This window comes from Carassius auratus, chromosome 34, assembly GCF_003368295.1.
Source record: "Carassius auratus strain Wakin chromosome 34, ASM336829v1, whole genome shotgun sequence".
Lineage (NCBI taxonomy): Eukaryota > Metazoa > Chordata > Actinopteri > Cypriniformes > Cyprinidae > Carassius > Carassius auratus.
Genome location: NC_039276.1, coordinates 17,020,293 through 17,091,537, shown reverse-complemented (window position 1 = coordinate 17,091,537; position 71,245 = coordinate 17,020,293). Strand labels below are relative to the sequence as shown.

The following is a 71,245-nucleotide window of genomic DNA, read 5'->3' as shown; positions in this document are numbered from 1 at the left end:
TCAGAGTAAATGTGTACATTTTAATTAGGAAATATAGTAGAATATATAGTGGAATAAAAAAGTGAAAGTTGACAGAAATATTAAAACTCAAGTACAGGTTCTCCCCAAAAATGCTTAAGTACTGTAGTGAAGTATTGTTACTTCATTATATTACACCACTAGGCCACAGTTAAAACTTTGACAAACCTCTTCCTGAGATAACCTTGAGCATGTGGTTAGATTAACATGACTTCAGAATATTTTCAATACCGTGCAGCTTCAGTAAGAGGACATAAATGCAAAAGGACATATAAACTTAAATTTGCCAGACAACCTGCTATGAAAATCAGTCAGTTTATACATTAACATAATTAACTGCATACATGTTATATGACTTTTCACATTTGCTACTCTGACCCGCTGTTCTAAAGGCGACTCTTCAAATAAAGGACGACTGAGAGCGTGAATGCGACCGTGCTGTGATCGTGTCATGTCCGTACAAGTTTTCGAAGTCTTCTTGCCCCTTTTGAAAAGAGTAGATCAATTTCTAATAAACTTCTTCAATAGGCCAATTTTGCCTTTCACTGGCTGGTTTGAAAGGCTCCAGTTAGCATTTAGAGAAAGAGATGGAGAGTGAAGGATGATTACGGAGGAGTACAGTATGCCACTGAAGGTCATCACTCAAGGATAATGAACGCGGTATTGAAACTACACCTGTTCCCACCGTCTCTTTTTTCCAACCAGTCTACATACGTGAGAGTTCACTAAATCATATTGATCTCAGACTAATTGATGCATGCACTTCAGGGTAGGAAAAAGTCCCATGTTCTTAAAAAAAATAATGAAAAAAAAAATAACAATAATAATAATCTGGTAGTAGAATTTTTTTTAATTTAGATTGATATAAAGGGGGTGGCTGTTAAGCTGCATTTGATCACATTTAAATCCCTCGTATTAAACTCATTCCTTTTTGAGGTCAATTGACTTCTCCATGTTTCCAGCAACAGCACTAACAACAAAAATATAATGTATGTATTTTTAAAGAATTGATCTTTTTTGGAGGAAGCTTCTTCAGCAAACAAACAACCAAAAGAGTCGAGCATTGAGGACCGTCTCCTTACGAAACATTTTTTTGTGTGTTTTACATTCAGGCTGGGTTTACATGACAACAACATAGTAAAAAACTGAAACGTTTTTCACATTCACGTATACGCGACACATTCCGCGTTTACACCAAGTGGCAACCTTCCGGTGTCTCTCATAAAACCAACAAAGAAGTGAATTAAACTATAAATCATCGACTGGCTGCTAGAGACTTGTTCCAAAAGGGACTTAGTCCCGTAGTCTCCCCATGTTAAAATGCTCAACTTTACAGCAGAAAAAAAATTTTTTTACAGCCAGGTACAAATAGTGGTTTTGGTGTATAGCTAATTTTGCCCTTCATGACAATTGTGAGAGGGGTAATTTATTTTTTAATAACTCATCCATTTAAATGATTAAACCTTAAAGTTCTGCATAATTGAGGGCGTGGCCACTTGAGTGACAGGTGGATTGCTGAAGAGTGTATTAGCATAGCTCTTAGGGATTGCAGCAACAACAGTCCCATGTACTCCGTTGCTCTGTATGTTTGTTTGCTTGCCTTTAAAAATGACTCGTACTGCGCATGTTTACATACCTAACACAGTATATAAAAACAGAAATCAGTATACATCAGAAATCATTTTAATATGCTTATTTAGTGCTTAAGGAACATTTATCAATGTTGAAAACAGTTTGGCTGCTTAATATTTTTGTAGTAATTGTTTTTCAGGATTATCTGATTAACAGATAGTTGGCAACAAAATGGCAATTAGAAATAAAAGCTTATATATATATATATATATATATATATATATATATATATATATATATATAGAGAGAGAGAGAGAGAGAGAGAGAGAGAGAGAGAGAGAGAGAGAGAGAGAGAGAGAGAGAGAGAGAGAGAAAGAGATCTTGAGGGAGCTGGTAGCATGTATATTTTTTACATGACAGATACAGCTACCTTAACATGTAAAACACGCACGAACACAAAAAAACTGATTCGTAATGTGACGGTCATCAATGTTTGACACCTTTGGTCAACTAATGCAGAGAAATGTCTTATTTCCTCCTTGCATATTTCCTGATTTATTTTTATGTAATTTGGGGTGAACGGCTGTAATGGGATTAGAGGGGGTGCTGCTAGCCCTGCTACCAGCTCACTCAAGAGAAACACACAGTTATCACACAACAGCAGATTGTTTTGAACTACTTATGAAAAAAAAAACACGGAGCATCTGAAGACAGAGGCACTCTTGCCAGCGTGAGCTGGTGTTAAGTGCATGGTTGTTCCCGTTGTTTTATTTAGCATCTGCAGAATTCCCAGCATAGTTAAGGTGCTTTGGAAAAGGATTAACTGTTGCTGGCAGCGGCGAGCAAGCCTCGCAGATTTTCCCCTAGCAAGAAAGTACAAAGAAGAGGAGGGAGAGAGAGAGGGAAATGAGGGAGAAAAGGCAAAGAGAAACCACAATAACAAGTTGTATAAACACGACCTGAGAGTGAGACACGGGTAAAAGTATATCTAAACAACAATTATCCCTGACGGAAGAAAGGAGGAGGCTTTCACTTGCCTACTTACAGTGTCCTATTACATCAGATGCTTAATTTCCACCGACCTCTTCTACCTAATTTCCTCCACCTCTTGCTCAGTGCCTTGTTTTTCTCTAATCATTTACTCATCCTTTCTGTCCAGTAATGTCCAGCTGTTTTCTAATGGGTCTATTTAGAGGGATAATATGGAAAAGCCCAAATCAAAAGATACATGCTGATGCATCTGAAGTGTTTTTGGCAACATCTTCCTCAGATCATTTAGATCATTCAAATTTTGGTTCAAGTACATCAACCACTTAGTATTTATGACAAAATATAAGTGAATAAAATACAATAACATCTGAATGACTTAAAATATTAAGTATTTTCTTTTCAAATCTACACATGTAAGAAACGGTTTAATAGCACCAGAAGTATTTTTCCTCTCTCAGGAATTTTTATAGTTGATTCAGTATTTTAATCATTTAAAGTCTCTCTGAATTCAATATGACCTTGAAGCATGCCTGACATTATTGTGTCCATGGCACTGTGTCTACACCCTGAGATTTAGATGAAGGTGAACCCACGGTGTTTATAAAAACAAAGCAAACTTGAATTGCGATATATGCCAGGATACTGTGATATCTTTTCTACAACCTACAAAAATGTTTGAAAAATGTGTAAATATAATTGAAGTCAGCCGAATCAAAAAGTGTCATATAAAGTAAGTTGGCACTGACCTTGATACAGGTAAAGTAAATAGTGATATTTTATTTTTTTAACAATTTATTCAATTTTCCAGAGGTCGGTCTGTAGTGACTAATGATTTAGTCTGGGAAATTTGTAGTCTTCTGCTGTTCTTCTGGTTAGCTTCCTTGTTTCTGGAGCAGAGAAACCAGATCCGACCTGTTCGTAGAACTGCAAACAAAAGCACTTGACTGACGGCCAGATTTCTTCTCGTGGCTGCGCTCAGGTTTCCACGCTCCCAGTATGACGCTTGAGAGATGGCAGGTAACGCAATCTCAGGTGTGCTCGGGGGCGTGGCTGCCCTTTTCTCCTTCTTCACCTTGATCACCCGCAGCGCAGCGACAAACACGGCTCCGTTTCAACCACTTATACTGCTCGGCTGAAATAATCATCTGATCAACTTCCTTCTCGCTCTCCCTCTCTCACTCCCTGCTCTGTTTCTCTCACTCCTTTCCGTTCTTTGTTGCATGTAAGTACAGTCTGTATTTTCACCTTTTGTCTGCAGTTACTCTGAAGCGAAACAAATAAGGCCGTAAATGTTAGTGGAGGTGGTTCCTCCTTTATGGAAGGTGTATGACTGTGAATGGACACTGCTGGATGGTGTGTTCTCTCAATTAGAATGCAGTGCTTTTGAAATTTTATAGAATATTCAAAAGTGGCTGTTCCCATTGTTTCCTCAAATAATGTTTCAGTGAACAGTTCCTAAAATTACCGATTTAATTTCTTTTTTTTTTATAATCTGAAGAACCATTTTCCATTATAAAGAGTATTTAGTGTAATGCAAAGGTTCTGTAGATGTTAAAGGCTCTTCATGGAACCATCAATGCCAGTAAAGAACCTTTCATTTTAACAGTGCAATCCAATATAACGTTATGGATGTTAGGAAACTGCAGCAGTTCCTATTCCTGGGACTTTGAATAGAGATTTGAAATGCTATTTGGGTAATAATTTTGTTTGCTAAAGTGTTCTTGTTAATGGCACAGTACGAATTCCTAAAGCCTAACAGAAGTGTTGACAAACAAACACATATGATAGAAGTGAAAATGAGTGCCCCTATTATGCATAACGTATAAATGTCATTTTTGTGATTAAATATGAAAGCTTTAAATCTATCCTTTCTGCTCGCTAGGTATACTGTATATTTTTGAGAGGGCCAACTCCCTGGCGTGCTGTATTTTAGAGTGCCCATTTAGCTGGGCCCCCTGCTCTCCTGACAGCTGATGGAAAAGGCAGTGTAACAATGAGCCCCCACCGTGCCTCTCTGCCTGCCCCCAACCACCAGGGGAAGAGGAAGCAGCAGCAGCCGTGCGACACATTATTCTGTCCCCCCGGAACCTGCAGCAAGGCCAAGCCCCCCCTCTGGTTTCCCTCGGACCTCTAAGTGCCAAGCCAGGGACTGAGTGACATTTCCAGAGTCCTGACCTTTGTTTTTCCATTGACTGGGAAGACGTTTGAAGGAGGTACGGTGCACGCTGGTAGACTCTCGGCAAACGGCACACATGATTTTAGAGCAGCTCACACAAAAGGAGAACCAAGCCCTATACTGTCACAGAGCTTATGTTCTAATAAACTGTGAGAGAAACGCTAAAGTATATCTGGTATACGTTCTATATTACTTCACCAAATCTGGCATGCATGGTAAACTAAGTAGACTAATGAAAGGTAACCTCAGTGCACTTTGACTAAACTTTAAGAGCAGAGTTTAATCTTCTCAAAAATGACCACTGGAGACCAAATCATGGCACATTTTGTGTTTCTGAAAAGCTCCCCTCAAAATGAAGTCAGATTATTGTACCATTTAGTGTTACATAGAAACGTCTACCGCAAAATTAATTCAGGAGGCATGTTGGTTTGAAGTATGGGTTCACATAGGACTACATTTAAAAGCAAAACAGGAAAAAGGAAAGCCTCATGCGGAGAAAATGGCATAAAATGGAGGGTACTGCAGTGTTGATAGGTTGAGTCTTGGGCTTTATTAATGATACAAGCTGCTGGCCAGTACTTTGGTCAAATCAGACACCTGCTATGGCTGCCACACTCTAAGAACGGTGACATCACAGGGAGCAGGACAAGTCAGATCCGCTGTTAATCGCTCACCTTAATTGAGTGCTCTGCTGAGTTCCAAATTGCTCAGTACAATCAAGACTCATTTGAGAGTCCCACCATGTGCTCTTAGGCCATGATGAGATATTGCCTTCATTGCCTGTTGTTTCTGAATATTAGCCTTTCTTTCAATATGCTCCCTACATATTTGACTTTTTTACTCATACCCTTTAGGTCGCTGTTTTTACTGGCTGTGGTTTTCTCTCATTTCCCTGAATTCCAGATGGGGGAGGAAGCTATTGTTTTTGAACATCCTGGTCCTACTCGTCATTTGTTCCTCACTAATTCCAAAAAGTATGCACCAAAGTACGTCTTTCTTTTTTCTTCCCAACTCCTATATTACTTTTAAGGGTTTTATTTTGCAGTATGAACTGCATTATCCATCTTATTATGTGGATACTCATTAAATAAATACATATATGAAATATTGATTTGAGTGCTACTTCTCTCAGCTTCTGCTACGAAAAATAGTCCATTACAATGTATAAAACAGTCAGTGTAGAAACAAGCCAAACACTGCAACAATATTATAATAATATTTACACTGAAGTCCTCTGGGGTCTTTTTTTACTATAATTCCATGACTGAGATGAGTTTGTGAAACAAGAGCGTGAGCCCTCGGTTAGATACATGAGACGTGAAAGAAGTGTTTCAAGCAGACTGATGTACTGTGTTACCATGGGCGATGGTGAATATTAATTAATGTCTGATTGCTGGATAGTGCAATTGACCAATAAGAATCAAGTATTCCACGAGCCGTTCAATATTATTTATCAGATGCTCGCTAATAATAGCATTGTGACACTCCTGCTCTTATATAATAATATATGAGTAAAGGAGAAGCAGTTACATGTCACTTGAATATTTCATGAGCAGTAAAAAAATAAGATTGCAGTGTAATCTGATACAATAGCCATGAAGTTATCATGCTGAGTGAAGTTTATTTCTCAATGCTGAATTCTGTGCCTCTGGCATCCATGAAAGCAGCCACCACAGGTGATCACACTGCATGTGGAGACATAAAATATAGCTGTAAAGTTTTTAATGTATCGATTTAAGGCAGCGTTTTCAATTTTAAAATCGTTTACAGAAAATTTGTTCCTGTTTGGTTTTACAATAAAAAAGGTTGGGTGGTTTGGTGTTATTTCATCAATGCAGTCTGCATGACTCTTATTTCTTATGCAAGTTTATCTCAGGGATAAGGAAGGACTGTAGAGAGAGGGAAGGAGAGTAGAGGAAGAAGAGTCTTGTTTTGAAAGAGGACTCCTGTGCGCTTCATGAAGCCTGGCTATCACAGTGTCACCTAGTTAATCTTCTGTTCAACACTGCATGTCACAGATCACACCAAGACTCAGATGACACACACACACACACACACACACACACACACACAGTGTATTAAATGTGACCACTCTTAATGCAGTGAAACTGTTCAGGCAATCCACACCACCGCAGAGGGAATGCTTTACTCATGTCATTTATTACTGTCTGACCACATAGTCGCATATTATGAGCTGACTGCTCAGCCAAGAGTAGTTCAAGAGCCTCACCTGAGATGAACTCAAGCTGAGTGGAACAGACTGCGCCTTGCTGTTCTGTGGTTTATTAAAATGTACTGACTCAAACTACCACCATCTGAATGCTTCAGGGACTTTAAGTGACATAATCAAATGATTCTAGATTCAATACAAATTATATTAAGTTGATGGCATTGGTTGAATAATGTTGATTAAACAAAAATAATTTTGTCTTGTCTTGTTTTCTTAAAAAGAAGACGATGTGATTATTTGAGTGACTAAAGCAATTATTATTTTGTGAAGTTGGCCTAAAAATGCAGCATTGGTGAAAAGGCAAAATTCTCTACTGTCAATAGTGTAGCAATGTGTGAAGTCACTTTCAAAGCAAGTGGCTTTTTGTTGATTAATTCTGTTGTGAATCGCCAGACTTGAACCCTTTGTGAAATGTCAATCACGAAATTCCGGGTCGCAAGAAATATCAACTATATAAAATATCTGATCATGCATTACGTCATATGTACTTGGACAGACACTGAAGACTGTAATGTAACCATGTAAAAACTTGCTTTAGCTTGATTATAACCTTACATGTAAATGTACTCACTGATCTATCCAAGGCCACGCGGGCATTAATAGCCCATTAGGACGGGTCGCTGTAGGAACAACACTGATCACAGCCATTGTGTGTTGTTACGGTGGGACGGCAGGAGTGGAAACCTAGTACCAGAGACCTCACCTGATCTGAGCAGGTCTGATTCGTTCGCTGCTTGCCGAGGCCATGACTATGCTTTTGAGAGATGCTGACCTTAATTGCTTGAAGGACAGCTCAGATAAACTCATATCAAACATGCCCACTGAAACTGTAGACGCTGTGTAATTAGTGAAGTCCAGAGAAACAGATAAGGCTGCAAATCAAAAAGGGAAGGGGACTTGCTAGTTATTCATTTATATGGGCGTTGAAAAGAATTACATGTACTTCAAAGTGCTCAACCTTCATGTTCAAATGTGAAACTAATAAAAGTTTGTTTGTTTTTCCTATGCCCACACATCTAGAGTTGCATGAGTCAAGTATGTCACATGCTTTTCCTGTCCAGGTATTCTGGTGGTGCAACTACCCGGGGAGCGGGCCAACCCTGTCATTTAGCAGTAAGTTTATCCTGTGGTGGGATAGAGAAACTGTGGGGATAAAGGCAGCAGGCCTATCCCATGACTAGGCTGGCGGAGGGGGGTGGAAAGCCTACCCCACAGCTGGGACAGGCCAGGTAAGGATCACTTACAAGCTGCAGGGTTGGGAGCATCATTGTGGCACCGAACTGCCCACAGTATTTACAGCCCCCCATACACACTTCAACAGTCTCAGGTTCAACCTGCTAGCTGTGATGGAGCAGATAATATGCCTCCAGAGGAACCATCTGGAAAACCGAGCCACATCTCTCCTGTTGCTGCCCCAACGTAAATTTTCATGCACCTGTCTGTGCACCAGACGCCTTTCTCAGCCTCTGCTTTTTTTTTTTCAATAATAGCACATGTTGTCACATTTTATGGGGTGAGTTGTGAAAATGTATCCTTCCTTAAAAATAGAGGCTCCTTTTACAGCAATGGGAAAAATGATAAAGGCAATCAATAAAACAAAAATAAACAAAAAATATTAATTACAAAAACATGAAACCTATTATTTTGGCCAGTAAAAACTATAATAAATAAACCACTGAAAAAAAAAAATTTCTTCCCCTTGAGACAACCAGCCCCAGTGGTCTCCCCTAAATAGTGACAGAATTATACTGACAAACCAATTAAACGTGAGACAGCAGCTACATTAAATAAACAGTGCAAAATAATCTTCCTGTTTTTTTTTTCTCTGCACAGCTGAATGTTCACTGAGCTGAAAAAAAGAAAAGTACATTACCTTGATAACTGTACATACAAAAACGTGTGTGCTAGTATTTGGTGATCATACCTCAGCAGACCAGCTTCTTAGTCCGTGCAGAAATGTCATCCTCTCATCATCACGCTATATGGACACAGCAGGTGTCAGTGATGATAGTTTCACTGTGACAGCTGTGTCTAAAGGGTCCAGAACTTAGACATCATAATTATAGTCATGGAGACACGCACAGAGTCAGCCTATACCTTTCAGGCACATGTCCCAATACAAAAATTACCTAATTATCTTATTCCTGCATTGATGTGTGATTGTATTAATGAGACGCACAGCAGATTAAGCTACATGACTATCTTTTAACGTCTGTTATGATGGAATGAACTACTCAACCAGTGAAGCATTGCAAATGATGTAATTGGATCAGCAACAACAGTACAATATAGAACTAGGTTATCAAAGTAAAATATGTGCAAACATACACTTTGTTTTAATGTTTTTGAAAGAAGTTTCTTATGCTCCAACGGCTGCATTTATCTGATCAAAAATACAGTAAAAACAGTTATATTGTGAAATCTTACCATTTAAAAGAACAGTTTACTGTACTTTTGCAACCATTTCTGTTTCTATAGTAGCAGCAACTGTCTGATTCCGCTTTATTAGAATGTTGAGCTGTGTGATTCTTGATGCAAGGTTCCACAAATATATATATATATATATATATAAAAAGAAAAAGTTAAAGTCATACTGCCAGGTAGCTTCTACAGACACATTTTTCATCACTTTACCTCAGAGCTTTGAAAAAATGTATACATTATTGCTAAAATGATAAATGGAATTAGTATTCCTTGGAACACCACTGCTGTGCTCTGTTGTTGATACCCCGGGAGCTGAAGTTTCAAGGTATGCAAGACTTTCCTCTCTACACAACTCTGTGTGAGTATGTTCATGTCCGTCAGCACGTGTGACACAGGGAGGGTACAGTTCTAAAGTTACACTCTTGTAAATGAGAAATGTAAATGTGTCTTTCTTGAAGTACTTTTGTGGGTGTGGGCGGTTTGTAACTTTAACCTCTTGCTCCACCTAATCACTAGCTGTCCATCACACCAGCCTGGAAGTGCTTTCCTCCCTCGTGCTCATCAGACTCCTCGAACATACTTTCATCCTGGATCAGGTGACCTCAGGTTTATGAAGAACGGAGCCAGCAGGATGGATGCGGTTTATCTAGGAACGAGACTTGAATGTCCTTGTGACATGGACACACGTCTCACCTCTCCCTCCATGGCGACTGTTCTTCCTGCTACAGCCACAAGCTTCCTCTCCTCTTGGTTTGATTTGTTCAGGGCTTGCAGCACTTGTCGCCTCAGGCAATCATAATTTTAGGCCAACGTTTGGGAGGGAGAACATTAGTTACACTGTCTTTCTTAATTAATGTCACCTATATTCCCATGCTTGTCCAATCATAAGAAATTATCTGCTGAGATTATAAGGGCCACTATTTTATGGCTCTAGAAATTGTAATTAAATGCTTTTTCAAGACTGCCTCTTTCAGTAAATGCATTGTGGTCCCAAACAAACTCATTTGAGAGGATGAAATCAATGTAAAAATAAAATAAAAAAAATCTTTGTTTTTCTCATTAGAAGCCATTGGTGGAGTTAATTGATTTCAAAGCTGCGAGAAGATGCTGGTTTAACAGCCTTCCTCGTTGATCTTGATAACAGTGTGGGCCAATACCTAACGAGGTGCTGCATTAATTGTCCCCCTCTGTTGATGGTGTTCATTCTGTGTTTAACTGAGAGATTGATGTATTGATTGAATGAGCGGAGCAGCCTGGGAATGGAGCTGAGTTGGTGTTCTCATTCTCGGCTCTGATGGACTTCAGTGATGAGAGTGTCTCCAATGCTGACACTGAGGCTGCTGGGACTGTCAACTTGCATGAGGGAGGTCTGTTCCGAATCTGACTGCTAATAAAGCTCTCTCATTCAAGAAGTCATCGGCTGTCTTCGGGATTCTTGGCTGCTTTTCTTATGAGGAAGGCTGTGCTCCTCTTTTCTGTCAGGGCTGGTGGGGGAGGCGCTGGACGAAGTGGGGGAGAGTTGTAAACTGTGAGCAGTAGGGGGTCGCTCTCCCAAATAGATGTCACGAATTTTAACAAGTAGTTTCAGCCCATCTCAAAAGACATGGAGCACAGCAGGGTGAACAAAGATGGTCTTTGTCTGGGTGTAAAGATGGGTGGGTGGGTGAGATGTGTGTGTGTGAGGGAAAGTGGAGGGGTGTGTGTTCCACTACAGTTGCCTTCCAGGGGCTCCTAACAGTGGGGTATCTTGGATTTTAAGAACAAAAAGGGTCATGACAACACATAAGGTTCAAGATTTTTACTGAATTTGTTTCTTACTTTGCACCATGTAGGCCATATCTGCATGCCTTTGTACATGTTCTCAGCCAATCGGCTGCATAATGCCATAGGTATTGCTTATCCATGGGTAAAAATGATCTAATTCTCATAAATTCATCATGAAACTGCAGAAACAAACAATTGGATGAGCAAATAAACAAATAAAACAAAATGTTGAACTATTCCAATTGCTGAATGTACATGGTCTTTATATTCAGTTTGAAAGTAAGGTTGAAAATACTACCACTGTGGTGTGCTTGAGATTGAACAACATGTCATGAAACATAAAGAAGAGATCTAAAAGTTTTAGGAGTCTTATGCAATTTTAGGATTTTGAAAAGGTTAACATTTATATATTAAAGGGGTCATATGATGCTTTTTTAAATATAATTATTTCAGGTATGTGATTTAATAGAATATGTTGACATGCTTTAATGTTGAAAAAACACATTCTTTTTTAAATACTGTACATTATTGTAGGTCCTCTATGACCCGCCTCTCTCAAACGTGTCGTTTTCTATAAAGTCCCTGCTTTAGACAAGCACAGTCTGCTCTGATTGGCCAACTGACCCAGTGCATTGTGATTGGCTGAACACCACAAGCACTCATCGGAAATGTAACACCCCTTTCCATGATCGCGAGCTTCTTCTTTCAAAATAAATTTAAAGACAGTTAATAATGTCCTTAGTTTTACCATCAGTTCAAGCCCGAAAGGGGAACAGAGTGGTGTGACAGACACACTGATGAAGCTCGTATGTGTTTGTAGTACACAAGCCATGGATGATTAAGGCAGCTGACTCCACTGTGTGACAGTCTCTGTCTCTCTCGCTCTCACAGACATGCGCACACACGCAACACGAAAAACTCTGCATTTGAACATTCAATAGCAAATCCTTAAACTAATAACATAATTACAGTAGCTGATTCAGCAAAGTCAGAATGACCTCCTCTCCTAGGTTTACGAAACGGTTCAGATCTTCTTCATGAACTAAGAGCTTAACACTCCTGAGAGAAAGGAAAAATTGAAATCGCATCATATGACCCCTTTACATTTTATGTCATAAAATGAATAAATGTACACTACTGTTCACTTTCAGAAAGAAAGAAACAAAAGCTGTCTCTGGGGTGGTACCTTTTCAAAAGCTAGACTATTGTACCCTTCAGGTACTAGTACATACGCTTTAAGTTACCAATATAGACCCTTTAGGTACAAAGGTGTACCTTTTAAAAAGGTTCCGCCCCAGTGACAGCTTTTGTACCTTTATTTCTGAGAGTGTTTAGAGGTTTGGGGCTGGTAGGAGTTTTTGATGTTTTTTGAAAGTAGCCTTTTATACTCACCAAGGCGGCATTTATTTGATCAATACAGTAAAAACTAATATTGTGAAATATCACAATTTAAATTTACTGGGGTTTTTTTTTTTTTTTTTGGTAAGTAAAATGTAATTTATTCTTGTGATGGCAAATTTGAATTTTCAGCAGCCATTACTCCAGTTTTCAGTGTCACATGATCCTCCAGAAATCATGATGCTGATGTGGTCATAATAGATTTGATCTGAAGAAACATTTATCTTTATTACCAATATCTATAACATGTTTCTTGTGCTATTTTTGTGTAAGAAACATTATACATTTTTCCATATTCTTTGATGTCAAAAGAATAGCATTATATATATGCTATATATATGTATATATATATACATATACATATATACATATATATATATATATATATATATGTATATATATATACATATACATATATACATATATATATATATATATATATATATATATATATATATATATATGTATATATATATATATATATATATATATATATATATATATATATATATATATATATATATGTATGTATATATATATATATATATATATATATATATATATGTATATATATATATATATATATATATATATATATATATATATATATATATATATATACACACATATATATATACATATATATATATATATATATATATATATATATATATGTATATATATATATATATACATATATACATATATATATATATATATACATATATACATATATATATATATATATATATATATACATATATACATATATATATATATATACATATATATATATATATATATATATATATATATATATATATATATATATATATATATATATATATATATATTGTAAATGCAAAATATAAAAGTTTTGATGAGTTTGTGCTGCTTGAGTGATGCTGTCATTAATGATACTATATTTCATATTAATATTTCAATTAAACTTTTTACATAAATAATTGTGCCAATATAATTTGTAATGAAAAAATAGGAGCACGTCTTTTTAATACTAGTAATGTAGTAAGATCTGGCTTTGTGCTTAAGCAATGTCCCTCGATTTCTAGATGGGAATGGACATAATTTAATTTTTCCTTTTTAGTAGAGGTCCTTGGATCCCTTTATGTAAACCTTTAGGGAATGCATGTTGGCAAGGCCTTTTCTTTAATAGTTTTTTTTTGTTGCTTTTAAATATAGTTTAACAGCTCTATAGAAGCCAGACTAATACAGACCTCTGTTCATTCTGTAGAAGAATTGGGTGGTTAATACTGAGGCTGAACAGAAGCATATGTGTATTTGATTAATTCAAGAGCCCTATCAGACCAAAGACCTGAACCTTATGATCAATGAGTGGATACTGAATACGGTCCAAGGTTTAGTCCGATCAATGGCCACGCACTTGTCTGCATGGAGGACAGTCGGAGAAACAGTGAGACTGACAAGTGTGCATGTGTGTGTGTGTGTGTGGCTTTAAGACTTACAAGCAAATAGAAATGCTCTACACTTTCAAGTGCTCTGATTGGGCCTTGGGCAGGCAGGGAGAGTCTATTTTTTGTTTTGGGAGTATGTGGAGGTTGGATTCAGTCCCCTCCTTTATCTAATGGCCCAGGTTAGGATAAAATGGCCTTAGAACAAAGGTCAGTGAGTGGTATAGGACCAAGTATTTTCTACTCTTCTATTTATCAATTATATTATTAACATAATTCCTTTTTCAGTCTGAGAAGTGATGATAAAAAAAGACGGAATGCACTCTGCTTTGTGTGAAATTGTAAGAAGAAAGATTCAGGGTTACCAGCCCTGCCAATTTATAACTTGTGCAGAGGAATGACTTTTGCAAACGATTTGCAAACTATTCTATAAAGTCTCTCCAAAGGTTTACAGACAGGATACAGGGTACACTACACCATGCAGTGGAATAGGGCCTTAACAGTTTACTGGAAGTAATTTTTTGGGGTGACTCCAAAACGTTTCTTCCAGGGCATCACTGTGAAACCCCCTTCTGGAACCTGTATTTTTAACAGCGTAAGACATTTGTAAGTTGCCATCAGAAGAGTGTAAATTGTTCTTTTAGATTGAGCATCGCAGCACAATATATATTGGCATGAGTTAAGAGCAGAGGTTTTTCACACCATGAAGGATATTTGGGTTTGTCATTATATGTTTATTTGTTTATTTAAATAAATATTTCTGAAAAATCAATTCAGCTTCTATATCTAAGTGTCCAGAGAAGATGGATGAGAAATACTGTATATACCATGTTGAGCTCTTAAAGTGACAGTTCTTTGAGAGCCCAACAGCTTTAGTTGATTTCAGTTTATCACTGATGTATTTTCTTTGTACATTCTAATCCTGATTTCACACCACATTGAGAAAAGGAACTGTGTCAACAGTAGGCGTTCAACTGGATGGTGGAAAATCAAATTATGTTTATACTGTACTTGTATGTGTGAAAGACAGAACAGAGCAATAACAATAAACAATAATTGTGACGTGATTCTGTGTCAAGGAGTTCCTCTTGCTGAATGCCGAATTCAGTGATGTGATGTGTAGCATTGCACATACATGCAAGAATGTGTTCTACTCTCATGCTCTATGTTGAAGTAGTGGTCGTAGTGCCATAGATTTGCAGAAAGCATGAATGCAAATGACCCCCCTGCATCTGTACCTTCCAATTACCTCACAAGAATTGCATTAAGCCTCTGGATCCAAGGCTCACTGGAATAACAGAATAACAGATGAGATGGCAAAATTACTAACGTGCCCGGCAGGAAATTGGAAAATGGGAAATCTGTCTAGTGAAAGTATTCAATTACTGCTCTCCTTTTCCACACGTTCGGCCACGTTTCTGAAACATGGTAATTTCCGCTTTTCTCACCGCCTCTTGTGCTGAGAACAGAGCCTACACCAATCACAGATTATTATTATACAGATATGAATACGACGCACTCAAGTTCATGGCTGTGCTCTTAAAGATTTTCCCTCAGCTCTTGAATTTGGCAGCATAAAGGGCGACATCAGGCTCACATTGCACCTTTAAAGTCAAATAAGAAATCATTTATCTAATCGCACACTTAGGCTCAGCACAGACGCACATAAACAGACACTCTCCGTCTCCCGTTCCAAGTCAGTTGTGCTGTTCCCGATCCCCCGGTTACTCTCTTTTCAGCTGGGAAATGCGATGTGTCTAATTCCACGTTGTTATTGATGCTGGCTGCTCCCCTCGATAAGAACAGGCAGAAAAATCAATCACTCCCATTAGACGCTGAGAGAGTGACAAGAGGGCAAACCCTGGCAAGGACCCCCACACATCCCCTCACTGCAATTGCCTCTGCGTCCTTCTCTTTGCTCTTTAACTATATCTTCCATTTAAATTTTATTTTACATATATGTTTGTCTGTCTTTGTCATTTCTTTTTCCATTTTGTACCATTCACACTTTTAAGAGCTCAGCAGCTCAGCTCTTTGTTGCGCTTGTTCACATGCATTTCTCACATGATTCTGGTTTATGATTTTACAATTGTAAATATTAAAGTAGTAATAAATATAGACAAATTTAATAAATAATATAACTGCAACAAATAAAATTAAAAATACTAATAAATAATTATAAAATAACAATAATAATGTATACTTTAAATTGTACATGTGTTTTTTTCTTTTCAGGTGTCATTACATTTAACGATAAATCATGAAAAGAAGACAAATTTTCACCTGATGGAATTTCTGCACAATTTGCTCAATCAACACAAGGGTTAATAATGTTAAATTTCTCCATTCATCCAAAACTCTGGCCTCCGTTCATAAGAGAGGGTCACGATCTGTGCCATAATGGGAACAATCAGCACCCAGAGCTGCAACTTTAGGGCAGTTGAACCGTCCACTGTCAGGGCACTTATTATCATTTCATTGTCCAGAGAGACAGTTTGCAGGAAACAAAGACACCACATGCACTAATAAGCCTTCTGATGTTTGTTCTTCAGAGTAGATGTTGATTGTCCAATAAACAAGATTTTGAATCATAAGGATACATTTAAAAAGCGTAAAACAATTGATTGTAAAACTCAAAAAGTTTTCTCAGCACACACGGTATGCAGCTTAAAGTGCAAAAGCTGAAAGTCTCTACAGAGGAAGTAATGACATTCTGAAGCCTGTAAGAAAATCGCCAACTGATCCGTAAAGACTCACCTGAAGTCAATAATGAGCGAGGGAAACCGGACAAAAGAATAAAAGAATGAAACTGTGATTCATCAAAACAACTTTAGCAAATAAATAACGGAGCAATCTTCGAGCTAATGGAGCCATTTCACAGACGAATAATTCAGCACACACACTCCATTAACTAAACTCAATACCAAGATCATTATTATCTGATAGTCAAGCCTTTCAGTCCACATGGCGATTAATTACTTTAATTCACACTAATGGTAAATAACAATATATGTGAGTATGTCCTGCAGAGCCAGACTCACAACAAAGCAGCATCTTTAAATGGTCTCTATGGTCATCTCAGCTCAGATTATCTTATCTGTATTCACTTGCTTTACAAGTTCAGTTATTTTTCTATTAGTCCCAGTCTGCATTAAAATCCTATTCTTTATTAATGTGACTTTTCTCTTCTGAAAAAACAAAGGGCACAAAAGTGGGTCCGATTTGCTTGCAAGAAGCATCTGTTTGTGCGTGTATGTGTGCATGAAGAGTGTGTGTGTGTTTGGGTCAGGATCACTTATGTTTCATCACTTTCAGCTTGGGGGTAAATCCTGCTTAGCATTGTTAGTCAATCCTGCACATAAAATCCATTTCTTGGCTCTCCCTTCTCTTAAGGGTGAATCTATTCTTAAAAGTGTGTAAGTATTGCTTTCCTCTCGTCTCATTCATACTTGCTGTGAGTAAAACTACACCTTCAGTTTAGAGGTGTTGTTACACTGATAAATCTCAGGATAAATCTTTTCTGGAGATTGCATAGATCGAACTAAGAAATATTTTCCCTAATAATATTTCAGCAGTCATGTCATATGTTTTCTACACGCTGTTTAGAATCACTCTTTTGATCCAATCATTCAAAAAGTTTCACAAAAACTGAATCTGTTCTTGATTTAGATTGGCATATTGAATCAGTTCACTCATGCTCAGAGTGTTTGCAGAACTTGCAAATGTCTTTTATCATATGTAAGTGATAAAGCAGCTCTTAATTGTGCATGCAGGTTGTGAACAACTTCTTACTGTAGGTAAAGACAGTTTATATCCATCCTTGATAAATAAAGAGTATCAAATTACTTTTTGATGGGCGGCTTGTGCCCCAGTACTGATGAAAGTCTAGAAACACCCATTTCTTTCTTATTGCTATGAATTTTTAATTAAAATCTATAAAATGCTTTGTTAAACACAAATGACAAATAGACCACAATTATCTTGGTCTTTGTATTTTTTTGTATTTAAATTTTAATGCATTAGAAATTAAGATATTCTGTTTATCAATTTTTTATATGTTGAGTAAAAATATAAATAAAAAGTGGAGGACCTCTGATCTGAATCACATATCTGTTTCTATTGAGGACTGTACAGTATTGCCTGCATAAGACGTCAGATAAAGAACAATACTGCCATCTTTTGGTAATCTGTCTGCATTACCTCTATTTTAATACAGTACTTTAGCCGATAACTGAAGCACCAGATTTAAGTTTCCATTCGTAACTGCTGTCAAATATGACAAAATATTTCAAAAGGTGACTTGTAAAGATAACCCAGGGAATTTTAATGTTTGCTTCTGGTCATAATACAAACGAGATCAATACAGAATATAAAGCCTATATTCATTTAGGTGAGCTTAAATCATATACTTTGAAAATATAATCAAGTTAGAGTTTCTTCATTAAACAACTTGAAACTAATTGAACAAAATAACTGGGTGACAAAGTAATGGCATAAGGCTTTTCACACACTATTCTTAATTCTGGTTTAACATCTTAAAACCTGGGTTGAAAAGACTTTTGGCCCTTGGCAAAACAACTGTGAACTGGCAGCACCTTCAACCCTGGGTTATGAAAGATATGGTTCAGAACAGGGCTGGCACTGCTTTTAAAGGGTTAACTCTAAACTGCAGTAGCAAAGGAATGATGATGTTGTGCCAGAATGTCACAGATGTTTAGCAACAGACAACCAATCAAACTGAGTACTTACCTCATTAAACATTCATGGGAGCTGTACAGTTCCAGAAACATTCACAAGATCTCAATAGTTGTTTAGATTCAGCTTATAAGGGAAAAATGTGAAAAATGTACAATGACGACAACCTGTATTTAAAGAGACGATGAAGTGATGAGTCTACCAATTAAATACTATCCCACAGTATAGCACAAGTGGGTCCCAATTCTGACTCTGGAGCGCCCTCAATGTGTCATTTATTTTAATGTGATGTCAGGCTATACTGATTTAAATTATATAGTCTCAGTCTATATTGATTTGGAAAATATATTTATCTTAAAATCCTATATTGCCTATTCCTAGTGTGCATCCAATCAAAAAAAAGAGCACAACTCCCTGTCACAAATAGTGTAATCAAAAGGAAAAAATTTATGTCAAAAATGCTTTTCTCCTGCAATGTTTTTTTCTTATTTGGCAGACTCTGATAACCAACTTCCCAGCAGCAACAGAGTTGGACTTGAGGAATGCCATTGGGAAGCATTTTAAACATGAAATAAAACCAACAGTTAATTAACCAGCAAAATGGTTAACCTGTTTTATTTTACTTTGTCATTTATACACAATGTTTAAATGTTAATGCTCTGGATTTGTATTAGATTTATTATTTTGAAATATCTTAAGCCATTTAAAAAAAATATATTCTTTCATTCTTTATATATATTTTTTTATTTATTTATTTTTCATTCTTACATTGTTTTTATCATTTTGTATTATCTTAAGTTGTCCAAGTTGTTACAAACATTTATTTTCATAATAAAAATTATATATTTACTTTGTTATGATGGAATGATGGCTATCATTACTTCTTATTACTCAAAAAAGGTTCTCACAAATGGCAAATTCATGAGAACCTGTTTGAGTAAAAAGAATCCTTAAGCCATTATTTTGTTATAAGGCTACCACTGTGTCTGAGCTCCACAGGTTTAATGTTACCTGGCGACACCCATAGATATGTATATACACTCACTGGTCACTTTATTAGGTATTAGGTACACCTTGTTTCCGGGGTGGGCCTCACCTTTTGCCTTCAGAACTGTCTTAATTCTTCGTGGCATAGATTCAAAAAGGTGTAAGAAACATTCCGCAGAGATTTTGTTCCATATTGACATGATTGCCTCACACAGTTGCTGCAGATTTGTCAGCTGCACATTCATGATGTGAATCTCCACAACATCCCAAAGCTTGTATAATGGATTGAAATCTGGTGACTGTGGAGGCTATTTGAGTAAAGTGAATTAATTGTCCTGTTCAAGAAACCAGTCTGAGATGATTTGAGCTTTGTGACATGGTGCATTATCCTGCTGGAAGTAGCCATCAGAAGATGGGTACACTGCAGTCATAAAGTGATGGACATGTTCAGCAACAATACTCAGGTAGGCTGTGGCATTCAAAAAATGCTCAGTTGGTGCTAAGAGGCCCAAAGTGTCCAAAGAAAATATCCCCCACACCGTTACACCACCAGCAGCCTGAACCATTGAGACAAGGCAAGATGGATCCATGAATGTCGCAGCAGAAATCGAGACCCATCAGACCAGGCAACATTTTTTCCAATCTTCTATTGTCCAATTTTGGTGAGCCTATGTGAATTGTAGCTTCAGTTTCCTGTTCTTAGCTGAAAGGAGCGGCACCTGGTGGGGTCTTCTACTGCTGTAGCCCATTTACTTCAGGGTTTGATGTGTTATACGTTCAGAGATTGTATTCTGCATACATTGGTGGTTACGAGTGATTATTTGAGTTACTGTTGCCTTTCTATCATCTCTAACCAGTCTGCCCATTCTCCTCTGACTTCTGACATCACAAGGCATTTTCGTCCACACAACTGCCGCTCCCTGGATATTTCTCTGTAAACCCTAGAGATGGTTGTGTGTGAAAACCCCAGATCAGCAGGGGTCAGCAGTTTTTGAAATACTCAGACCAGCCCGTCTGGCACTAACAACCATTCCACATTAAAAATCACTTAAATCCCCTTTCTTCCCCATTCTGATGCTCGGTTTGAACTTCAGCAAGTGTCTTCACCACATCTATAGAAGCCAAAAAAAAATTTAGTTGCTGCCATGTGATTGGCCGATTAGTAATTTGTGTTACCAAGCAATTAAACAGGTGTACTTAATAAAGTGGACAGTGAGTGTATATATGGGGACACAGAGCAGTCTTTGCCAGACTAGCGTCAACAAAAATCTTTTCTCAGTGCATTATAGTTGATCTTTGGGTATAAAAACGTCTACGTCACATCCTCAATGGAAGATTGTACTTGAGCTAGATCAGAATGAAGTGTTACATTCAAATCTGAGGCGAATTAATGAATCCTGAATCCTCTTTTCTCTTATTAAAGGCAAAGGCTCGCTTATTAATATTCATAAGACAGTCCTCGCCATTGGAACGTTACCTGGCGAAAACGTCACGACCTAATTCATATACACGAGCCAAATTGCTATTGGAACATTTCGGGGCGACGTCACACGACGTTATTAAAATTCAAAAGCTAAACTCAGCGCGTTGCGTCAAGTGTAGAGAGACTAACGGACCGCTTGAGGGTGCTGCGAGATACACACAAGGGCTAGCGCTGTCACGGTGTGACCCCCGACCGAGAGGAGGAGGAGGAAGAGGAGGAGAAGGAGGAGGGACTTACGTGGAAAACAAGCAGAAAATCTGGCAGAGGCGACAGTGAGCAAGCGGCTAGCAATGGAGAGATACGAGTGAATGGTAAAAGGGGTGAATCGTGCAGTCGCGGGAGCATGATCATATGGACAGAGCCCAGCATGCACCAAGTCTCTGTTAGTAATCTTTCAAATCTGACGCAAAAGGGGTGGACGAAACACAAGAGCGAAAACAAAGGCGCTTTGGTTTGAACAAAATACATCTGTAAAGAAGAGGGATATTTGGTGAGCAACAATTTTCAGTTTTAAAAAGAAACCGCGCATCACACGCAGGGTGACGCTACAGTTGTGCTGTTATGTATTGAACGAATCGATCTGATGTGTGCTGCTGTGATGCACTTCTGCAACATTGTTCAAAAGGCTGATGGAAATCCAGATTGTTATGCACGAAATTCCACTTGCCTTTTTTGACTCCTCTGTGTCTGATCACTCTCTCTGTCGACAACTGCCCTATTATCTTATCGTCTATATCGAGTTTCGGTTTCCCAATTTTGCAACTTGGTGTTTTCTTCTAGCTGAGACAGTCCAGTGGTCATTCACATGGTCAGGCATGTCCCATGTGAAGGGAACGATGTGTAAAACTAAAGCGAAGTAAACCCAATATTAAGTATAATTCGTATTGTGAAGCTATCATGTATGGCTTTGTAACTGTCTTTTATTTTTATTTCTGATATAAACAATATTGTTGCCTGTTGACAGTTCAGTAAACGTGTATCTTTCCATTTGCCAACTCTTTCAAAGCCGCCCTCAATCATCGCTGTTTAAAAACAAACAAACAGTTTAACCAGTTTGCCATTCTTGGTTGCTGGTTTTAGAGTAGTTTTGGACGCTTCAGTTAGTCAAGCAGTGAGACCAGCTGGCTGACGGTTTTTTATTTATTTATTTTATTGACATAAAGCAGTCAGTTGTCTTCTGCAAAGGTGCATTGCATGGCCTAATGAAGTAGGTATCTGTTGCATATTTTTAGTGTAATATAGGGTAAACTAATCAGATGTTTTCTGATTCCCTGAGCTGCCCATTGTTCAGTCCATTATACCTAATATCGGGTTAAAATGTATAATTTATATCACAACATGACTATTAAACATGTAAAATAAAGAGATATAATCCAGCTTGTGTCTATAAATAACACTGGTATGTCACTCTTTTACTTTAGGCTTCATCGTTCATATTACTGAAAAATTGAGTTCTCATCACTACCCTATTAAATGAAAAGATTTACCTTCTAACACTGAGACTGTGCTACTCCAGATACCTGAAGAATATAGTTAGTCTAGCTGCTCATGTAGAGCCAGGCTAGAGTTAAAAATCCTGCTGTAGCACTCTGTGTTTGTGTTAAATAAACTGAGCAAGAAAGACTGAGATGGAAATGTTGAGGGTTTTTTTTTTTTTTTGAGTGGAGAGGTGGTGTGTATTTAGATGAGGATGATTAGAAGCGTTGTTTATGCATGAAGGTGCGTTTAATACTGCTTCCTGTGGAGAATGAGATTGTTTATGTGATTTTGTATGAATGAGGGGGGGGGGGCAGGATTCTTTCCTAATAATGTTTGTCCTGCCCTGCTCTGTTCCTCACATTCTACAGAGATGAGAATGACTTTCCCTTTTACTTTTGGAGATTCATTGTTTGTGCTTCACTGTACCACAGAGGCAAACATGGAGAGAGTGAGCTGAATTGAGTGGTGACCACTCAGTTGTCTCATATTTATTTGTCAATAATAAATGACCGAAACTGGTTGAACAGATGAACTGTGCACTTATAAGGTGTGCAGAAAGAGAAAAGAGAAGATGTTGATCACATGCTTTACACTCACCTTTGACCCCTTTTTTTTTCCTAAAGTTGCGGTGCAAAGTCTTGATGCAATGTAAGTCGATTTGAAAGAGTCTCTGCCGAATGCGTACAATTTCTTTTAGTATGATGTTAGGTAATAAGAGGTGGAATTAAGAGGATTGTGCTTCACTCTGACTTCTCTTAGCAAAACTCTGCTGCTTGATTGTTCATATATCATTGAAAAATCTGAACTATATTATCACCTGGCTCTAATCTGCTGCATGCAACTCTAAAGGCTGAAGATATTGCGCTATTATAAACATTTAACATCATGATTTTCTTTTAAGGCTGCTTTTAAATAATGTGTTTTGTGAAACGCATTATACAAATAAAGTTGATTAGACTTATTCTCCAGATTCAGCATTTCAGATGCACTTCATTTTCTTTATATCTGCCTGCTAATTAAAGGAGTAGCACTTGTATGTACAGTAGCTCTCTCCCTTTCCTTGAGTCTGTAAATGCATCTAAGTGAAGAAGAGAACAGAGGTGCATAATTTGTTCTCATTTTTGTTCATTTTCTTTCACTAACGCTTTTAGTTTTTGACCTATTCCATTCAATTGTTGTCTTTCAGGTCCCCCAGTATGAGCCGAGATGGATGGAGAAAGAAAGCCAGTGAAGATGATGGGTGGGCAGGACGGGTAACAGTCTTTTGTTCTTTATTGTGAAATGTGTTTATTATTGAAAACAGGAAGGCTCAGCAGCTGTTTTTTTCACAGTTGAGTCGTCCTCTGACATGCTGTGTTATTTTTCCAGGCTACCGCTGTAAACACTGTAAATTATTATTTTTTACTTGTCCTTAAATTCCCTCATAACTGTTGACTGCCTCTCTACCAGTCAAACATCCCCCTTCATGTTAGAACTTGTGTGTGTGTGTGTGTGTAAGTGTGTCTGTTACTGCTGAAATCTAGACAGGTTCCATTCGTATAACACCAGTGAGTAATCTCAATTTTCCTCACTAGTGACCAGCACCTCTACTCTGCCACCACAGAGGCGAGAGATTTGATAGGCTTCAATGTCCTCGTGTTTCTCAGGCATTAGCAGAACCACACTAGTATAAACCACTCCAAGAGCAAGTCTTCACTGATAACATTTCTCAATATTTGCCTATATTATGACGATCATAATGTGTTGCCACCAAATTTGAGAACCGAAAGGGTGGAGTTTGTATAATTTGTTGATTTTCAGTTAATAATGCAGTGATTTGCAGGAGTAATAATAACAGACCTTGGATCTCATGTGAAAGGGAGTTTGCCGGTGCATGTACAGTATGACAATTGTTTTGTGCAGAATTTTTTTGTTTAATTAAACACAGCACAGTCGTTGCCTACAGGCCTTGTGTGTTTTCATATCTCAGGTTATATTAATTAGGTTCATGGGAATTTCCTGTCAGTACAGGTGGAGCGAGTGAGTATTGTGGAGTATTGTGTGTGTGTGTGTGTGTGTGTGTGTGTGTTTATTGGTTCAGTCTCAACTCCTGAATCCCAGCGTTCCATCCGTTGCCATGGAGACAGAGAGTCGCCGTGCCAGCAGGGCAGACTTGCACCTCCAGTCTCATTGAATGTCTGAGGCGTAATCAAACGCTTGTCAGCCAGACGCTGCACGTTTTCCTTTGTGTGCATGTCTGTTTTGCAGTCTGTTCATTTTTAAAGGGGTTAGAATTGTTGTTTATGCTATAAGTCTGCTTGGTCAGTGTGTGCTTTGTGTTTTGGTCTGATCTTATGAGGTTGTGTTGATGTCAATGGGATTTTTTTTCTTTTAATTGGGATTTTAAATCAAATTAACATCACAGTTTTGTTTGTTTGAAATTTTTTAGGGCGGTTACATGGCTGCAAAAATCTCTAAGCTTGAAGAGCAGTTTCAGAAGGACGCCCCGAGAGAGAGGCAGAAAGATGGAACGTCCTCCTGTATCTTCAGCGGTGTGGCTATCTACGTCAATGGATACACAGGTCAGACCTCCCCCAGCACTGGTGCTGTGATAACAAAAGTGAACAGGAAAACTACTTTCTTCCTGGCTTGGGATCATTGGAGCATCATCATCATTATCATTAACAATTATTATTTTTTATTCATAATTATTCATGTTAATACTAACATTTAATAAGAAAATAATTATTACATGTTTTTATAGACATTCTTCTTTTTATTAATGACATTTTCTCATTAATATTAATAATACTCATAATTAATAACAGTATTATTGTTTACTTGTTTTTATATACATGTATATGCTAAATTGATTGGAAAAATGAAGTTGAATGATTCTGAGGGAATGTTGCTGGCTGGACTCGAGCCTGTGTTTCCCATCTGAGCTCCTTTGCTGAACGTGTCAGGAGAATGAGCGCTGCACTGTCTTGGTTTATGTTTATTTGTGTGTAGATCCCAGTGCGGATGAGCTGCGCAGGCTGATGATGCTGCATGGTGGACAGTTCCATCTCTATTACACTCACTCCAAAACCACACACATCATTGCCACCAACCTGCCCAACAGAAAAATACAAGAGCTCAAGGGAGAGAAAGTAGTGCGGCCAGAGTGGATCACAGACAGGTGTGTGTGTTTGTTTACACTTTGCAGGTTAAAGAAGCACACTATTATACGAATACTAATTTTTTTAAAACAATTTTGCTTTTGTGCAGTATAAAAGCAGGCCATCAACTTTCGTACGTCCAGTATCAGCTCTATACCAAGCAAAAAGGCTTGAAGTTTTCCAGTGTTTGTGTACGGGGAAAGCAGGATCCGTCATCCAGCCATGAACCATCCAAACCCAGTCTAAACCACCCCCAGTCAGACAGCATCAAGCCTCAGCCCAGCCACACTCAAACCCTCTCTAGAGAGGTTCTCAAATCCACTCACGCTAACCACAAAGATAACTTCACTGAGCGACGCAATCATCAGCTAGACGTCAGATTGTGAGTATGCTTTATTAACAGGGCACACGTGACTGTGACAGGCTGCATATGTTTTAAAGAAAGAAAACATTCTACTGTTTTAAGATCCGAGATATGACTTGTAGCACAACAAATTCATTTTATTTGTTTTAACATTTTTTAATTGATCATATCATCCATTTTTGGGTTGTACATTGGCCGATATTGGATATTTGGCTGCACATTTTGATTTCCACAATTTTTTGTTTGCTGTGATGTAACAGGTTCAAAAAAACATTAATAATTAAAAAAGACTGTTAAATATGACTGTTTTTACATATAACACTACAATAGTAAAATAGTACATAATAAACAATAAAATGGTAAAGAATCCATTTATCAGTTATCCACCATAACAGGAAAATAACTTCTCAATTTATTGTTATCAGCCTGCTGGTCAGATAAGACTGCTCCAAGGCCAAGTTTTAACATCCCCCTTGTATACTTAAAGAAAAACATTTGGGTAATTATTTAATATCATATCATCTTGTCATTTTTCTTTTTGTCTGGCAGAAATGGTTCCTGTAGTATAATCTCTGAGGAGGATGCAGAGAGGCCTAGAGTTAATGGGATTCATGATGAAGATGATGATGATGATGATGATGACAAAACCTGTGCCCTTTTGCCAAAAGGCTCACAAAACACTTTATTAACTAACGGAGATGTACACTCTGTAAATGCTGCCTTAAAGCCTCAGGACTCTTTTGCAGAACTTCAGCTTCATGTTGTTGAGACAGGGTCCCATCAGTCTCACCTCCCACAGACTGAAAGCAGGGATCAGGAGGAGCCCAGCTGCTCTTCTGCTGGGTCAAAAGCAAATTCCCATCAGAGGTCCTTAATATCCACTGCCAGTCCTGCGAAGCAGCCTGGTCTTCACAATATGCAAAAGGACCTTCATCCAAAACCAACATCTAATCCAGGAACTTCAGCTGCTCCTCAAAAGGGGAATCTGCACGATCAGACAAGAGTTCGCCTAAATGGGAGCCATCTCATGACCCCTGACTCCTCCACTCTTGCAGACTCTAGTAATCAGGCAGGAAGGTCGGGGAAGGGAACAGAGGATGGAATCATATCAGAGTTCTTTTCTCACTCAAGGCTGCATCATATTTCTACGTGGCGGAATGAGTTCTCAGAGTATGTGAACGCCCTTCAGAGCAGGAGTCGAGCTGCAGGAGGAGCTGTTTTCTCTGGAAAAGAGAAACTGAAGAAGCTCAAAGCTAACTGCAGTTCAGGTGTGTCTTTGTGGTTTATTTTTGTGTATTTATGTTGTTAAGAAGCAAGTGAATGGAGCAGCATTTTGCAAGAAAACAAAACAAACACATTTTTGTCTCTTTTGCCCAGGTTCCTTAATGGCTGCTCCTCAGGTACGTCAGTCCTGCATTCTTCATGTGGATATGGACTGCTTCTTCGTGTCCGTGGGGATCAGACACCGACCAAATCTCAAAGGTACATTTCAGTGAGTTGGAATGAAGTGCTGACGTTTCTTGTTAGAGCTTGTTGACTTTGATAGCTCCTGATAAACTGAGCTTTACTGATGGTCAATCTGTACTCCAGGGAAACCGGTTGCGGTGACAAGTAACCGCGGTCCAGGCCGTGTTGCAAAGCGAACTGGTGCAAATCCTCAGCTCGAGTTTCAGTACTATCAGAGGAAACAGAAACCGTACCGAAAAGGTAAACCCAGATTCTAGAAGAAAGCTGCTGGTTAAAATTAGCTTGAAGTCTAGAATTAATTTATTATACTTGTTTTTTTTTTGTGTTTTTCTTCAAGTTTTAATCTAGGAGACCATTGTTCTTTCTGTTTTAGAGAAAACGGATGGGGATCTCGAGATGACCCTGTCTCCACAACGTGATGAAGTTCCCAGTAATGGAGTGGATCTGGACCTGGCTGCTCTTTCTATGGCAGAGATTGCATCTTGCAGTTACGAGGCCAGGTATTCATAGTAAACATGCTTCATGAACCAGAATACTACAGTATGACTTCCATCAGTACCTGTTACTCTGTTTTTCTCTCTTACAGGCAGGCTGGTGTGCGAAACGGCATGTTCTTTGGCCGGGCTAAGCAGCTCTGTCCTGATCTGCAGTCTGTCCCTTATGACTTCCAGGCATATAAAGAGGTGGCACTGTCCATGTATGAGACCCTGGCCAGGTACAACATGTAACTATTGTTTGGATTGCTATGTTATTCCTAATCCCAGCAGACAAATGCATCAATTGGGTTGCTTCATGTTTGCTTGTTTTATAGTTACACTCATAACATTGAGGCGCTGAGTTGTGACGAGGCGCTGGTAGATGCCACGAATCTTCTGGTTGAGCTGGGGGTTACTCCTGATGATCTGGCACGAGCCATCCGTGAAGACATAAGGGAGAAGACTGGTTGCTCTGCCTCAGTTGGAATAGGTAAGAGAATTTATTTAGTGACCCTTATTTTGTTCCAAACCTTTATGACTTTTTTTTTTCTGTAGAACACGAAAGGAGAAATAAAATAAAAATTGCTGCTCTCTCTCATTCTCTTTCCATGCAATTACAGTGAATAAGAATTTTGAAAGGATGCAAAAGTGCCATAAATTTATTATATAACTCATGAACTATATTCCTTAAGCCTTCTAAAGCCAAATGACACAATTGTGCTTCTCCTGAACATGCCAAAGTCAGGTACAGCAAACCTAGTCCCCATTTACTTACTTTTAACTTGAAAAGAGAGTTTGGGGTATTCTTTAAGAAAATCACCTTTCACACAAGTCATAGAGGTTTGAACAACATGATGGACATGAAGCTGAATGACAATGTGTTATTGTAATGAAGTTGCTAGTGCTCTTTTATCTCTCTTTTAAGCTTTTGTAACTTCCCTTCTACTTCTTATTAGGTTCCAACATCCTTCTTGCTCGGATGGGAACTCGTAAGGCAAAACCAAATGGGCAGTACTTCCTCAGATCAGAAGAAGTGGATGATTTTATCAGGGATCAACCTGTCTCCAGTTTGCCAGGTAAGAACAGAGTATCTTACATTCACTAGCATTCAAAAGTATAGGTAGTTTGTTACGATCTTTTAATGTTTTTGAAAGTCATCACTTTTTCTCACCAAGGTTGCATTTATTTTATTAAAAAGTACAGCAAAAGCAGTAATACTGTGAAATAATATTTCAAAATTAACTGTTAAAATAAGTTCTCTTTTAATATACCGTATTTTTCGGACTATAAGTTGCTCCTGAGTATAAGTCGCATCAGTCCAAAAATACGTCATGATGAGGGAAAAAACATAAGTCGCACTGTACTTTAAGTCGCATTTATTTAGAACCAAGAGAAAAAATTACCGTCTACTGCCCCCAGAGGACGCTCTATGTATTCAGTGTGGACTACAGGAGCACTAGGCAGCATAGAGCGCCCTCTCGTGGCTGTAGATGGTAACGTTTTCTATTGGTTCATTTCTCTTGGTTCATGTCAAATTAATTTTGATAAGTCGCACCTGACTATAAGTCGCAGGACCAGCCAAACTATGAAAAAAGTGCGACTTATAGTCCGGAAAATACGGTACTTTATTTAGCCCTTACTCCAATCTTCAGTGTCACATAATCCTTCAGAAATGATTTGAATATGCTTGTGTTCAAGACACATTTCTAAAACTATGGAAAACAGTCATTATGCTTTTTGTGGAAACTGACATTTCTTTTCAGGATTCTTTGAAGAATAGAAAGTTTAGAAGAACAGCATTTAATTGAAATTAATTTGTAACATTGTAAATGTCTGTCCTGTCACATTTGATCAATTTAATGAATGCTTCCTGAAGAAAAGTATTAATCTCAGTGGTCTGAAACTTTTGAATGGTAGGGTATTTCAATCTGAATGCAGTGTTTTACAGTGTAATTTATTGCTGTATGTGAGGACCGGTTCTTCTGTGTTCTTATGTGCAGGTGTGGGTCGCTCAATGAGCTCCAAGCTGACCTCCCTCGGTGTGAGTACCTGTGGTGACCTGCAGCAGTTGTCCATTTCTCGACTGCAGAGGGAGTTTGGGCCACGGACAGGACAGACACTTTTTCGCTTTTGCAGAGGACTGGATGACAGGCCTGTGCGCAGCGAGAAGGAGAGGAAGTCCGTGTCTGCTGAGATGAACTACAACATTCGGTTCACACAGGTTTTGAAGTTACAACAATCATTGCAAATCATCCTGTATCTGTCATCTTCCTCAGTCCGTTGACCTCTCTCATAAGTTTTCCATTATCTCTAATACTTTACTAGGTTGAAGAGGCGGAGTCTTTCCTTACCAACCTATCTAAGGAAGTGCAAAAGAGGATGGAGGGGGCGGGGCTTAAAGGTCGCCGGATTACATTGAAGGTCATGATGCGGAAACCAGGGGCTCCAGTAGAGCCAGCCAAATATGGTGGCCATGGGATATGTGACAACTTTGCCAGGTGACTTGTTTATGGGTAGTGATCTGATACAGATCATTTCTATTGTGACATACATTTGAGTGAAATGGATTATTAAAGAAAAACGACTGGTTCAGTTTGTGGTTGTTGATTGACTGGAGGCAGATCTGAATGCAAGCTTGCAGCTGATTTGTAAGAAACTGTGGTGTTTAAGTGGACTAATGAGTACAGTTTCAAGTTATAACATTTTGATTAAGAATTATGGGGGGAAAAAAGAAACCTGCATGGATGAATCATTCACAGTAAGTTCAATAACGTGCATTTAGAAAACTGTCTGAATTTCCATTTAAAATTCTGGCTAATACTGATGTTGTGGTCACTATTAAAATTCTATACAATTTTGTATAACTAAAAAATACAAATAAAATCTGATATTTTATATGCTTATATGCTAGATTATAAGTGGATTTAGCCATCACAACATTGTAACCCACATAATGAAAACAAACTTATAATATCTAATAACTTTGACAGCAAAGGTATAGTAGTTAAAATTTAAAAAGCAGAAAAAAACCTCCAATATCAACCGATATAGATTTCATTAACTTAAATTTAAATCTTTAATATTGACTGATAACCAAACTCTATCTTTGATATATGTTTGATATTTTTGCATTACTGTCACATTGCAGGTCAGTTTTACTAGCTCAGCCCACTGACAGTGGTCAGCTGATTGCTGCAGAGGCCATTAAGCTATTCTATGCCATGAAGCTGGATGTAAAGGACATGAGGGGAGTGGGACTGCAGGTGCAGCAGTTGGAGGGATCATATGCAGACCCATCAGGACAAGGGCCCTCTCGTGGACGCTCGATCAAAGACCTGCTGCTGGCCAAACAGCCTGCCCACAGCCCCAGGAAAGAGCCTCTAGCACAAGGTTGGAGCAGTGTGATTTAGGACCAAGTTCTACAAATCCAGCTAGACTAGCTCAAATCAGATCTAATCCTTATCAATCATCCCTACTGGTCACTCTGAAAACCTTGATTTTTCTGCTCCGGTGTGTTTGATTAGAGTTGGAGCTAAACTCTGCCACAGCCAGAATTGAAAAACCCTGGATTTATAGGATATGAAGTCTAGGATTCATTTTGCTATGTAACTCTTAACATAGCTTCCTTGTTGCTTGTTTTTTAGATGGTTTATCTGAACCTTCTTCATCCAGAGCTTTCTCCTCCAATCAGGAGAGAGTTACCCCTCCATCATCACCACCTTCCACCAGCTCGGATCCAATGCCTGGAACAAGTAAAGGAGGTCTTCACCATCCACACACCCCCAACCATGTCAGGACATACCTAAACGTCAGCATTGAGGTGCCATCCCCCTCTCAGGTTGGATTCTCCTCACTAGAATGCACCTCAGGAACAAAGAGTAGAGAACTTCTGTTTTTTTTTGTGTTTTTTTTTTTCAAGTGACACAAATGTAGTATTTCCTGTTGGTGCAAATTTAGTTTGTAGCCCGTAATGTGTCCTTAAAAATGGATGTATTTATCATTTTGCAGACAATAGGGATGACATCAAGCTTTGTGTGGTTTCTTTGTTTATTTATTTAGAAAATTGTTTATTGACTGTTTACAGCTTCGTCTTCTATAGACTATGCTTAATATCCTGACAACAAAGTCTTTTTGAGTTTTATTTAAAAAAGATGCCTCCGATTGATCAAAAGTTTGTTTACAAAATTTCAAATAAATGCTGTTCTTTTGAACTTTGCTCATCAAAGAATCCTGAAAATATATCAGCAGCACAGCTGTTTTCAGAAATGAATAATCGGCATATTGGAAATATTTTTGATTAAGTGACATTGGAGACCAGAGTAATGGCTGCTGAATTCTCAACTTTGCGATCACAGGAATAAATTGCATTTTAAAATATATAAAAATGCTAAATGTTATTTTATATATATATATATATATATTGTGATTTTAAATGGTAACTTTCACAGTACTGCTGCTATTTTTAAATAAATGCAACTTATTTAAAAAACTAATTCAGTTTTTTTTTTTCTGACCTCAATCTTCTGAATGGTAACATATCAAATGAAATGCAAGTGCATGTTTTCCCTCTTGTTTCAGGTGGACCAGTCTGTTTTGGAGGCTTTACCTCTAGACATAAGGAAACAGGTGGAGCAGTCCTGGAGACACAGAGAGGAGCAGCCCAGCACCTCATTTCATCCCTCAACCCCACCTCGAACATCCTCATCTCCACCTCCTGGTCCATCACTTGGCACCCTTGTACTGCAGCTCCAAAACCAGCCAGGTCAACCATGCACAACGGGCATTATACTAGAGCTCCCCGATTTCTCTCAGGTACATGCTGTTAACATTGCAACCACAGGGGGAAAACGTGGTAAAATTGTGTTACGTTGACCACCAGAAACTAGTATTTTATATCTCCTAACACACCTGAACTTTTAACAGGTTGACCCTGAAGTGTTTGCAGCTCTTCCCAGAGAGCTTCAGGATGAGCTGTGCTCTGCTTATAGAAACAAGGGAAATGCTCAAGCCCAGGCTCAAGCTCAAGGCAGTGCTGGTGAGTAAAAATCAAAAGGGGTGGGCAAGATATCTGGATCAATAAATCACAGAATTATCTCATTAACTTCACTAATTCAGTGTTACTCTAACACTCTGTAGTGTGTACACATTATAAGTGTTCACTTAAAACATATATATATATATATATATATATAATATTTGCCAGTAAATGACATTTGCTCTAAAATAATAACTTTCAAGCCTATCAATGTAATGTTGATGTAATCAACCACTCCAACTCGCCAAACACAATGTCTCTAACCTTTGTCTCATTTCTTTAGTGGAACAAAAAAAAACATTTCCTCAACTAAAGCAGCCTGTGGTGGGGAAATTAAAGCGCCGTTACAAAAAGAGAAATGCTAGTCCTGCCAAAAAGGGTCCAAGCCCACTAAAGAAACTGTTTCCTGAAAACAGCCCTGCCAAATCCAGCCCCTCCAAAACACTTCCTCTGCCACCCATACATCCAGACCTCAAAGTAAGCCTGTAATCCAGTTATAATATTCTTCTGTTTATCTATTATATCTTCAGCCACTTGATGCGCTTTAAATACATCTGTATTAATTTGAGATGTTTCTGGTTGGTAGACTGAAAATGTACAGTGCTTATCCTCTCCGAGCACAGATGTCCTGGAGACGCTGTCCAAATTGAATCCCCGCCCAGTCCCAACCCTAGCCGGAGCTTATGAGTTCAGTGACATCAGAACTCTGCTTAGTGAATGGGTCACCACCATCTCAGGTATGGACGAACAACAAGACCTTTTTAAATTACCAGTATATATTTGAATTGTGCATTTGGTTTAATTGTTGATGTTACGTATTCACAGAACCAATGGAAGAGGACATTCTCCAGGTGGTGAAGTACTGCACAGAACTCGTGGAAGATAAAGACCTGGAGAAACTCTACCTTGTCATCAAATACATGAAGAGGTATTGCTCTGAATTCTCCCTGACTATTCCATATAAATAAACACAAGTACATTCTAAATCTCACCAGTAGTATTAATACACTACTTTACCAAAAGTGACATCAAAGAGATGTATTGTTACTGTTCCTATTTCAAGTAAATACTGTGCTTTTGAACTTTATATTCATCAGATAATCTTGAAAAAAATGTCACTGTTTCAACATTCTACTTATCAATGTTTCTTGAGCTCCAAAATCAGTATATTAAAATGACTTCTAAAGGATCATGTGAGAATAATGACTGCTGAAGATTCTGCTTTGCCCACACAATGGAATAGATTTCATTTTAAAATAAAATCGAAAAAGGTTATTTAAAATTGTAGTATTTTTTTAATAGGACTTTTTTTTTTTTTTTTAGGGGTGCATGATAAATATCGGCCAATAATTCATGCGCATCTTGTCAGTAAACTGGAACATGGATTTTCACAGCTTGTCAGTTAACTACGGCTCAGAGCAGCGTTTACTACACAATGTGAAATACAATGTGATAGAATTTACCGCTGTTTAGAAAACCGGCTTTACTGACAAGTTGCACATTAATTATTGGCCGATATTTATCGTGCACCTCTAACTATTTTTACAGTATTTTGATCAAATAAAAATGCAGCCTTGGTGAGCATAAGAGACTTCTTTCAAAAACATTTCAAAATCTTACTGACCCCAAACCTTTTTGAACCGTTAGTTTAGGTTGACTGGGCCTTTCATTGTTTTAACTGTTGGTTTCAGACTTATGCAGCAGTCCTCGGAGTCTGTATGGAGCATGGCCTTTGACTTCATCCTTGACAATGTGCAGGTAGTGGTACAACAAACCTATGGTAGCACTCTAAAGATCACATAGGAGGACCCTCCCAACCTTAGTCACTGTGACATCAGCCCAGACCTGCCACCTCATAATGTTGTGTGAGAGAGACAACACTCGAGTCTGCCCATCATCGTAGCATTGCTCGTCCTCTTGTGAAATCACCGATTTGAGCTTCTCAGAGAACACAGAGGATTTCAAGATCACGCTGATGATGATGAGCACACCAGCTACATTCAGAAGCAGCTGAACACTGAACTTTTCTTTCATCATGATGTCAGTTCTCCAGACTAATGTCTAGAGGTATTTTGGTAACATTTTTCAATCAGGTTGTGTTTGTTAACATTAGTTAATGCATTAAGTGTCATGAACTAACAAAGACAAATTTTTGACAGCATTTCTTAATCTTGGTTATTGTTAATTCATACATTCACTATTTATTAGTTCTTCTTAGCTATTAATGAATTAACCAATAGTAACATACAGTACATTTGTAACCTTTAAAGATGTATATGTAAAAATGAACATTTTACAGCACTTATTAATCTTGGTTAAAGCATTATAGGTTTTTAGCTCACGTTAACTGATGGGTGAATTAATATTCACATGTACAACCTGGTTATAAAATGTTACCAGAACTTTTTTTGAATGTTACAAATGCACTGACTGTCCTAAACCAAGCAGAGCAAGCCTCTTTTTTAATTTCTTTGTTTTTTTCTTGTGTTCATTTCTGGTACTCCAGAACGTGCATTTATCTTAAAATCCTCAGAAATATTTACAGACTTTGTAGCAAAGCAGAACAGAGTGGCATGTTATTTGCCTTTTATGGGTCAGGAAAAGTGGAAATTGGGAAAACAACCTCTTCTATCAAAGTCAGTTTAGCATGTGAATAACATTTTATGTAAGCTAACATTTGTTTTTCTAGAAAAATATCACTCCCTCTTATTGTATGTTTGTCCATATGTGTAAAAGAACGAAGAGAGAGAGAGATACATATTTATGAAGAAAAAGATGAAAGATAAAAAAAAAAAAAAAAAAAACATTAGCCAGGCTAATTTGACTAAATTGAGTTTTAAATGTCCTGTAATGCCTCTCAGTCTTTTAGTCTAAATTTGTGGATGTGGAGCTGGAGGAAAGTAAGGGTTTTTCAATCGGGTGGATATGAACTGTGTAATAGGTCAAAGTGGATACTTCATTACATTATTTTAAATGAAGCATCTTCCTCTCAGTTCTTATTCAGTGTGAGTGGATTTTTGTATATGTACTTTACTCCTCAAAGTTTGTACTTTCTTGGTTTAAAGAAGCTGCTCAAGAGACATACATCTGTTATTATCTCACATTATCATGACATTACAGAGGAATACCTAAAAAATAATATTTGGTAAAAAAAAATCTGTCATGACAGAATGACACGTGCCTGAAGACCTGAAGCTGTGACATAATTTGTATGTTTTCTAAATTTGCAAATAAATTTGGATAAGTGATACTATCTTGTTTTTTTATTTAACTGTTTTTTGTGTGTGTGTTTGTATGTGTATATATATATATATATATATATATATATATATATATATATATATATATATATATATATATATATATATATAATTATTATTATTTATAGATCAGCCTGAAATCGATCTATGAATAATGTCACTAACAATGATAATGTAACAGAAAACATCTCATGCCAAGCTAATTAAATAAGATGCCTAAAAAAAAAAAAAGATAAAGAAAAAAAAAAAAAGGCATTTATCTCTGGTGAAATTTGTGCAGCTGTAGAGGAGTATTTAATGACATTGAGAAAAGTTTCAGCTTGTAGTGGTGTATAATACAAATAAATAATGACACAACACTGAGGTACAAAATGTCATGCAGGAAAAAATAGTAGGCTAAATCGTGTGCACGATTTACTAATTCATTTCCTCACTGTACTAAAACGTGCACACGATTGCGTTCCCTCGATTTACTATTTCGTTCACTCGATTTATAAATTGTGCGCACGATTTATTTATTTTTTCTTACATGTCATGTGCGGGGCTCCGTACAAAATGAACATTTTAATTGAGCATTTGAAGAAGCAGAGTCAAGTACAAAGATAAAGATTTATCAAATTAGTTTTGCATTCATATATTTGTTTATTTTTTACATTTCAAAATATAATTATTGACCGAGCTGCCTTCTGTGTAATGTAGCAAAATATTACAGTTACAGTAACAATAATTATAACTATTGTTTTACTATGGAATGGTTATTTTTATCATTCGTCCAGAAACAATACAGAAATTAAATGACGTGCAATTTTTAAACAAGGTGACTGATTTTTACATTCTTAAAGAACTGTACAATAGACAACTGTACAATAAAACATATATTTTAAAATGTATTGATATTGTTTCTAGATGCGTCTAAAGCGCTACGTCTATGTGCATGACGTGATCAGTCCACGCCTCTAACGTTACGTGAGACCTGCGTCAGTGTGCCGCCTTTTAGAAATCATACGGCTTCGGTAAGTGCTGTTCCCTGACCTACATAAAAAAAAAATAGTCGCACATTTCAAACGTTATGTCGGTTAAAATGATTTCCAGTTTATCGTTGCTTTCCGATTAACCAGGCATCATCTAATTATCAGTCTTTGTTGGCGATCAAAGCTCCCGTTAACACGGTGCGTGGAAGCTAATGCAAAGACGCTAGCGCTAGCACGATTTGACACAAAGCTACACATATCAATTTGAAACTCAACAGTCCATATTTACAATATCTTTTTACATATTGAAATCATCAACTGTTGATTAGACACTAACATAGGATCTAGAAAAAGTAAACCAAGTTGGCATGTTTGTTTTTATGCGGCTGTAGTCAGGCGCTGGGCCACTTCCCGCATCTCTATTGTCAAACTACAGAATGGCCATAAAACCCAGACGTCTATTGATTGTTGTGTGCCACACCTTTCATACGTGAGCAGCATTTGCTTCGTTACATTTCACGCTGTTTGCATTTAAAAAATGTCAAATCAGAACTGTTTACCGAGTACCTTATTGTTTTAATTCAACAGACACCATGATGCTACCAACGTTACTAACTAAAGGCACAAATGCCTTGTTGTTATTAGACCTGTTAGACGTGTGATAAACAGTTATTTAACAACGTTAACTTAATCTAGTATAAAGTGTGTCTCGTTTGATTTATTTGAATAATTCAGTTCACTGTTTATTTTTTTTATTATTATTATTATTTTTAATGGGATGTTCTTTTCTTGTCATTATCTAATTGCAACCAACAATGTGCTGTATTTCTAAGAGGCAGTCAGGTTTTAAGAGAAAATGGCCAGTCAGTCCATGGAGGTTGTAGCGAAGGCTCTGGAGCAGCAGATGCTGCAGTCAGCACGGATAGTGGAAGAGAAGCTGGATGGCGAACTGGAGAAGTTGGAGCACATGGATGAAGATGAGCTGGAGCGACTCAAGGAGAGAAGGCTCGAGGCCCTTAAGAAAGCTCAAAAACAGAAGCAGGTAGCTATTGTAGATGTTTTAAAGAAATCTTGGTCTAAATTTGGAACTGGTTTTAAATGTAGTTTTAAAATGTTTATTCAAAGTGAGTTATCCATATGAAGTGTTTATTACATTGCATTGAAACTCATCCAATAGTGTGATTAAACTCTGTGGTCTGTTGTATGTGTCTGTCCTCAGGAGTGGATATCTAAAGGACATGGTGAATATAGAGAGATCCCAAGTGAGAGGGATTTCTTTTCTGAGGTGAAAGACAGCAAAAATGTGGTCTGCCATTTCTACAGAGATTCTACCTTCAGGTATTTGAGGGCATTTCTTTCTTCTACTAACCCTGCATTTTGTATTATAAATCAATTATGCATACAGATAAGTTAATTTTGTCAGCCATGTTTAATTTGGTCTTTTTTAAACTAATCTTAGTCCTGTGTCTCATATTTTTTTAGTTATTGTGAAATTTATTAGTTATTTATATTAATTATTGTCAACCTTGTCCTATTTTTTTTTTTTTTCAAGTTTTAGTCGACTAAATGTCTGAGCATTTTGTCTAGTTTTTACTCAGTGAAATCTTAGTCACATTTTTGTGATGCTGTATAATGGTTAAACTATTAAAAAAAATTTTTGCATTTCAGGTAGCACACTTTTACCAATAGGCACAAACCAATAGAATGTGGACTCATACACATGGTTTATTTTCTATTGTATGTATTAGTATAGTCTATTTATTATAGAAATGAATATCAAAGACACTCTTACTACAAAAAAAATATATAAACATAAAATTCACATTGGTAATTCCAATAATTTACAATTCCAATAATCTTTCTCTATTAAAACAATAGCGATTGAGAAAGTGCATTTAGGGGTTGTTCGCATATTGCGTCTTTTGCGTGCTCGAGTTTGTTATTTTAAATGTAGGCACGCGGTATGTACACTCATAATTGAAGCAACGTGCAAGCGATTTTTAAATAAATTTAGTAGCAGAGCTAATACAAGCAATTTTTAGTGCTGCAAATCCATTTATCCTTTGTTAAAATGTCCACATCTTCATGGAGAGAGCGCGTCATTGTTGCTTAGCAACGGCAGACGCCTCCTATCAGGAGCGCAAATGCCCGAGCGCTTTGGAAGGAAGGAGAAAAAGCGACGTGCCTAGCATTTTCCATGTGTTTTTAAGCGCGACATGTGAACGGCCCCTTATTCAGCAACCGCAATCACAAACAAAATAGTCGAGATCTCATGACAGAACAGACAGACTGAATGACATTTTAATTTATGTTGAACATCTCAGATGAAGATTTCTAAACTGCAGCTTACTTGGTTGTCAGTGTTTTCAGATCATCATCTGCGCTTTCGCAATGGCTATGTTTACATGCAAACAAATTATCCGTTTGGAATCGGATTGATGGCTCAAAAAAAGCCTTCATGTAAACACCTTAATTTATCCAATTGAGCTCGATCCTAATGAAATTTCGATTGGATTGAAGGGGTGGTTATTCCTCTTCTAATACAATTGAGCATACATGTAAACACTCGATCGGATTGAACCACAAAAATGAGTAGACTGCGCATGTGCAATGACGCAGAAATAACGTAATGACATAATGACGCATGGGACGAGCAGCTCTTCCTTTTACATAAAGTGTTGTATAAATGCGTGTCCTGTCATTATAAAACTCCCCTTTCACTCTGCAACTGTGAAGTGGTGTAGGACAACCTTGTTTTGGTTACTCATCCACAGGCAACATGGTTTGGGTGCGGTGAGGAATTTTTTTTTTTTTAATGTAATAAATGAGCAGCATACCCATTTATCCATAAATGGGTAAATATTAATTCTGCTGTTAAAAACAAATAAAGAAACCCTGTAGGAGAGTGGTTATTATGTGCAAACAGTGATAAACTCTATATCTATGTCATTTTCACTTTCACTATTTATGCAGTGTGTGTGCACGTCAAAAAAAATCTATTGCAATTTGAAGCTTGTGACATATAAACGTGCGCATCAACCCCGGGTCTCGTTCTCTGTACGTCGCTAACTCAGTTAGCTGGATTTGATTGTTGATGATTTGGCATGATCTTGGATTGGTTGGTTCTTCAACGCTCATCCTGGAGTTGCTGTCATAGCAACAGGTCTGTAAACTTAAACCTGGTCGGGAGCAGGGTTATTTCATGTAAACAGGATTAGATCGCATCTTTTTAAGCAGAACTGAAACTTAAAATCTGTCCACTACCACTGCTACTTTATTAGTGGAGTATCCCATTGATCCAGGGAAAATAATTTAAAAATAATAAACAAAATAATTTAAAGATAATATAATGTTGTGTAGTCTTTATACCATATACACAGCAAGTTTTACTCACTGAAAGATTTATTGATCATAAAATAATTATTTCATGATTATATTAATTAGTCTTGCACACAGATAATGTAGAGTTTTGCATTAATTTGAGTGATGATGGCTATTATGAGAGTGGCTTGATGGAGCGCAGGAGATGCAGAGAACATGATCTTGACCCTTAAGAAACTTTCATTAATGCTGTCACGTAACGAACCTGTTCAAATATACAATTTTATTTGAAATTTGAATTGCTAATTACTAAGTTGAAATAAAAATGTAAAGTCTGTACAAATATTAGAAGTTGTGAATATAAATAATTGGGAATAATGTAAAAAAATTTTTAAAATAAAATAAAGTCAGTCCACATTTTCATTTATCTATTATAACATTTATGTAGTTTTGTTCTCTTGGCTGTTTCCTTAGAAAAGTCCAGAGATTTGTCATGTTTTTCGTCAGGTGTCTTTAATTATATGATGTCATTATGTTGCTGTCTTGCCACCTGCCAATTGCTGCACTGCTGATCGCTGCACTGCTAATCGTGGTTTTGAGTATCAATACATAGCCCCTTTTAAACCAAACCATGAACGTGCAGTTATCTCAGATGACTCAGTCCAGCCATACTAATCATCAACAACAGGTGCATTCGAAGAACCAAATTAGCCAGATCCTGATAAGCGAGATGATATCATTTTGGATGTGACATTTCATCTCGGATGTAATAAGCGACATAAGAAGAATGGACCACGATCACTTTTAGTGTTCATGTAAACACTACATTCAGATTCATCAAACAGAATTAATTCAGTCCAGTTGATCCAAAAAGTTTACATATAAACGTAGCCAGTGAAGAGTGAGTTCATGCACATTGTTGCCAGATTGCTAAAATTTAGCAAAACACCAGACAAAAAGTATCCTTTTAACACAAAGTCTCTGATTTGGGGATTTGAATAGTTGATATCTGGCAACCGCACACATGAAAGCTTGCATTTTAGAGGTGTACAGCAGTCCAATTATATTGGTTAATAATACAGTCCAAATTTTTTTTTTTTTTCGAAAACAATTTTTTTTATACATTTAGGCAGTTTATACATTTATTAGTATAAATTAGTATAATTTATTAGTATAAAATTTGTTAGTATTTTATTGTCAACGATTCTGCATGTTGATATAGTCAGTTATCTTTTATTGACCTTATTGTTATCTCGTCATCATCTCTTTTTAGTCATGATGGGGGAAAAAAAAGCTTGTCAACGAACCTTTTTCATCATAGTTTTCGAAATTAACACTTATACAGATATTTTCAATGTTTAATTTTTTTTTTCCCAAAGATGCAAAATTTTGGACAAGCATCTAGCTATTTTGGTGAAGAAACATCTGGAAACAAAGTTTATCAAGCTGAATGTTGAGAAGGCTCCATTCCTAACTGAGAGGCTGAAGATTAAAGTCATTCCAACACTGGCTCTGGTGAAGGATGGGAAGACTAAGGATTATATTGTGGGCTTCACTGATCTGGGCAACAGAGATGACTTCCCTACTGAAGTGCTGGAGTGGAGACTGGGCTGCTCAGGTATCATTAACTACAGGTGAGTGAAGGAGATATGTATCCTATAGTTAAGCAAGACACATGGTGCATGTTAAGGAGCGTGTTGAAAAGAGTCGTGATGTCACAATTCTCCCTATTTATGTGCAAGGATTACACTTTTTTTTTTTTTCATTCAACTACGTTAAGTTTTAAGTTCTGAAACTTTCATTATGTTTTTATTCTAGAGGAATGTACAATAAAACCATTACTGTAAAGTATATGTGTAAATATCAAAAACATTTTGATTCTTTGATATCTTAAAATTTAATTTATCCCTTTGATAGCAAAGCTGAATTTTCAGCAGCCATTATTCCTGTTTTCAGTGTCCCATGATCTTTCAGAAATCATTGTAATATGCCGATTTGGTGCTCAAGATAACATTTATTATTACTGAATAATAATAAAAAATAATATTACTATTATTATTATTTTAATGAATAGAAATTTCACAAGGACAGCATTTTTAATTGCTTTACTGTAACTTCTGATCAATTTAATGTGTCGTCCTCGCTGAATAAAAGTATTAATTTGTTTTTATTTCTTTAATTTTAAATGAAAACTACTTTAACATTTCTGTCTGTTCTCCTTCTAGTGGGAATCTTTTGGAGCCACCCACTGGTAGACAGAAGTCTGGGTCAAAGTTCACCAAGGTGGAGAAAAAGACCATCAGAGGAAAAGGTTATGACTCGGACTCTGAATCTGATGATGATTAGAGGACTAAAACAACAAGCTCCGTCTTTCTCAGGGCTTCCTACATAACAGTCCGAAGTCTTGTAACACCACTTTTTTTTTGTCTTTTTTGCAGTGTCTATTTAATTTCTTCTGTCTCACCTTTGTCTCGTTTGCCCATTTTAAGATGACTGAATACCACCTAATATTGTGTTAATACTTCATTTCACTTTTTTGTTTTAATGTACAAAAGTGAAACTTTTCTGTGGAGCATAATTCTGGTGAAGGTTCTCTCTCTTTAGCACCAATTTATTTTCTAAGGAAGTTTTTGTAAGATGGAACAACAGGAAGCATTTAAATAGTGCAAAGACGAAATCAATATTTTGCCTCTTAATGGACTGATGCTCAGATCAGTGAGCACCAAACAAGTGCCAAGGAAGCAAACTTCTGTATTCCACTAAGGATTGCCACCTCTTTCTCTCATTGATGTGAAGGAAGTGCATTTTCTTTTTCTTTATAGCAGTACATGACATTAAAAATGACATAAAATGCCTGTTTTGCTCATCAATTAAAAATGTTTTTTTTCTGTCCCACTGAACATTAGTCATTTAAATATTACATCTCCTGAGATACTGACACTATCTCTACAAAGGTCTATGACTCAATTTCTATTTCTGCTCAAGTGGTTTCAGGAGACGTTTCACCACCAGCTCCTCTGCTGTTCAGACAGGTGTTAGCCATGTCCTCCTCAGCAGGTAATCCGGAGGGGAGCTTGAGAGGCTCAATCCTGCAGATGAAGATATTATATAAATAAACAAGTTTAATCTAATGGTCAGCAATCATGTTAAAGGGATTTAAAGTGTTGTGAAATGTGTAAATCCAACTTACCTAACTAGGTGCTTAATGATTTTGAGTAGATTGTTCACTGATGGGGTGTTCTTGTGATCACGGGGTTCATGTGCCTGATGATAAAAAAAAAACATGTAATATTTCACTGGAATTTCTTGGTATAATTGTAATTTAAAAAATGGATGATCATCATAAGCCCCAAACTCTTTACAACCTTATTTTCCCAATAGGGTCGTCTCATCGTGCTTCTATTTGCAGTTTATTGGGATGTTCTGGATCACCACCAAACTTGTTTTCTACTTGTCATGTTTTTTGCTCGTTCCTCAAATATCTGCAGGACGAAAATGTGTGATGTCATTACGATCAATTAACCTAATCGAATAAAATGACGCAAGCACATTTGAGCTGTCACAAACCTGTGGAGGAACGCGACTCTTAGTGAATTTAGTTCGACGTGATGTGGCTTGTGTCAGATTCTGCAATGACAGTTTTAAAAAAAAGATGAGTCATCGAATCAGTTATCACGATTTATCCATCGAGGTTAATGATGAAATGTGAAGGGGTCTCACCTTTGTGACACTGGAGGAAGATGCTCGAAGAGCTCGATACAGTCCTGCCATGATTATACACTTGCCTTGACTTCGGAAATACGTAGTAACGTTATTAGCTAGCAAGCTAGCTAGAATTAATAATGTCCAGTAAGTTACAGCACTCAGTAACTGGACTATTTATAGTGGCCAGAACTGCGTGAAGGGATTTGAATGTTATTCACTCAAATACCCACGTTATTGCGAAATGTTAACGGATGAGGGACCATAACAACTAACTATACTACATTGCATGCTTGTATGTCAAAATATGATGACTGGAAACGGAAACGACTCTTTGTGAAGAGTCATTTCAAAATAAGAGTTCCCCGATTCGGAACTTTAGAACAGTTCGTTTCAAATAACCGGTTTAAAAAGTATGAAGTATTCCAAGATTCAGCTACATCGATATAATTTACATTTATATTAAACATTTCTTGGTTGATTTTTTTATTGCATGAACTGACATAAATGACAACTAAATGTTCTAAAGAGACTATTCTCAGTTCAGCTCAGTAAGTTGTTTATTCAGAATGAATCATTCAGACTGTTCAACAGATTCACTAAAAAGATCCGATTCGAAAGTACGATTCATTGATAAATTCGAAAGCGCTCCTCTCTTCAGCTGTGGCACCATACTGCTTAACGAAACGCAGAAGTTCGTAGCCGTTCAAGTTCATTGCGATCTTTAGTTAAATTGGTGACTTCGTTTCGTTTAGAGACATGGGAAAGCGTGTAGCTGTAGTGTTGGCAGGCTGCGGTGTATTTGATGGAAGTGAAATACACGAGGCGTCTGCGGTTCTGGTTCATTTGAGTCGCCAGCAAGCAACTGTGAGTTAACCTTCGATTATCAGCTCTAATGTTCTCCACTGTATAGAATACAATAGTGGAGATTAAAAACAAAACATTATATAATGCCAATGCAACGAATATTTGACTCATCTAGAGCACATGACTAGTCAAGTAGATTCTATTTTTATCAGATAACTTATTTAAACATGGACATCGCACAACCTTATGAATGCATTGTAACAGGCAAGCTATCTTTTCCCGTCTTCACTCTTGACAAAGAAGCAGTGCATCTAAATTATGAAATATTGTACATTAGAGCATATTTGTAACTTTTGTTTAGCTGATTTAAAATAATTTTCAGTCTACCTTGTAAAATGGCATGTAGTTCATTGTTCCTGTACGTCGTCCAGGACTTTAGTAACAGAACTAACCTTCCCACAGGTGAAGATATTTGCACCCAACACTGACCAGATGCATGTTGTAGATCACTTGAAAGGTTCTCCAACAGAGGAAAAGAGAAATGTGCTTGTGGAGAGCGCCAGACTCGCCCGGGGTGATATCCAAGACCTCTCGGATCTCGACGTAAAGGATCTGGATGCCATCATCTTCCCTGGTAAGCATACTTCTTCTGGAAGAATGTCCATACACGAATCAGCTCAGCATTTAGTTTAGTATTATTGTAACATTATTTTGCAGGTGGCTTTGGAGCAGCGAAGAACCTCTGTAGCTGGGCTGTCCAGGGCAAAGACTGTGTGGTCAATGAGCAGGTTAAAACAGTGCTGAAGGCCTTCCACGCTGAGAAGAAGCCCATTGGCTTGTGCTGCATCTCACCTGTGCTGGCAGCTAAGGTTTTCCCTGGCTGTGAAGTGACTGTTGGCCATGACAAGGATGATAGGTGAATTATGTGACTTACAATAGTTTTAGGATATATTACATCTGTGTACAGGACAAACTCTGCAAACATACAATAACTTGTGTTTAATGCAGCTAGTATTCAGCTATGTCTTCAATTTGCATTTACACTACTGTACTAAAGTTTGGGCTCAGAATAAAAAAAAATTATAATAATACTTTTATTCATCAAGGATGCATTAAGTTGATTAAATGTGACGGTAAAGACTAATATAATGAGGTAAAGATGTTAATATAATATTAATATTCTGAGTTAGTTTCATTTTAATTCTAAAATTTTGGTAATTTTGTTGTTAATAATCTTTTTTTATTAAATATGTCTATATAGTGTTATTAATTTTCATTTCATTTTGTTATTTTAGTTAATCAAGTTAAGTTAAATGAAAAAGTAAACTTTTAAGGGAAATTAAATAACTTTGAATTTGAAGTTAACATTTATTTTATTTCATGTTATGAAAATGCTTTTTTTATGGTTTTAGTTTTAGTTAAACCTGTTTCGAGCTTTCGGTTCATCGAATAATCCTTAAGCACAGATGTTTCCAAATTTCATAATAATAATTAGTTAATTAATAATAATTAGAAATTATTATTATAGGCTATAGATATTTGATCAAATAAATGCATCCTTGGTGAGCATAAGATACATCTATCAGAAACATTAAGAAATTCTTATCACTTTGAATGCTGGTGTATCATTGGAATGATTTGTTCTTGTTCACAGCAGGAATGTGATGGAAGTGCAAAGGAACAGATTTTATTTCACAGAAAAGGCTGGGCTCTGTTTTTACAGATCCATGTGTTTTATACCCTTATCTTTGTTTCTGTATTGCTAATGAAAGTTTTGATATTAATACAAAAAGACAGTACTGAGGCATACTGTCTGATTTTTGGCTTTCAGGTATCCAGATGTTCCAGACACGGCGGAAGCTATTTCTCAGCTTGGCTGCAAGCACATCTGCAAGCATGTGAATGAGGCTCATGTCGATGAGAAGAATAAGATTGTCACCACCTGCGCTTTCATGTGCAAAGCTCCACTTCATGAAATATTTGATGGAATTGGGGTGATGGTGCAGGAGGTGCTGAAACTAGCCTGAATTCCTGCAAAATAGCTGGATTGGCAGTGTCTTTCAAACTCCAGCGTCTGAATAAACAAGTACCATGATAGTCATTGTCTCATTGAGTCTGTTTAGTTTTTGTCACAGATTAATGATAATGAGTCCAAGCCTTATTTAAATATTTATTGATTGGAAAAGTCATTTATGCTGACATCTGAACATCTTAACTAGTAATGCTTATTTTTTTAAATCTGAAAGTCAGTCCGGAGCACCATGTTAATTTGTTCCAGTTTTCTAAAAATACACTATATATAAACTACCATTTAAAAGTTTTTTTTATTCAAAAGTATTTTTATTCTGCAAGGATGCATTACATTGATCAGATATTTCAAATGTGTTGAAATGTGTTTTGAGCATCAAATCAGCATATTAGAATGATTTCTGAAGGATCGTATGAGACTGAAGTAATGATGCTGAAAATTATTTTCAAAAACTGCCATCACAGGAAAAAAAAATATTTTAAAATAGAAACCAATTATTTTAAATTGTAATAATATTTTACTGTTTTACAGTTTTTTTTCTGATTAAATAAATGCAGTGTTGGTGAGCAAGTGACTTATTTCAAAAACATCAAACTTTTCAATGATAATGTAAATAACTTTTATTAGATAAACATCAAAGGTAATTTCAACATGGAACAGAAAATACAGAAACAGAACTGAAAACAGTGATGTAAAAGAAGAAGTAAATGATGTGAAACCTTTCATTCAGAAATGTGAAAATGAACAAAGATGTTATCTCTTCACTTTCAGTTCGGCATGGGAAAGGAACTTACTCCACTTTCTGGGAATAAAAAAAAAACAACATCTGATGAAAGAGCACTATTATAAACTTTTATCTGACATTGCAGAAATACTGTAGGTTAGCCAGAAAACCCCCCCCCCACACACACACACACATATATATATATATATATATATATATATAAACAAGGTCCATATTTAATACTTGCCAATCACCAAATTAAAGTTGGTTTTGGTAAGTAAAATACCTTGTGACAATTTGGCCAGAATACAAAATTCCAGATTTAAGCCACAGTTGTTCTCATGCTTTTACCTCATCAGCATTTACACATGTATCATATTCACCATCAAAAGTTTGCTAGGAAGCAGTTCAAAACTCTTCTGTGGTACATTTTCACCAAAATGAGAATACGAGGAACAAAATAATTACATATTACACATGGTTCATCAACATCATTTCTATTAGTCTAAATGATGCCACAATGCACAATAATTCAGGCCAAAGCTGAGGAGCGGCGCTCATCCCTATACATCATGTGCTTATTAAAGTGCATGTATGACCAAAGCATTGAACAGTCTTGGTTTGTGTCCAGATGCTCTACAGTGTAAATAATACCCTCCACGACATCAGCGCTCAGCACGGTCGAAGCATTAGCCCTGAACTTCCGCACCAGATCCTCATGACTAAGAGGTTTCCTCCAGTGACCGTAAAAAGTGTTGCAGCGCGCAGTAAACATTTCCCCCTGGACTGTCTCCACTGCAATTTCACAATACATCTTTTCAAAGCTCGAATGATTGTCTTGGGGATTTTCCAATTGCACTTTCAGAAGCATCTCCTTTAGGGCACTCCTGTTCATCTGGCTTTTGCTGAAGGACTCGACAGTGACCTCTCCATCCAGCAGTGCAGTACAGCAGTTGAACTGGAAAGAGTGTCTGGCCTGGTGCTCGCTAACTGGAAGAGGGCAGTCTACATATCTGGATGTAGGCACTCTCAGAGTGATCTTCTTGATATGACTGAGGTCTGCATTTGGGAATTTGTCCAGAACTTTCGCCCTCGCTTCTATTGCTGCGTCTGCCACCCAGTGCATCCCGAGATGGGCGGGAAAGCGCTTCTGTGCAATGTTCTGGTCTTCTAACACCCACCTGTACTGAGAAGTAGGGGTGACCTCAGCCAATGGGTGAGGGACATAATCTGGATAGAAGGCCCCGAAGCCTGATTCCAGATCCAGAATCTGTGTGTTACCCTCAAGGCTGAGGAAAGCGAGTTGGGAGGCCTCCAGACCCCCTCGGGCAGCATTGCCCATGTGGAGAGGTTTGGTTTGGGTTGCAGCATTTGCCATGGGTGCTCCAGCAGACGAGCAGGCTATCGCTAGAGCTGCTATGCTCTGGGCCGCTGGGAGACCCAAAAGTTTAGCCGTAGCTGCCGCACTTCCCATAACCCCAACAACTGCAGGCGGGTGAAATCTGAGAGGGACACATGAATCAGAATAAATATCTAATAAATGAAAAATCTTTATTAATCAGCAAAGTTGAGTACAGTCATATGGTTTTGCATTAAAATCAAATTCCATTAGAACAGTTAAAACAGTTTGCAATGTACACTTCTGTTTACATGTTTGGAGTGAAAGAAATACGTACTGTACTTTTATTCAGCAAGGATGCATTAAACTGATCAAAAGTGATATTAAAGACTCACATTATTACAAGATTTATTTAAGATTTATATTTGAAGTATTATGAAATCATAAAATATTCTATCTGAAAATCTATTTATGAAAGAATACAAAAAAGTGTCAAATTTGTAACATATAATAATAATTATAAAATAATAATTATATAAATAATAATTTTAAAAAATGTTTTTTGAGCAGTAAATCAGCATAATAAGAATTATTTCTGAAGGATCACGGGACACTGAAGACTGGAGTGATGATGATTAAAATTCAGCTTTGCATCACAGGAATAAATTAATGCAGTGCTTAATTGTTTTTATATATTTCAAAAATACACCACAAAGTTTCAGTTTCATCTTCAATTACTAAAACTGAAAATGCCTATTATGTCAATTTGAAAGGCAAAATCACATGATTAGCTAGATCTTTTATCTTGATATTAATTTAAATATTTTTATTTAAATATTTCATTTAAATGCATAAGTGTACACTTTAGAAAACACTGTTACCTTTTGGGAATGTTGTGTGCCTCTTTAGAAAACCTCAGGAGTCTCCCCTGAGCCTCTATGCCTACATTGAAAGCCAGCAACAGCTCCAGGCCGGAGGGTTTAACAGGCAACGTTTCAGCCAGTGCCAGGACAGCTGGCAAAACAGCACCAGAGGGGTGAGTGGCTGGATGCCAGGTGTCATCAAAGTCCATAGAGTGCACCTAATATATCACGGGAACACATCCCATTAATAGTCTGAGGAAACATATGTGCTTTAGCATAAATTCGATTGTGAAGAAATAAGTAAATTATTGTTTCATCACAAGTATATCTATTTATCAGTGTATCTGAAAGTGATTATTTCAAATGACCTACCGCAACCCCATTAACAAAAGCAGCATACTGAGGTGGAAGAGATAGTCCGGGTCTTCCCCAGACCTTGCTGTTTTCCAACGCTTGCTGCCTCTATGATAAATGACCAAAAGAAATGTGCATTAAACATAAAATACATCAAGGAATGACCGATTAATAATATTCCTAGGTAAACCCCATCCTTACTTGGCTGCACTGAAGTACCGTGTTAAAGACTGGGGTGCTGGTTCCAAGCAATCCCACTCCCAGCGTGTCCAGTATCATTCCCTTGCTCCTCCTAATCACCTCATCTGTCAGATGAGATGTGCTCAGACAAGAGACTGCTGCCCCGAAACTCTCAGTAACTCCCTGAGAATAGAATCATGATGCTGCACAATACATCAACAGCATACACTTTGCAGGCATTTGAATTTCAAATGTAGCAAAAGAAGAAATGTATGTGTAAAAAATAGCTGGATTAATTATCTAGCATTGTTTTATCATGCAAAGAAATACTACAAGAAATAAATGAATAGAAGTCAGTACCTTTCTGATCATTGTGTGAGGTTCGAGTCCTACTGTGACTTCAGTGTGGTAATGTTCGCCTTATATACTAATGTTCCTGGAACTGGTTCACCAACCACTAACTTTCCAAGGTTACTTAACCCCAATAGAGTGAAACGCATTGTTTCACAATTTGCAACTACACCTAATGGCATTAAATCACAGTTTAAACTTAGCACAAGAACATGACAAATTGTCATACTGTATGTATTGATTTTGCAATGTATTTCCACAAAATAAAATTAGCAATACAAATTATAAATTATAAAATGTAAAACCAACAAATTATTATTAATAATAATAATTATTATTATTGTTATTGCTGTTGTTGTTGTTATTCCATCCAGAGCTTGGCTTATACATTAACACACTGACATTGATTAGATAACTGTCCACACAGAAAAATATTCTCTTTTTACAGAAAATGAAAATCAGTTATATGATATGAAATTATATTTCACAAACTTGTATACATAGTGTGCATCTTCAGCATTTGTGAAATCGTGTTTTTTTTTTTTTTTTTGCAATTGTAAGAGACTGTGTTCTCTCAGTCATTGGTTCCTCATAGTGTCACATGAGTGTGACCCTTGTGAAGTGAAAGAAATATAAGGCTATAATATTGTTCTGTATTAAATTACTAAACTTTCGGGTGGTTAATGTCATCAGTATTTACATGACAGTTTTCAAGATTCTAAGTTTTGGATTTATTATTTTAGTGTCTTCCAAGTGTTTTATTGAACAGTTTAAAGTCCGTTTTCCTGATGCTTTAACATCATTCTTGTTCAATAGATACTTATTTCCGATTAATATATATGATATGATATGATTCCATCCTCTGTTCCGTTTACAATATTATATAACATTGTTATATTATATAGTGGTGGAGCCTTCAGTTCCTGTCTTACTAGTGGATCCTTCAATTTCTCCCTTAGCTCCTTCTGGTGTACAGATGCAAGCACAGCCTTTAGCTCCTCCAGTCCAAGCCTGTATTGTCTGACAGTTAGCCTGTTCTGGCCACTTAGCCCCTGCCTCACTGAACTCTGGAGCTCCTGCCTCCACATTGAGTCCAGGCGTTTGCTTGTATAAAGCCCACAGTATATATTTATTGCTGGTGTGAGTGTTGCATTCATGGATTGTTAGAGACCGTTTCCTTTCCCATAATTTGCCAGTGGTTGCTTTATTCAGTCATGTGTTGTTGCTGTATAAAAACTTATATTCTAATTAAAAAGCTATTTAACTGTTACTCGAGCAAACCTTCAAATTATAAAATTTTATGTAAATTATGTAAATGTTTCTAGTTAAAATTACTTATTACATTGCTGTATGTACAATGGTAGCACTTTATTTTACAGTCCTGTTCCTCATGTACATAATATGCACTAATTATACTGCCCTACAAAACAAAAAGGCAGTAACTACGCAGAGTGCAGAACTGAGAAAAATGACTTAAAAGTTATCCTGTCATCCAGCCTAAGTAGTTACTGTAAAAACAACTACCATTTTTCTACCAAAACAACACACATTTCAGATAAGATGTTTTGTCACATAACAAAGGATGCCTTGAATTTAATGAAAATGACAATAACTAATTTATGACCAAAAATGCAGTTACTGCCTTTTTGCTTTGTAGGGCAGTATAGTAATTACAATAACTATGTAATAACTACTAACCCTGAACCTACCCCTAAACCTACCCCATGTAGTTACCTTGTATTACCAGAACTTTCTTAGTTTACACTGTAAGTACACTATAAGTACATGCAAGTACACGTATTGTAAAATAAAGTGCAACCTGTACAATTATATAAATTTCGATTTTGATTTAACTTTAATTGTACTTTTTTAAATAAAATGCAATGTATTGCAGTGTTCCATTTATAACCTTATTTAAAATCAGGATTGTGCTGAGAGCCTAACATAAATGAACTGTCATAAATTAGATTTTGTCATTGAAACTTTTTTTTCTCAATCCATGCTGAATTTGATATAATTCAGGGTTAGATTTAATAGTTTTGATAAACCAGTGGAAGCATATATATATATATATATATATATATATATTTTTTTTTCAATTTAGTATCAACTGTGCTTGTGGATAAGTCCATAATTCCGATGTAATACCACTAGATGTCGCTATTCTCCTTTGTCATGGAGCGCATGGGAGAAAATGTAAATACTGTAATTTAATAGACAATTATTACCCTCTCTGTGTGGGGAAAAGATTCGTTTAGCCATATGTCTATGCATTTCCCTATTTTTTTTTATCTGCATTTAAGTTTAATTTATATACTTGAAACATTATGAGTTTTCAAGAAATATAAAAAAAGAATCAGTGAAGCATCTAACATGCACTGATTGACAGCAGGAGGCTCGACAACAGTTGGTCCCATTTTGCCAATGAAGTGTTAACATCAGCCGTCTTCTTTCCCCTCCCACCACAACCTATTTAAACACACATCTGCCCTTATATTGCGTCTTTAGGAACCCATTTGCACACAGTCGCGAGTAACTAGCATCTACTGTTGAAGAGACGTGATGGCTGTGGCAGATCCCGAGTGTGGAATATCAAACGGCGCGGATTCCGCCTCCCCGTTTTCTGATATTATTGAACTAAATGTGGGAGGACAAGTGTATGTGACACGACACACGACTTTAATAGTCGTTCCGGATTCTCTCCTGTGGAACATGTTTAGTAAGAAAACACCGACAGAGCTGGCACGGGACAGCAAAGGTCGCTTCTTTCTGGACAGGGACGGTTTTCTTTTCCGCTACATTTTAGACTATCTACGGGATCTAAATCTGGTTTTGCCAGACTATTTTCCGGAGAAGAGCAGATTACAGCGGGAGGCTGAGTTTTTTAAGCTGCGGGAGCTGTCCAAGCTCTTGAGTCCCAAAATGAGTAAAGACAACTCCATCACCGATGAGATCTGCCAGAGTGATTCAGAGGAGCCGAGCGCGCCCCCGCTGCTGGGACCCGACGCCTCGCGCACGCTGTCCGTCACCAGCGCCGCTCATTCACCTTCCCTGGAGTCCAAAAAGTCGGGCTACATCACAGTCGGTTACCGGGGCTCATATACAATCGGTAGAGACATACAGACAGACGCCAAATTCAGGCGGGTCGCAAGAATCACGGTGTGCGGGAAGACTTCTCTGGCTAAGGAGGTGTTCGGAGACACTTTGAACGAGAGCAGAGACCCGGACCGACCTCCAGAGAGGTACACATCGCGCTATTATCTGAAATATAATTTTCTCGAGCAGGCGTTCGACAAGCTGTCAGAGTTTGGTTTCCATATGGTCGCGTGCAGCTCTGCAGGCACGTGCGCTTACTCCAGCAGTGACCCAAACGAGGACAAAATCTGGACAAGCTACACAGAGTATGTTTTCTGTCGAGAATGAACCAAAATGTGTTGCATTCGATTGTGTATATAGGCATTCCACTACAAGAGTAAAGTTTCAGCCGTCTCGGAGAGGTGTAATGGAGTTCTTCACAAATTTCTAATTATGTGCATCATAGACCTGGCTCCGAGACTTTAACAGCCTGCTTCATGCTTTAACAAATGCAGAATAACGGCTAGCTATCATTGCGCCTTCATAGCTTCATATGTTTGCAGATACAGTCTTTTTCGGATTTGAGGGTCTATTCGTATAAAGTCCAAGATGCGTTTTCTACTTGTTGTTCTTGTTGCATGTATTTAAAATGACCACATGCAATATCTTTATTCCTGGGTCAATGATTTAAATTAAAATTAAATTAAATTTATGCATTTAATTTAACGGACGATTACACTTTCAGGAAAAGTCTATTGCTGATACATTAGGCAACATTCTGGAAAAACCCAGACATTCATATTCCTTTGTGTTCATCAGACTGGTAGATCTCAATGACACTTTTCCTTGATAAGTTCAATTGCATCTTTTCTCTGTGATTATCCTACTAAAACTGAAAACCTAAGTCTAATTGATGCCTTAATTTCTTTAGTAAAATTAAAGTGGTGCGAAAGTTACCTGTTTTTTTGACCACTTTGAATTTAATTCCAGAATAAGAAAATCAAATGGAAGATCTTAAGGAATAAAAACTAATAAGAAATAACAGCTATATATATATATATATATATATATATATATATATATATATATATATATATATATATATATATATAAGGATTACCTTTTTACAGCATACAATTGTATCATACTGAATTGTGCACATTTTGCACTTTTTTTGGTCTTAGGTTAACTGTTCCTGTGTCTGAAATACAACAAAGTTCTTCTCTTTATTTCAGTATTGTAAGCATCTTATATCTGTTGTTTGTTCAAAAGTTGTTCATACAATAAATTATAATCTGTTATAATTTTTCAGTTTCAGCCTCAATTTTATTTGTTTCCGGTTTGTCTTGTGCTGGAGGGCTAAACAAGAACATGTGTAACCAGCTATTGAACAACCCAGATTTACTGTTTTGTTTGGTGCAAATGCATCAAATGCTTTAAGTGCTTATAAAGGAGTAGGAACGCCTATTCGATTTCTCATTAATGCAATTATCTAATCAACCAATCACATGGCAGTTGCTTCAATGTATTTATGGGTGTGGTCCTGGTCAAGACAATCTCCTGAACTCCAAACTGAATGTCAGAATGGGAAAGAAAAGTGATTTAACCAATTTTGAGTGTGGCATGATTGTTGGTGCCATACGGGCTGGTCTGAATATTTCACAATCTGCTCAGCTACTGGGATTTTCACGCACAACCATTTCTAGGGTTTACAAAGAATGGTGTGAAAAGGGAAAGTCCTGTGGCAGTCCTGTGGGGGAAAATGCCTGGTTGATGCTAGAGGTCAGAGGAGAGTGGGCCGACTGATTTAAGCTGATAGAAGAGCACCTTTGATTGAAATAACCACTCGTTACAACCAAGGTATGCAGCAAAGCATTTATTAAGCCACAACACGCACAACCTTGAGGCGGATGGGCTACAACAGCAGAAGACCCCACCGGGTACCACTCATCTCCACTTCAAATAGGAAAAAGAGGCTACAATTTGCACAAGCTTTACAAAATTGGACAGTTGAAGACTGAAAAAATGTTGCCTGGTCTTATGAGTCTCAATTTCTGTTGAGACATTCAGATGGTAGAGTCAGAATTTGAATGAGATAAACAGAATGAGAACATGGATCCATCATGCCTTGTTACCACTGTGCAGGCTGGTGGTGGTGGTGTGATGGTGTGGGGGATTGGCACACAATATATGTATATATTGTTTTGTGACATTGAAGTTAAAGAGGATTTACTAGAAAAATGCATGTTTGAATTTAAATAGAAAATTCTAAAATTGTTTTAATTAAGCAATAACATAAAACATACATTTTTAGCATAACCTTTGCCTAAACTCATCAAACTATGATAGAGATTGAGGAAGAAAATTAACTCAAACAGTACACTAATTACAAGGACATAACTGGGTTTATAAATAAATCCTCAACATTGCTTTTTTGGATGGATGAAGTATTATTAACTGTGCTCTCAAGAGGATTTGGGGTCAGACAGATTATTTCATTGGCCTGCTCATGGATCATTGCCAATATTAATGAATACAATAATTGTACCAATAGTTCCCTTACTGTTTTTTTTTTTTTTTTGTAACACAAATGTTGTGGAAATGCAGATGGTGCAGCTGTGCACAAATTTGGTGGCATTATCATTTCGAGTGTAAATAATTAAAATCCAGCTGCAAGGTTAAGGTTACAGAATGGGTATCTCTGTTTAAGGTCCTCTATTGCATTTGCATTCAACAATATATACTAAAACATTTACAATTTCTGTTCATTACATATAAATTGGGATAGGAATTATTTGAAAATACTGGGATTGAAAATCCTTCCACTCACTAGTCTTCAGTATATAAGTTTCCATTAATTTTTTCAACGCACAAGTATGCAATTTTTTGCCACTAAAACAACAGGTGCAGTTGTGTATTGTCTGTATCGCAGGGATAGTAAAACCCATGTGCCTTCATGATTGGGCCAAGTGAAGATGTACAGTATATATAAGGAGACCAAGAACTTAACTTTTAGGCACCCCATTGGTTAGTTCATGTGATTTGGACACTCAGCCTCTCAGGGGAACCTTGAAGAATTTGCTTGTGAGGTAAGACTCAAAATAATAAAAGTGTAGTTGTCATGAAGCCCAGGTCAGAGTCAGAGGCGAATTTGGTTGTTCACTGCGTCAGATAGCAGTCAGGTAGATAAGTATATATAAATCATGAAACTCTGGAGAAGCTTCAGATGATGACGAAAAATGAACAGATTCACTTACATACGTCAATTCAGGATCAGATTCATGTATTGCAGCAGACAGATGACCCTTTCTGAATATCTTTGAAAGTGCAGAGACCTTTATCCTCATGCTGTTCCAGCCTCCAGCATACTCTTTGTTCTCCTGGAAAACCTTTATTTTCTTAGAAAATCAGATCAAACCATTGCGTAACAAAACATACCACAAGACTGACTTCAGACACAAAAAAGTGATTATTGAAATAATATTCTTAGTTAAAATGAACCAGTCCTCTCAGATGGGACATATGCGCTCATTCCACAGCTTGGTTGTTTCTCTAGGAGAGTGTTAAGTGAAGTGCAAATTTTATATATTTGAAAATGTATTGGCTTTTACACTTCTGGAGAAAAAAAAAACCTTTAACTTTAACGCATAATATTCCTTGTGACAAAAACATAAAGCAAATCTTTATGTAGGTGATCATGATCTGTTGTCCAACTGTTTTGCTTACATTAACCCTATGGTATTGTTCATTTGGGGGTCATATTGGTGTTGTTCGCGATCGAAAGTGAACAAAACCTGAAATGTAACTATTTTTTATATTTATGTTCAATATTTTATAATAATAATAATATAAAAACAATTTATTGCTGTTCTAATAATTTGTATTACTTTCCAATTATGGCAGTATTTCATGTTAAAATAGAGACGATGCCTTTAAAATATTTTTTTGTTTTAAAAGGCAGATTAGTGCCATTTGGTGGGAGTAAAAAAATAAAAACATCAGCAGTTCCATGGTTTAGCCACTAGATTATAGTAGTTTATAGATCTATATAAAAATGCTTATAAATTCTCTAGTTGTTTTTAGACGTAAATATTTATTTTTAACGAAGTTGTGGATTTGTACATTTTTTTTATGTTGGTTTGAAATGTCAGTTTCTGCATTAGTTTTACTACAGTGGAACATGAACACAGAAAGACATTTTGTTATACATAATATCAAAATTCAACAAAACTCTGACAACAATGAACAGGAATGCTTTATCATATTTAAATCAATCTGATTTCAACCTCTTACTTGAGTCTTCTGAATTATTGATTTTAACTGCAAAAACATGCTTTGTGTTACAGTCACACTTGTTCATATATGTATATTTTATATTAGTTTTGCACTCTTGATATTTTAGAGTGTCACCCCCATTGATGTGTCATTTTTTCTGCATTGTGATTGATTTATAGATTGTATACACAAAAATGAAGTAGTGTTTTTTTTAAACTGTAAAATAGTTTTTCTTTTTTTTTTTTTGGGGGGGGGGGGGGTGGGGTGGTGTTTTTGATGTAGTTCTTTCAATAAACTATATATTTTAGTCTTTCATCAGCAAATTGAGTTGTAGTGTTTAATATACTCCTGCATTATTCAGCTGTGACTGAAAAATGCATGAGAGGGATTCATGTTTTGAATGACGTGTAATGTAGAAATTGCATGCAGAGCGATGTTTTTAGTATTTGTACACCATTTCTTTTCAGTGAAGTCAGTACAATGTGTCTGTTTAACATCAGAAAAGATCCAACACAACAGATTTCAATTATAGGATTTATAGTCTTGACAAGAATGACAGCATCTTTTCACTGAGCAGAAATTATAATTGCCTAAAATGTTCTTAAAAATTGGAAAGCTTATTGTTTTGGCACGCAAAAGATTCTACAAATGTTTACAAGAGAGAGATAAAAAAACCATTCAAACGAGTAACTGAAAGTTAGCTTTTATCATCCTGGTATATGTACAAATAAGAGATTTTGTGGTCAGAATGGGGAAACATTTTTCTTTAAATTTCAATGATTTCATGTTTTAATGTAATCAGTCTAGCACACACAACCTTTCCTTGTGTTTCCGTTTGTGCTAATGTGCATTCAACACGCTAGATACAAACTAATACTGTATGTCCTTTACATTACTTTTTAAGTCATGGTTAAAAATCTAGCAATATTATATTAAGTTATTATTACACAATGGATTAATCACATTCAATAAAATAAAAACAAAATAATGTTTGACAGATATTTCATAGCACTTTGTTTAAATGTGAGGGGGTCAATTTAAATCTGCAATGATAAAAGTGTTAGCAATTATGCAGTAATGGAATCTAATACAATTACATTGTTTTCTCATTGAAGTAAGCAAAAAAAAAAAGGTTAAATCAAACGAAAAAACATAATGAGCTAATTAAAAATGTATTACTATGAAACTGATGGTTTATATAATTTTGAAATGAATACACGCACACATGCATTCATCTAAAAAGCTGTCTATACTTAAGAAATTAAAAAATCCCAACCAGTGACCTTTAAAAATGTCAGAATTTGGCACTGTGAATTTGACTTTCCAAGGCTCTCCTTGCAAACTGAAGTTTAGTAGCTAATTAAAATGTCCATTATGGAAGGACACTTCAATTCAATATTGAAAAGTTTTGAATGCCACTTTTGTAGTGACCTGCTTTCCTTCCACATCCAAAGCTCCTTCTAAAAACCACTGGGCTGGCATGAACCTAGTCTCATCTTTAATCTACTTACAATTAACACTTCACACAGGTGTTATGCAAAACAGTGAGTCTGTGTTTTCCATAAACACATAGTTATGTTCTTATTCTCTCATGACGTTGTGAGGGAGCAGTGTCTTCTGCTCCTGATAGAAAGATCTTCTGACAGTTGGCACAAGAGTCATTATGGAGTATGGAACAGACATACTGCACAAGTTACATAACATAGACGAGATCTTAATGGAAAGTCTTGTACGCTTGTAGTCATTTTCATTTGAAATAACTATAAACACTACAAAAACTATAGATACATAATATTCCTTTTTCATAATATTCAGTCTTTGCATTTGTATTACATGAATTACAAATCACATCACAAATCACAAATCAAAAAAACACTCTCAAACTCTCATCATTCATTTTTTTAAATCTGTAATACCATTCAATTGTCATTCAATTAAAATAATGTAATGTTCTTTTTAATATTCTATTTCTACTCAACAAATAACCCTTTATCGCAAGAAAATGTATGTAAAATGTATCACAGTTTCCACAAAAAGAGCACAAGCAACAGCATATTAGACTGATTTCTGGAGGATCATGTGACACTAAAGACTGGAGTAATGATGCTGAAAATTCAGCTTTGCCATCACATTAATAAATTACATATGAATATATTAATATCATTATTAATGAATATTAACATTAATAAATATTACTGTTTTGTTATCTAATAAATGGAGTATTGGTGAGCAGAAGAGATATTTTTCAAAAACAGTAAAAAAAAAAGTGTAAATGTAAACGTAAAAACATAAAAAACCTGACCCAACCCTTTGAGCGGTATAATGTTAAAATTTGTTGGGTTACTCATTGGATACTAAGCTCACACAGGCAATGTGATCTTGATGAAAAACACATCTGTTCATTATTATTATCATTATTATATACCCGTAAAAGCTTTGTTCGTCTTCGGGAAAACAATTTAAGATATTTTGGATGTAAACCAGGAGGCTTATGACTGTCCCAGACACCCAAGTAAAATACAAGGTCAAGGTCCAGAAAAGTATGAAAAGCATCGTCAGAATAATCCATTTTGCATCAGTGGTTTAACAGTAACGTTATGAAGCAATGAGAATAACTTTTGTACGGGAATATCACAAAAATAATGACTTTATGCAACAATTTGAGTTTAATTGGAATTTTAATTGACTTTTAATTTATGGAAATTGAGTCTCTCCACATCATTGTAGTGCCATTTTGGTGAATATAAGCTGAACGCAGGCAGCTTACACACTTCTCTGTCAGCCACGCCACAATGATATGTTTTCTACATATATTTATGGTTTTATTTGAAAGTAAACATTTTATCCTTGTGTATATATCCTCATACCTAATTTACCTGACCTAACATTTTATTCTGGTAACACTTTAGAATAGGAAACACTTATTCACTATTAACTACCACTTTTCCCTTATTAATCGTAAGGTAGTTGTTAAGTTTAGGTATTGGGTAGGATTATTGATGTAGAATAAGGTCATGTAGAATAAGGCATTAATATGTAATAATTAGTACTAATAAATGGCTAATATTCTAGTAATATGCATGCTAATAAGCAACTACTTTAGAGACCCTAAAATAAAGTGTGCATTTATTGATTTATTGACAGGGATTTATTTCTGGCTGTTGAAAGTATTTTCTGATGTATGGGGTGATGAATAGTGATTTCCAAAATCTCTGTAGCTCGGCAACAAAACAAACAAGAATTTTGAACCTTGCTTCTGTTCTGGGAATGTATGCAAATGAATGCATACTTGACTAAATTATGCCATATTTGCATAATCAAATATAACATTTCAGAAAAGTGAATATCTTAATGCACTGTGATTAAACAACAGTGGGATGTATATGGTGATATCTGTAAAATTAATGTTTATTCTATTCACCTGCAGTTACTTGTCTTAATGTTCCTGTATATCTTCATTTATTTTTGCGAAACCAATTTAAAATATCACTGTTACTGATGTACTTCTAGAAATATTAACCATTGTTTAAGAGATATGTGGATTACAATGATCAATACAGGTCTTAAAAGGCCAATAAGCATCTAAGTGGAAAAGGAAAAAGCCCAAGCACAGCATCAAACAACCCTGTAATCATTTTACCTATCTTCATCAAGAAGTAGTCGATGGATTGTTTCCTAGAGGGAAAGCTGAATTCTGTCTGTCAAATAAAAAGTATTGCCTTTTCTGTTATTGATCATAGTAACACTACTCTTTAATTTCAGGTGATCAAAACTCAAATAAAGTCAATCAAACATCGCAGTACCATTGGGGAACATGGACATATTCACCTTCTGTTCATATGAATGCTCCCTGCCTTTTCACGTCTGGTGAAATGCAGTGCATATTTCTGCATTACTTCTTTCTTTCATCTCAGCTGAAATGCAGTATTAATAATAATATTGTTGGCAGATAGTTCCTTATCCTTAATATGCAGATATCAATTCAGTGCACACATTCAGTTGATGCCGAATACCGGGACTGTGAGCTGCACATAAAACCAGAATGCATTTCAAATACGTTTTTCCATTCAAAAAAATTTACATTATATCATTGGATATGCTTTTAACCACTTTTCATACTTTGCACATCCCTTTCATGCTGCAAACCTTCATTTTTCTACAGTCCAGTGCATTTCAAATGGTCCTGCCTATGTTTATCAGGAAATAACTGGGTTTTTGGAAGATTCCCATGAACAAAGACCAGCCTTTCTGAATCAATGAAAAAGCACAGCCAATACTGAGGAAGTTGTCTTTTTAACTCAACCAAATGTCTTTATATCTTTAAATTTGAGTAATTAGTTCAATTATTTAATTCTATGAAAGACAACCCAGGTAGAGTTACGCTTATATGTGTGTTTGTTTGTAGATGTGCACATGGATTTACATGTGAGTGTGTGCCTGTTTTAGCAAAGAGTGTAAGGTATTGCTATTATCCATCACTTCAGTGTCTTCCATCTCAGTGGCTCACTGAGAGATAAAGCTATTGTTTATATGGATACAGACAAGACATCATTATTTTTTTTGCATGGTCACTGATGTTTACTTCTGCCATTATTTTAAACTAATGTTCATTTGTCTGAGTGCAGGATTCAATTGAATTTGGAAAATTCCGGTTCCTCTTGTGTTGAGGAGTATAATCCTTCCTTCAAGTAGTATTCCTCTTGGTAATTCTATTTGAGAGAAGAGGACACAGTGTTCAGTGAACTTGTGTTATATGGTCAAATAAAATGTGCTCATGCAAGAAAATGTGGCTTAACTGTATTCTGTATTGGCCGTAAATTATCCAAATTAATTAACATCATGATAACATTGATTCATTTCATAGTGATCATATATTTTCTTGTAAAATTACTACCAATCTTCATGTGAATTGCTTTTGCAAGTTAATACATCTTAATAATATTATGGCATTATTTATTACTTGACTGAGGAGGCAGTTTATTATCTGATTCATAAACTATGAGATCTGTTTTTATGGAATATGGTATCAACTACAGATGTTCACAGTTTCTAATATGATGCCACTGCTGAATATAGCTCAGCAAGAACAAAGTATGTCTTTTCATACTGAGTTAAATAATGTATTTGCCATCTATTTTGTCACTTGACATAAAATTTCAGTTAAAGGGATAATATTTTAGGGCTGAATCTTGGCTAATTATAGCAACCTGTAACGGATCTTATCACATTTATGCATGCAATATTGATTGTACTCAGAAAAAAAGGTGACTTTTCTTTGAAATGCAAATCTAGATTAACATTCCATTTCAGATGCTGGGTTTATGATTATGCCAACAAGATAGCTCCAGATGGGTCTGTGTTATGCAGAATTTTAACTATGGCATTCAGAAGCTCAGAGATGTCCATGTTGAAATATGTTGAAATACAATGCTGCATAGAGTCAACCAATCCAAATGCTGCGTGAACTCAAACAATCAGCATTTTCAGCCCCCAAATCCCAACACCGAAAGTTTGAAAAAGTACTACCTTGTGTGCAGGGCAATTGTTTTTCTGGAACTTTATTTAGATCCTGGTTCCTGAGGGAAAGTTCCTGCTGTGGAAACCAAATAATTTCAAAGGCTTTATCAATTCCTAGAAGCACAGTGAAATCTATTATTAAGAAGTGGAAATAATTTGGTACAACACAGACCCTCACCGGATCAGGATGTCGCTCCAAACTGGATAAAATAGCTAGACAACTATCACTGACAACAATATCACAAATTCTCAACAGATGTGGCTTGCATGGGAGGGCTGCAAGAAAAAAGCCACTCTTCAAGAAAGGCCTCATGCAGTCATGACTGAGCTTTGCCAAAACACACATTGAAGATTCTGAGGCAGATGAGACTACAATTAAATTATTTGGCACCATCCAAATAACAGCATTCCTCCAGTAAAGCATGGAGGTGGTAATTTTCTGTTTTGAGGTGTTTTTGTTTTCTGCAGCAGGGACTGGAGCACTGGAGCAAGAGTGGATGGGGCAAAATACTGTCAAATTCTTGAGGAAAATCTGCTGCCCTCCACCATAAAGTTGTCAAAAGGATGAAGTTTTATCTTCCAACATGACAATATCCCAAAGCACACAGCAGAACTAACCACACAGTGATTGAAGGAGAAAAGGGTGAATGTCCTTGAATGGTCAAGTCAGAGCCCAGACTTGAACCCAACTGAGAATCTGTGGAATGACTTGAAGACTGCAGTCCACAAACAGTCACCATCAAATTGAAATAACATTGAGCAGTTCTGCAAAAGTGGGCAAATATGGCAAAGTCTAGATGTGCAAAGTTAGTAGAGACATACCCCATCTGTAATTAAAGCAAAAGGTGGTTCAACAAAATACTGGCACAAGGGGGAGATATTTTTCCCAACTCAGTAATTCTGTTTTTAAAGATAGTCACTTAGGCTTTAAAACAACAAAATGTGACTATTGTAAAAGGGGGTGATTTTTTTATATACCCACAGTTTACAATTGATAAAGTACTATTTAGTACATTACATTTTAGACACTATGAACAGAAAACAAGCCCTACAAATTATAAATGATTACAGACACTCCATTTCAAATGGTACTGGATTGTATTTAATAGATATCACTTTTTAGAAAACATTTGCAATTGGCACTTTTCTAAATCACGCATCACTTTGCAAAGTAAACGGTTCAGTTGATTCAGTTTCTCCTGTTACTGAATGAAAGTTTTTGAACAAATCAAGTGAACAATTCCATGACTCACTAATGAAGACAATCACCTGTTCCATTACTGAATGAAGCAAAGTTTTCCAACAAACTTGTTGGAGTGAATGATTCAATGACTCATGAAAAATATCAAGTCATCTGTCAGCACCTACTCGCATAACAACATAACCTGCAGAAAGAATCACTTAACTCTCCATTAATCATGCACAGACTCCACTGAATAGACTTAACACAGACAAGTGGAGTGACATAAACAGCATTTCAGACAGGACCACTTTGACAAGTTACTTGAGTTTATTGAACACAACTTATCTTTGGCGGTATGGTTCCTTATGGGGGTTCTTGCTCACAAAGTAACTGAACATACAAGAGTTTAAACATTAACCCCCTGGAACCATCAGCTTGGAAATACATGACAATTAAAACAATTAATAAATGTCTTTAAAAGCAAACAGTGGTAATTGTATAGATGTAGCAGTGGGAGCCTGGTCATGAAGATGAGTGTCTCTCAGCAGTGAGGTCCATGGCCGCTAAGACTTTAAAGCCTTAGTGATCTGAAACAAAGAAACGACAACCAGAAGGTGCACGGTAATATGCTCATGCTTATAATGGGGAGGGAGAGAGGGTTACGAGCCATTTGAGCATATTTACCGTGCAGTAGTGCCATGTATATATGTCCCATGTCTAACTGGAGAATGGTAGTGATTGGAGCTATGCCTCCGTGGCCTGACTGAACTAACGCTGTGCTCGATTAGACTCTTATATAGAAACTCTAAGAATGCAGTTTGACCAATCAGAATTAAGAACCGGAAATAACATTTAAAAAATGTATTTAAATTAATGTACAGCTTTTTCATTTTAATTTAACAATAATAATTTATTTAGCATAATTTATAGTATTCAAAACTCAAAAATATACTCTGCATCATGCATTCTTTATCCATTGTTTGTGATCTTACTCTACCAGAAAAAGAATTTTCAAAAGATGACAAAGATGTGTTTCAGAATGTTAACGGTCCACATAAATTCAAAGAGAAGATCGGTTTACCATCATTGAGAAAGTGAGGAGAGGAATCGTTTCTTCTTTTACTTACACAAAAGGAGGTCTGGTTTAATCACTGAACATGCTCACAAGACACACTTCCACAGGATGGGCCTGCAAAGTGCCCCATCATCCTTCATTTCATCTGCTTATCTCACTTTAGCAGCAGGGGTCTCACCATGCTGGGGGTAAATGGCAGCACGAGTGCAGTTTTCCTCAACCAACACAGGCAAGTCTATTGATCTGGTTCGGCCACTGGCCTTGGTAGGGGGTGGCATTGTCAATAAGGTGCAACCTGTACAGCTGTGGACTCAGTTGGTAGCTATTTAATTGAGGATTATATGCTGATGACCTATCCTCCTCATTGGAAATGCATCACAGGAGATTGATATTGATAATTTACAGTAACATCTGTCACTCACATCGGTGAAAACCAAGGAGGTCTATATTTCTAAAGCTATCTCTTAGTTCTCACATTTATCCCAGTGGCAGTTGCTCGGCTGCTGATGGACCCCTCAGATGTGCACAATTTGAAGTTTGCCATCCCAAATTTTGAGACCAACAAATATGACAAAATATAATACAAATCATTAAACCTTTCACAACTGTGGATTTTTGCTCAATTTGATGTTGGGATTTGTTCAAATCTGGCATGGCTTATTTTTAATGTCTTTCATTTTTTTCATTTCTTTCAATTCTATAACAGGCACTCAGATGTAATTTGGATGGATTTTATACAATAATACAAGATACAAAAAGTCATTTACATAGTATCTGCAATGGTGTGATTTAGGATGAAACAATATGAAACTGAATTAAGAGCAAAGTGAATGAATGCAAGTTGATTTTATGGCAACAAAAAATATCCCTGAAATTCATCAAGCGCCGTGTAATCAAAAGACCCTTCCACTGCAGCTGTCTGATTCATTTTAAATATAATTTGTTTCTGTGCTGGCAAAGCTTGAATTTTCAGCAGCATTGCTCCAGTCTTAAGTGACACATGATCCTTCAAAAATCATTATAATAAAATCATTACCATAAAAATAGTGATTTTAATAATGTAGAAATAATCTTTAAATAAATAAATAAATAATATTAGTGACCCCAAATGTTTGAATATTGTGTCAACTAAACTATAGTTTGTAATGAGGCTAAAAAAAAAACAATGAGAACAGCTAAATAATCCTTATCTACTTCATTGTACCTCCACTCCACAGCAGTTAAAAATATGCCAATCTAAACTGTGTATATAAGCACAGTGTAATATAGAACACAAAAGAAAAGGTTAATAACTATTTGGAAGTCTGACTCTCATTGTCCATTTTTGAGATGAAGAGGTTATCAGTATTCTTCCAAAACAAACAAGCTAAGCTGTGCAAAGAGTGAGCATTGGCATCATTCCTTCCCTTGGGTCTTCCTCGGATGCAGATACTGCTCGATTCCCTCAAGCCCTTCAGTCAAGGGGGCAAGCGGAAGATAACAGCTACTATATCACAGGGTTGCTGTATTTCTGTTTTGTTGAAGATGCCACTGTCTCGTTATGAAAATTCTGTACAAAACTTCTAAAATCAATCTGCTGCTTGTAATTTATCACCAACATAGATCTGTAAAGGTGAATTACAGGGTAATTTACCATAATTGCTTAAAATGCTACGTGACCTCGGACCACAAAACCAGACTTATGCCAAAAATCATTAGGATATTAAGTAAAGATTATGTGCATGAAGATATTTTGTAAATTTCCTACCATAAATATATCAAAACGTAATAATTGAAAAAGTAATATGCATTGGTAGGAACTTCATTTAGACAACTTTAAAGGCATTTTTTCTCAGGATTAAATAGTTTGACACCCTCAGTTTCCAGATTTTCAAATAGTTGTATCTCGGGCAAATATTGTGAAAAATTTACACTTAAGACTGGTTTTGTGGTCCTGTGCCATTTATGATATTGCATAGGCATCAGACAGACAAAAACAGAATCTCCGCCAGGGGAAAATGACATTCATTCTCCAGTGACTGGATAACAATTCATTCAGTGACTGGTTAACAATAGCTGCATCCCAAATGATCCACTATCCACTTATAGACTAAGTATTCAACCATGTAGAGTATTAATTATTATATTAGGGTAATTTTGTCATTCATAAATGGAGTCTGGCAGCCCCACCCCCTTTGCTACATGATTAAAGACCGTTGAGTGCATGAAGTGTCCAACGTTATAGACTTTTGTTATTTTTTTTTTTGTTATTTAAGTATACCATCAAGTTATTTAAAATGCACTTTTCCTTTTGGGAATTTTCATTGTGAACACACTACTCGCACTATTTATGATACAAAATGTCATCGAATGCTGGATCATTATGCAATTTGAGACTCACCTAATGCTTTTATAAGAAGATTAAATACATTTTACGTGTAGCATCACTGAGTAAAAGGGTTATGAAAAAGTTTGAATGTACAGAGATCAGAGAGGAATCATTACTGCTTTGAGAAGAAATCAGATCATTCAATAAGAAACAAATAGGGTGATAAAACGTATGTTTAGTGTATGTATATAAATATATAAAAAATAATAGTAACAGTGATTTTGAAATTAACTTATTTAACTTCCGTTCTACTTATTTTCTAGTAGAAGTCTTTGAGACCCCAAATACAGTAAAAAGTAAATGCAACTTTAAAATTATGTCATTAAGTTTAAGTGTATTACAAAGTTTTAATAATATAGGGAACGTCACTAGTTGTCAGCCTGATACTTAAATGTTAAGTATATATATTTTAAAGGCATTAAAACATTGAACAGCGCATAACGGTTAATTTACAGTAAATGTTTTCTTATTTTTATTTTTACAGTATATAAATGTAAAGGAAAACTCCTGGGCAGTTCTGACTATCATTGAAAAACGAATTTGCATTTAGTAGCAAGTTTGGCCGCAGGTATTTGAAATGAAATCAAGTTATGCAAGAAATAAAAGCAGTTATATTTCATAAAGGAACTGAAAATCACCACAGGTAACATATTATGAAAGGGAACACTATTAGATATGGTCTAAATAAGCACTATTTACCATGAGACACAGTAGCAAATGGTATGCAACATTCAAGTGATTAAAAGTAGCTTGACATATTCACAGCAGTGATTAAGGAACCACCTGAGGAGGAGGATTTGTGCTGCTCTGTTGCCCATCTTGCCAGCTTGCAGCTGCTACAATGTTCAAGTACGAGGAAACTATGTAAAATTCATATCATTCAATCCACTGGGCAAACCAGTATTCATGGATTCCTTGTTCTAATCAGAAGTATAAGAACATAAGCGTGTTACCAAAAGTTGAAAAGTGTAAAACGTTGCAAAGAAGAATAAGATAGCCTCAAACCAAACTTTGAGTTATGATTACAGGCTTTAATGTTTCCTGTTATTTCACAGTGGTTGCAGACTAAGAGAAGCCTGTGTCTTTTAAACCAGTTAGAAATAATACCTTGGCTCACCTCCATTCTAAGCCCATGCATTTGTTTCTATGACAACAGCTGCGTCACCAACCAGAACACTTGATCAACGTACTGCCATCTTTAGAGGATCTGAGGTCACTTAAAGATATAGGATAAAAATAAACCTTCCAATGTATGTATTGAGTTTCTCAAACACAAAACCAGTCTTAAGTCACTGGGGTTTATTTTTAGCAATAGCCAAAAAAAAAAAAAAACATTGTATGGGTCAAAATTATAGATTTTTCTTTTATGCCTAAAAAAATAGGATAATTAAGTAAGGATCATTAAGGTTCCATTAAGATATTTTGTAAATTTACTCATGTAAATACTGTATATCTTACACTTAAGACTTATAGTCCAGTACACATAAGGTTTTGTAGTTCAGGGTCACATTTATGTGTGATAAAAGCTGCCAAATCCATCATATAAACAAACAGCAAAAAAATCTTCCACACATTATGATTAAATGATCTCCAATATTGATCTTACACTATAATCCAAATTCTTCAACCTTGTTCATTTAAGGAACAAGGCTCTCCCTAGCTTACATTTGTCCTTTCTCTTCCCTGCGACATATTAGCTGTCATCAGTCCCAAAAACATCTGATCTGATATCATGTGCACTTCATTGCCCTTCACACAAAGCTGTCAGCATCTGTCTAGCTAAAGTCAAGGACCACTGCTCCTCTATGGTGCTAAACTGCACTTTGATTAGCGTCATTCTAAAGGAAAAGGAAATAATGAGAGGATATTCTATATTTGATTTGTCGGGTTACAGTATGGTTGTCAGCACAGTAGCTTTAGTCCTCTTGATTCTATGTTTTTAAAAAGGTCAGGACTGAGCATGAGAAAAAAGAAATGAATAAAAATATACAACAAATACATAGCCACAAAATGTACAGACTGAAAGAATCATTTAGTAACCTTATCTGAATAAAGTCCCGCTGAACCTTCAACTAAAGACATGACTGTTTGCACCTGGTAACTCTCCCATGACACACGCAATCATACGAGAAAGGAACATGATGTAACTCTCTGCCAAGTACTGTACATCAACCAAAAGCCACCCACCAGAATTATGTCATGATGCAGAGCTAGAAATGCATTCACCTACAAAAGGATGATTCAGAAATCTATGGAGAACAAATAATCAACGTTTTTAAAAGAAACCTCTATGGACCCAATAAAAACCCCAGATTCACATTTTTATAAACCCTCAGGACTGGTGGTTATTTTATTGTAAACACTTGTAATTGTCATATTTTTTATTTCTTTTTGTAAAAACTGAAGCCAAAATGATCGTACTCACCAGTAGCAGAGCACAACAGTTGAGTTTCAAAGTAAAAAATTAAAGTAAAAATGTATAAATTTTGTTGTTTCCATTTCTTAAATGATTTCAATAGCCTTTCAATACTTTTATTCAAAGCTTTTAAGTTATTAACCAATGGTATATGCCAGACAACTCAGTGTCGGCGTCATTAAAATTAAAATTTAATGCCCAAATTCTCAATGTAGAACTACAATATTAATAATTCTGAAGAGAAATTTCATTCCAAGTCATCCTGAAGTTAGAGAACACACCAATGATCCATCTATTAAAAAACAAA

The 71,245-nt window shown here is 36.5% G+C and overlaps 6 protein-coding genes across 9 annotated transcripts; 4 read left to right on the top strand and 2 right to left on the bottom strand.

The window, feature by feature from the left end:
• The first annotated feature begins 20,952 nt into the window (after positions 1 to 20,952).
• Positions 20,953 to 36,378, top strand: LOC113053380 (DNA repair protein REV1-like). Of its 2 annotated transcripts, XM_026218341.1 has the most exons (22): positions 20,953 to 21,657; positions 23,833 to 23,899; positions 25,075 to 25,207; positions 25,638 to 25,806; positions 25,896 to 26,168; positions 26,700 to 27,418; positions 27,528 to 27,632; positions 27,741 to 27,857; positions 27,991 to 28,117; positions 28,204 to 28,332; positions 28,429 to 28,583; positions 29,050 to 29,169; positions 30,094 to 30,314; positions 30,419 to 30,591; positions 31,242 to 31,483; positions 31,738 to 31,931; positions 32,672 to 32,905; positions 33,017 to 33,128; positions 33,412 to 33,605; positions 33,715 to 33,865; positions 33,954 to 34,056; positions 34,820 to 36,378. In XM_026218341.1, the coding sequence occupies exons 2-22, from the start codon at positions 23,843 to 23,845 to the stop codon at positions 34,929 to 34,931; spliced, it is 3,840 nt and encodes a 1,279-aa protein (XP_026074126.1). In that variant the 5' UTR covers positions 20,953 to 21,657; positions 23,833 to 23,842; the 3' UTR covers positions 34,932 to 36,378. The 2 variants fall into 2 exon arrangements, 1 of the variants encoding a protein (XP_026074126.1); XR_003277216.1 differs by lacking the exon at positions 34,820 to 36,378 and having other exon boundaries at positions 33,752 to 33,865.
• Positions 36,379 to 37,321: 943 nt separating this feature from the next.
• On the top strand, positions 37,322 to 43,535 carry LOC113053377 (thioredoxin domain-containing protein 9-like). Of its 2 annotated transcripts, none has more exons than XM_026218337.1 (5): positions 37,322 to 37,401; positions 38,193 to 38,401; positions 38,579 to 38,697; positions 42,060 to 42,314; positions 42,906 to 43,535. In XM_026218337.1, the coding sequence occupies exons 2-5, from the start codon at positions 38,216 to 38,218 to the stop codon at positions 43,024 to 43,026; spliced, it is 681 nt and encodes a 226-aa protein (XP_026074122.1). In that variant the 5' UTR covers positions 37,322 to 37,401; positions 38,193 to 38,215; the 3' UTR covers positions 43,027 to 43,535. The 2 variants fall into 2 exon arrangements, with proteins under 2 accessions (XP_026074122.1, XP_026074123.1); XM_026218338.1 differs by lacking the exon at positions 37,322 to 37,401 and adding an exon at positions 37,537 to 37,557.
• Positions 43,097 to 44,723, bottom strand: LOC113053379 (39S ribosomal protein L30, mitochondrial-like). 2 transcript variants are annotated; one of them, XR_003277215.1, is made up of 5 exons: positions 44,401 to 44,715; positions 44,248 to 44,307; positions 44,046 to 44,162; positions 43,871 to 43,944; positions 43,097 to 43,769 (listed from the first exon to the last, which is right to left on the bottom strand). XR_003277215.1 is itself a non-coding variant. In XM_026218340.1 (3 exons), exons 1-3 carry the CDS (start codon positions 44,449 to 44,451, stop codon positions 43,661 to 43,663), a joined length of 234 nt encoding a protein of 77 aa, XP_026074125.1. In that variant the 5' UTR covers positions 44,452 to 44,723; the 3' UTR covers positions 43,097 to 43,660. The 2 variants fall into 2 exon arrangements, 1 of the variants encoding a protein (XP_026074125.1); XM_026218340.1 differs by lacking the exons at positions 44,046 to 44,162; positions 44,248 to 44,307 and having other exon boundaries at positions 44,401 to 44,723.
• Positions 44,724 to 44,983: 260 nt separating this feature from the next.
• On the top strand, positions 44,984 to 47,286 carry zgc:162944 (type 1 glutamine amidotransferase). Its single transcript, XM_026218339.1, has 4 exons — positions 44,984 to 45,249; positions 45,652 to 45,823; positions 45,907 to 46,105; positions 47,021 to 47,286. The coding sequence occupies exons 1-4, from the start codon at positions 45,142 to 45,144 to the stop codon at positions 47,214 to 47,216; spliced, it is 675 nt and encodes a 224-aa protein (XP_026074124.1). The 5' UTR covers positions 44,984 to 45,141; the 3' UTR covers positions 47,217 to 47,286.
• Positions 47,287 to 47,798: 512 nt separating this feature from the next.
• On the bottom strand, positions 47,799 to 51,125 carry LOC113053376 (cis-aconitate decarboxylase-like). The gene is made up of 5 exons (XM_026218336.1): positions 51,039 to 51,125; positions 50,700 to 50,861; positions 50,517 to 50,606; positions 50,163 to 50,362; positions 47,799 to 49,444 (listed from the first exon to the last, which is right to left on the bottom strand). The coding sequence occupies exons 1-5, from the start codon at positions 51,048 to 51,050 to the stop codon at positions 48,475 to 48,477; spliced, it is 1,434 nt and encodes a 477-aa protein (XP_026074121.1). The 5' UTR covers positions 51,051 to 51,125; the 3' UTR covers positions 47,799 to 48,474.
• A 2,218-nt stretch (positions 51,126 to 53,343) lies between these two features.
• On the top strand, positions 53,344 to 55,141 carry LOC113053375 (BTB/POZ domain-containing protein KCTD12-like). Its single transcript, XM_026218335.1, has one exon. The coding sequence runs from the start codon at positions 53,592 to 53,594 to the stop codon at positions 54,450 to 54,452; it is 861 nt and encodes a 286-aa protein (XP_026074120.1). The 5' UTR covers positions 53,344 to 53,591; the 3' UTR covers positions 54,453 to 55,141.
• Positions 55,142 to 71,245: the final 16,104 nt, after the last annotated feature.

Bases quoted from the DNA above. Each gene is read 5' to 3' on its own strand.
- LOC113053380 (XM_026218341.1), top strand. From the start codon at position 23,843: ATGAGCCGAGATGGATGGAGAAAGAAAGCCAGTGAAGATGATGGGTGG. The intron at 30,592-31,241 runs GTGACTTGTTTA...GTCACATTGCAG, and splicing joins ATATGTGACAACTTTGCCAG to GTCAGTTTTACTAGCTCAGC. The intron at 33,129-33,411 runs GTGAGTAAAAAT...TCATTTCTTTAG, and splicing joins TCAAGCTCAAGGCAGTGCTG to TGGAACAAAAAAAAACATTT.
- LOC113053377 (XM_026218337.1), top strand. From the start codon at position 38,216: ATGGCCAGTCAGTCCATGGAGGTTGTAGCGAAGGCTCTGGAGCAGCAG. The intron at 38,402-38,578 runs GTAGCTATTGTA...GTCTGTCCTCAG, and splicing joins AAGCTCAAAAACAGAAGCAG to GAGTGGATATCTAAAGGACA. The intron at 42,315-42,905 runs GTGAGTGAAGGA...TTCTCCTTCTAG, and splicing joins TCAGGTATCATTAACTACAG to TGGGAATCTTTTGGAGCCAC.
- LOC113053379 (XM_026218340.1), bottom strand. From the start codon at position 44,451: ATGGCAGGACTGTATCGAGCTCTTCGAGCATCTTCCTCCAGTGTCACA. The intron at 43,945-44,400 runs GTGAGACCCCTT...TTTTATCATCAG, and splicing joins CTTCCTCCAGTGTCACAAAG to GCACATGAACCCCGTGATCA. The intron at 43,770-43,870 runs GTAAGTTGGATT...CTTCATCTGCAG, and splicing joins ATCATTAAGCACCTAGTTAG to GATTGAGCCTCTCAAGCTCC.
- zgc:162944 (XM_026218339.1), top strand. From the start codon at position 45,142: ATGGGAAAGCGTGTAGCTGTAGTGTTGGCAGGCTGCGGTGTATTTGAT. The intron at 45,250-45,651 runs GTGAGTTAACCT...ACCTTCCCACAG, and splicing joins TGAGTCGCCAGCAAGCAACT to GTGAAGATATTTGCACCCAA. The intron at 45,824-45,906 runs GTAAGCATACTT...ATTATTTTGCAG, and splicing joins GGATGCCATCATCTTCCCTG to GTGGCTTTGGAGCAGCGAAG.
- LOC113053376 (XM_026218336.1), bottom strand. The intron at 50,607-50,699 runs GTAAGGATGGGG...CATTTATCATAG, and splicing joins CGGTACTTCAGTGCAGCCAA to AGGCAGCAAGCGTTGGAAAA. The intron at 49,445-50,162 runs GTAACAGTGTTT...TGTCCCTCTCAG, and splicing joins GCACACAACATTCCCAAAAG to ATTTCACCCGCCTGCAGTTG.
- LOC113053375 (XM_026218335.1), top strand. From the start codon at position 53,592: ATGGCTGTGGCAGATCCCGAGTGTGGAATATCAAACGGCGCGGATTCC.